This window comes from Silene latifolia, chromosome 7 (genome assembly GCF_048544455.1).
Source record: "Silene latifolia isolate original U9 population chromosome 7, ASM4854445v1, whole genome shotgun sequence".
Classification (NCBI taxonomy): domain Eukaryota; kingdom Viridiplantae; phylum Streptophyta; class Magnoliopsida; order Caryophyllales; family Caryophyllaceae; genus Silene; species Silene latifolia.
Window position 1 is genome coordinate 19,984,045 of NC_133532.1, and position 72,089 is coordinate 20,056,133.

A 72,089-nucleotide genomic window follows, 5' to 3' on the forward strand; every position below is an offset into this window, starting at 1 on the left:
TTTCAATGTTTCCTGCTACCAGGATGTAACTATCAAATTTCCCTCTTTAGGGAGTACTAGTCAATCAAAAATCTACTTCCTACCAAGTTGCCTTCTTATTGCTTGTTGTTTCTTTCTTGTGAATGATTCTTTCCTTCACTTCACTAACAAGAATGTGAGTATCGATTGAGACTAGGATTCCGACACCCACAACCCGAGACCGATTACGAATGCACTAGTGCTTAACAAACACTAGTGTTTGGCGCTCTCGCTTGCATTCTTGTCGAGTGTTTAGACAAGGGTGCGCGTCACGCCCCGACTCAAAGTTTCGGACCGTGACACAATGGCACCACAACTCAGAAAACGGGTCTCGGACGAGGCCATCAGGGCTAAATTGGCACACACTATGACAGGGGCACTAAAGGTCACTCTCTGCGATCGGGTGGGGTTAAGGTACGCCATCAACAACATAAACTCGTGCGATTTTAGCTTACTCACATCCTTCCTCTCATAGAGCAAACATGTCAAGGCACAGAGGAAAATCCTCAAAGTGACATGTTGAACATCGTTAATCAACATGTTACTCGAAGTAGGAGATGGTTTACCGGTAAGACAGGGCATGAGGCTACTAACCCCACACTCAGACGGAATGTCCCTGAGAGCTCCCTTGGCGGGTTTAGCCAAGCCGAGGTGTGTTGCAAACATATCCATTGTCAACAGAAAACTTGTGTTCATAAGGCGGAACTCCACGATTTGTTCCACCGCATCCTATTTAACGAACTCATGAATTCAAGGGTCAAGAAGGCATAAGGATGTTTCCGGAGACGGTATAACCCATTCATCCCCAGAGTCTCAAAGATATGCCTAACATCGGTCTCAATCCCCAAGTCGGTCAAAAGAGTCGTGTCTATACAACGGGTAGGTCTCATCTTCCGTTTCTGTAATGCAACAAAATTACCTCTTTGTGTGAAGTCCACAAAGACTACGGACGGGTACTCGGGTACTACTGGGATCGTAGGTCCACTCCCCTCTCCTACCTCAGGCTCGTAAGCCCTCCCCCTTTTGCTCTGACGGGTTCCCACACAAGGTCTCAGCATCTGTTTTCAACACATAACTTAAATATACAAACTACGTATACTTGAAAACATGTAAAGCATTCATGTATAAACATAGAAAAGAGTTACAAAGTACACACTTTCACCAATAATCCAAAATTTATAAGCATAAACCCTTAAATGTATCTTCAGACGGTCTCACAGCTGTAAAAATTTTGACAAGTACTGCATCAACTAACATCACTACTACCTCTTTTGGAAATTATACCTTCAAAACAACTTCATATATAACCGAATTTCGCAATAATAAGACGAATTTCAAGTTGGGGCACTTTTAAGACGGAGTTTTAAGGCAAATTTTTGAGTGAAAATCATCAAAACCAACTCTAAACATGATATGTATAACATATATTACCCTATTTTCTCCTTTTTACATACAAAAGACAACCAAATTCAATTCAAAATCTCAAACCCTAGAAATTTTGAGTCACATAAACCCCTAATTTGATTCGATTTTTGCATAACTAACATCAATAATCCACAAATTGAAGCAATTAGATCATATTACAACAATTATAAACATGTTTTGGTCCATATAAATCGACTTTTCAGCGATTACTAACATCCTACATGCTTCTAATTAATGAAAAACATCAAAATAGGATAAACATTCATACCTTAATTAATTGGCAAGCAAGAAGAACGAATTAAGCAAATGAAACACCAAGATTCAAGCACAAAAATCAAAAAAGTTTTGAGAGCACAAGAGAGATATAGGATGTTAGGGTTTTGATTGAATGAGGAATAAGAAAGAAAGAATTAGGGAAAGAGGGTATAAAATCTCGTGTTTCAACGGTACTGTAGCTTACTCGATCGAGTAAGCAGGTTACTCGATCGAGTGGCCTCTACTCGATCGAGTTGCAGCTACTCGGTCGAGTTTTCCGCTGGCAGATCCAACGTTTCGACGTTATAACTCCTAAACTAGATCGAATGAGGTCTACTCGGTCTAGTAGGCACTCGTACTCAGTCAAGTAAAGCTAGGTACATGATCGGAAATCATGAGCTTAATTAAAGACTCCTGCAAAACAGCAACGCGTGTCGATTCCAAAATAAATTCAGAAATCGTCACAGATTATTATACTTATTCACAACGCATTACTACTACACAAGTACAACGTATCAATTCCAACAAACATATTACTCCATTCAACTCTTTTATTTCGTCCTATAACAACCATTACGCAACCAAATGACTAAACTTTTAGCTTTCTCATGCATACTTTCAACACATTTCTTTTACTTCTAATCATACATTTGGGACTACAACAAAATAACTTCTAATCATGCACTTGTAACTTCGACGATACAACTACTAATCATATCACTCTAAGCATTCATTTAACATTTAAACCTTCTTTATCATCCAAACTTACTAATAATTCAACCATGTCACAACAATTATCAACTAGCTTACTCAACTTAATTATGTTATATCACGGAAGCATTCAACCATTCATCTATCAGATTTACCAAATTCTATTTCCATAACCATTACAACAAAATCAAAACTTGCTAATTATCAATATTACCACATACAAGGCTCACAAGTTCTTTATATCAACCACTAACACCAACTATTCGGAACAAACATTACCGTCACCACATCATATACACTGTCACGTACCATAAAGGTTTCACCACTTCCACTACTTTCATACACATTTCTATTCGACCACGTACTTTCACATTCTCTCATCACAACCACATATACTAGCATCAACAGAGACTTCATCACAAATATTTCTAACATAACCATTATACACTATATACACATAGTTGCCGACTCAACATTCCCATACCCGGTGACTAGCTTAAGCATAATGGGGCCATGACTTTGAAATAAGGGCGTCTACTCACCCAAAATCTAGCATCAGCTGGGACTCCCAATACACATACACCAGGTTCATTTTATTATACTCTTTACGCTCATTAGGCACATTTGTTACAGGTTCCAAAATCATCGCTCTGATACCACTTTGTGACACCCCCATATACCAAGGAGCCTTAACAAGACATTCCCTAGCATATAATGGCGTCACCATCTCGGTTACTCGAGGATAACAATAATCAAATGTTGATAAAAGAACAATTAAGTTATTTTACAAATGTTCAACAAAACTAAGATATACAAAGGATGTAACTCAAAGGCACCATCTATTATGTGAACTACTTCAGTCGTGACTCATGGAAGACTCATCCCGCCAAACACTCAGCTATCATCCAAATCATAACCCTCTAGGACTGACTACTCACCATAAGGGATCACAGCAGACACAACAGAAACAAACAACAAGACAAACCACACAAGGTCAGTAACTGAGGAAACAGACATACCACCATAGACACAACGCAAACACAATAACACACACATAAATCCTCCAACCAATCTCCGTCACCGACTGTCCACTGGACCAACCCTACCAGTGGGGGACCGCAGCTGTACCCACCAAATCCCCGCTCATCATACCGAGCGATAAACCCATGTCCCTTAACGTGCACATCCCTTCCCGTGGCGGGTTCCACAGAGGGCGAAATACGGGCGTAAAGCTGTAGATACCTCATTTCTGCACCTCCCGCAAACCACCCGGTGATGATTGGGCCGCATGTTTGGTACACGGAACGATATGTGACAGTTCGTAAGTTTATCGTCAAGTGATCGCTCAAACACTTGTGTCTACCTCATAGTCGTCGTCTACGCGCCGATACGATCATTTTGACAGTAATTAGAGTACATTTGGAGACCGGGTCAAAAACCGTCTTCATTTTCTAATAACCGTTTTAAAATGCCGAGTCAGAATGTTCCGGATATTTCTATTCCATATTTTCCAATCTTTTAATCTTTGGTAAAATATATCAAGAAATTATCATATAAAATATTAAGGAAAATAAGATTAATCCGCTATTCCATAATAGAAACACGGAAATCTTTCTTCTGCAGGAGGAAACCACTGAGGAAAAGACGCAATAGGTGTTGCGCCTCTTCCAAGAGACACAGTGCTTGCTGCGCCTCTTCCTCAGTCCTTTTCTGCGTATTTTTCGTATCTTTTCGAGATTCACTTCCAAAGTTTCTCCGAAAACCTAATTTCCGTCGTGTGATTAGTATAAATAGAGAACTTCGGTCTCACATATTTCTCACGCGAGTGTCCGCCATTCTTCTCTCCCTTTGCAGTCTAAGACCACGTTCTTACTTTTTGGCGTCTACGTGCTTGAACTTTCGACCACGTAAGCTCGGATCTTTCTGATTACCAGCCTCGTTTTGCATGACCGACCAATTTGACCAACTCCACAATCAATCAACTTAATCAATCTATTTAATTCCTCTAAGAGGGCACTTTCATCGTACATTCGAGTCGAGCATCACTAAACGTTAACTTAGTTCATCTCGTTTCATCAAACATGTAAGTCTGAGGGTGTAAATCCTTCTCTTTTAATTATTGTTCTTTATTTTTGTAATCATTATTGTAAGATTTATGTCGAAAATACGCTTAAAACCGATTTATAAAACCTTGTTTCAAACCCTTTTTACGGATTAACAGGAGACAAACGTCAAGAAAGGACGCAGCACCTGCTGCGCCTCTTTGAAGGGACGCAGCACCTGCTGCGCCTCTTCGAAGGGACGCAGCACCTGCTTCGCCTCTTTCTGAGGCTGCCGCAGTTCCTGCTTCCTTTCTTCTTCCTTCGTCTTTTGTTCGTCTGTTTGTTTTATTTTGCTTTCAGTTGTTCATGTTTCTTTCAACACAATAATTCTAATATGATAATTTTAACCTGTAATTCATTAATAACTTATCATCATTAACATCCCGACTTAAATCCCTTATAATCCATATTTGCGGATTTTCGTCATTTAAATCAATTCGGATTTTTAGAGGTTCGATTCATCCATGTTGAGTCTCTGGAATTCATCTTTGATATATTTTCATCTGTTATTCATCGTCACCATCATTAATTCGTCTTTAACCTAATTAATTTGTTTAATTTATTTAGTTTGTTTAATTTGTATTTGTAATTAACCTTATTAATCTTGAAAATAATTCGTTCTAATTAGTTTTTATCCATGTTTTATCGTTTTTATGACCTCAATCACATGTAAATAATCTGTTAAACCACTTCTATCCGAGTCAAATAATATAATCAAGCATTAAAATCACCAATGAATATTAACGATTTGCAATTCGGACTGAGCCGGAGGCGAGCTCGAAGCAGACGCGGCGTCTGCTGCGCCTCTTCCAAAGGACGCGGCTCACTGCGCTTTGTTCTGGTTGAGTTCGTCTACGAACTCCGTTTCGCCTTGACCTAGTTTATTAATTTACCTATTTAATTTACTATTAATCGTATTATCACCTAATTTCTGTTTGTTTATTTATTTATTCTTTCTTTTCTAAAATTATCCGTTTTAAATGCAATCGTATTATCACCTAATTTCGACATAAATCAATTAATCCTGATGTAATTATTGTAATTTTCTTTAGTATATTTATTATTGTATTTCTTTTATCGTATTGTTTGTATGCTCTCACATGTAATCAACATTAAATTTCTACTTCGACTCAATTGCATGTTAAATTACGTGATAACCGACTTAGTATTAATTCTCACATGTTAGGATTAATCTGATGAATGTTGCATTGCATGCATATAAACCGACAACATATCGAGTATAGACAATTTCCCCAACCATTAGTAGAGGCCGCTATCGAGGCGGGCGGGATTAGGTGTTCAATCAAAAGAGCTTCCTAATACGTACCCTCACCCCTTACTCCAGATCTCTGTGAACATTCGTGTTCATTGGCATCCACGAGAGTCATTCTAGACCTATAATGCTAAGGGTAACGCGTTCTTGGTGTTCATATCACTACTTTGTGTCTTGACATGGCATGAGGTATTCGAACGGTTTCCAATTTTCCACAATAAATTGGTGGCGACTCCACAAATGCACAATAAAAGCTTGCTCGCTTTTCGCCCCCGTGGGCCCGCGTCCACAGAAGCCACTCCCGCAAGTGACTCCTACTCAGCCGAGGACACACCTCGAAAACCAAAGACAACCAAACACAGTCAGCTGCATCACAACAACGATAAACGAAACAACACAACACCAACCAAATTACCACAATCAATCAACCATACCGACACTACAACCAAACCACATCAAAGACACTCTAGACAATCAACAGTAATGTGTAGGGGAACCTACCTTTAGCCAACCGCATTGATTCTACGCCCGACCATGTGATATCAATCAACCAAGCAATATACCTATACAACCAGTACAATCATCTATTACTACTACCACAACCCTAACTGAAAACAGCAGCGACAACGATGATGACGATGACATACCTATGCTATCCGAGTCAAGCATCTCATCCCATGGTGTAGGCACCCTCAAGGATCTCAAGGCAAGGACTATGGTGAAGGAGAAGGAGAAGGAAGAGTGATGGCATCTAGGTTTAGAAAATGAAGTGCGGAAACGATTTGCAATCTCACAAAACACGATTTATAATTCCCCGTTGCAAACCCGTTACTCGATCGAGTGACCCCTACTCGATCAAGTTCCCAAGCTACTCGATCAAGTAGCCTCAGCTAGATCGAGTCTTACACAAACCCACGCTCATACCCTGACAAGGCATCGTTCATAAGGTATCCGAAGGTCAAGACATGCATCCAAGGTCGGTCAACGTCATTCAACGGGTCCCTAAAAGGACGGGTATTACAAAGGTTATATGATCGGTCGATTCAATATTCCTTTAGATCTAATTTAACACGCAATCGCTATCATTAAATTATCTCTATTCAGTTATCGTAGCCTATATTGATTCTAACCCAGTCGGTGAAAGTCTCAATTCGTTATACTAGTTAATTAATCCTGGCCAGTAATTAATCTACTAGATGAAGAACAATAACATGAACAACAACCAATAAGCAATTTTAACTATCAATTCATCAATATTAATCCCCTTTTAATAACCTAGATTCCCCTTCACCCTAGATGGTAAGTTTAGCTACTCATACTAGTAAACAATAACAATAATAACGATATAAGAAAGCATAATTAAGAACAAGATGAACAATAATAAAGATAAATAATGAATTAAAAAATAATTGAGGAAATATTAATAATAATACCGTAGTAATGAAGAACGAGCTTAGATCCGAACAATAATAATGAAACTAAACTAAACTAAAAGTAGTTGAGAGAGTTTTAGATTAACTATGCTAAACCTACGGAAATTTAGACGTAAAATAAACTAGGTTAAGGAAATTTGCGGAAATAATAGAAACACTTGGTTCCTCGATCGAGCCTTGGGCTACTCGATCGAGTCACCACTTCCTCGATCGAGCCCATGCTCAGTTGATCGAGGAATCACTTGTCTTCAGCTCTTTTCTTCGTATTTTCTTCTTTACTTCTCTTCCTTTATTCTTATGGATTCCCGTGCCATGTTTCGTGTATTCCTCCATGCCTACTCCGCGATGCCCATTTCATTCCTTTGCTCCTCAAATTTATCATTTTTGCATTAAACATCAAAAGGCAGAAGTATCAACGTTCTAACATAAAAGGCATGTATTTAATATAATTTAGCACGAAATCGTATCAAAAGCCATTAAGGGGAGGCATAAATATGTATATAATTATGACTCATCACCATTTCTTGATTCGTTCCTTGTAGATCCTAGAACTTTCATAAGCTTCCATCCTCAACTCTTCAAGCTCATTCATTTGGTGAAACCGTATCTCCCCGGCCGCATTGAAGTTAAAGTTCATTTCCTTCAAAGCCTACCATGCCTTATGTTCTAGCTCCACTGGCAAGTGGCAAGCTTTTCCATAGACAAGTTTGTAGGGTTTGGTGCCAAGAGGTGTCTTTAATGCCATTCTCAAGGCCCGTAATACGTCCGGTAACTTTTGAGACCAATCCTTGCGACTCTTATTGGTCACTTTCTCCAAAATAGCTTTGATTTGGCGGTTAGAAACCTCCACTTGCCCACTCGTTTGAGGGTGGTAGGCAAGGGCGGTTTTGTTCTGCACTCCATGTTCTTCTAGCAAAGCCTTGAATGTGCTCTTACGAAAATGAGACCCACCATCACTTATCACTACTCTTAGGATTCCAAACCTTATGAAAATTGTTCCTTTGAAGAGTTTCTTCACAACCTTGCTATCATTTGTCGGTGAAGCCACCGCCTCAATCCACTTGGACAAGTAGTCCACCGCCACTAGGATGTACTCATTTCTGCAAGAGTTTGGAAAAGGTCCCATAAAGTCTATACCCCAACAATCGAAAAGCTCGATCTCCAAGATGTTAGTTAGTGGCATCTCATTTCATTTCCCGATATTTTTGGTCCTTTGGCATGAATCACAAGACTTCACCACCATATGAATGTCTTTAAACATTGAAGGCCAATAAAACCTGCCTTGCAACACTTTGTCAATTGTTCTTGAAGTGTCCAAGTGTCCACCGTAGGCCGAGTTTTGTAGCCTATCAACAATCTCAAGTCCTTCTTCTTTTGGCACACATCTTCCGAACATATACCATCCCCACACTTCCGGAATAAGTGAGGATCTTCCCAAAAATATCTCTTTGCATCATGATTCAACTTCCTCCTTTCCCTAGCTTCCATTTCATCGGGAATAAAACCACTAACCACATATTTGCCAAATTCGCAAACCATTGCGCCTTGATACTCACTTCCATCAATGAATCTTCTCTTAACCATTTATCTATTGGTCCACTCTTATTAATTATTCCATGGTCTTCCACCATAAGCCTTGACAAATGATCGGCCACCACATTTTCGGCCCCGGCTTTATCTCTTATCTCTAGATCGAATTCTTGAAGAAATAGAACCCATCACAAGAGCCTTGGCTTAGCATCCTTCTTCACCATTAGTTGCCTCAAGGCGGTGTGGTCGGTGTAAACCACCACCTTGGATCCCACAAGGTATTGCCTAAACTTCTCGATTGTATGGACAATTGTAAGCATCTCTTTTTCCGTAGTTGAGTAGTTGCATTGAGCTTGGTCTAAAGTCTTGCTTTAATATTAGATGACATGGTGTTTCTTGTCAACCACTTGTCCGAGAACCGCTCCCACGGCAAAATCCGAAGCATCACACATAACTTCAAAGGGAAGGCTCCAATCCGGAGCCCAGATGATTGGAGCCGTGGTGAGAGCAAGCTTTAACCTACCAAAAGACTCAAGGCAAACATCATCAAATACAAAGGGGGCGTCTTTGAGAAGGATTAAGGTCAATGGTTTTGCTATCTTTGAAAAATACTTTATGATTCGCCTATAAAAGCCGGCATGTCCTAGAAAACTCCTCACCCCTTTCACATTCCTGGGAGATGACAAGTTTTCTATGACCGAAATTTTAGCACCATCAACCTGAATCCCTCTCTTGGAGAAAATTTGGCAAAGCACAGCTCCCTCTTCCACCATAAAGTAGCATTTTTCCCAATTGAGGACTAAGTTGTGCTCCTCAAACCGTCTCAAGACATTAAAGAGGTTAATCAATTCATGATCAAATGAGTCTTCGTGGACACTAAAGTCATCCATGAAGACTTCTATGCATTTTTCAAGAAAATTCGTAAAGATAGCCATCATGCACCTTTGAAAGGTGCCGGGTGCATTAGACAACCCGAAAGGCATCCTACAGTAAGCATAAACACCATTGGGACACGTGAAAGTTGTTTTTTATTGGTTTTTCGGGTGTATTGGAACTTGAAAGAACCCGGAATATCCATCCAAAAAACAATAATACGCGTGCCCCGACAACCTTTCAAACATTTGATCGATAAAAGGGATGGGGAAATGTTCTTTAAGGGTCGCGGAGTTCAATTTTCGGTAATCTATACACATACGCTGCCCGGTAACCGCTCGTGTAGGCACACAAGTTCCGTCCAATTTCTCCACCATAGTCACTCCACCCTTTTTGGGAACCACATGGACGAGGCTCACCCACTTACTATCGGTGATTTCATAGATGATCCCCGCCTCAAGTAGTTTCAAGACTTAATTCTTGACTACCTCGGCCATTTTGGGGTTCAACCTCCGTTGACCCTCAACCGATGGCCGGCTCCCTTCTTCAAGGTTTATGTGATGCATACACAAATTTGGACTCAATCCTTTGATGTCATCAATGCTATATCCTAAAGTGGCCTTGTGAGGTTTGAGAACCTTTAGGAGTTTTTGTTCTTGGTCCTTACTAAGATTAGCATTAATAATCACCAGATAAGTCTCTCCCTCACCTAAAAAAGCATAGTTAAGTGAGGGAGGAAGGGTTTTGAGTTGTACCTTTGGAGGGAGAAATCCCTCAACTTTCTTCAAGAGCTCCTCATCAACCTCATGTTCTTCCTCCATTACTTCATCATGAAGGGAGATTTGGAAGGTTTCTTCCATCTCCGACTCTTCCCAAGCCACCTCTTCAATTACTTCATCAATTACTTCAATTGTACACGCTTGGTCAACTTTGGTCCTTTCACAAGATTTGGAAGATTAAATTCAACTTTGTCTCCCTCCATCCGGAAGGTTAGCCGCCCATCTCTCACATTGATTAGCACTCCTCCGATAGCCAAGAATGGTCTACCTAGGATGATGGGGGTATCGATATCCTCCGGGATGTCAAGGACTACAAAGTCAGCCGGGATTAAATACTTTCCAACTTTAACGGGTATGTCCTCAAGTACCCTCAAAGGGCGCTTGATGAACCTATCCGCCAATTGGAGAGTCATAGTAATGGGGTCAAGATTTCGAATGCCAATTTTCCTTGCAACCTTTAGAGGAAGAACACTCACATTTGCTCCCAAATCACATAGAGCCCTTGATATTGGGACACCACCAACCACACAAGGAATTGAAAAGCTCCCCGGGTCACCAAGTTTATGTGGCATCTTGTTGAGAAGAAGAGCACTACACTCTTCTTCCATTGCCACAATTTGTTGGTCCCACCAATGATCCACTAGTAGTAATAGTATTCGAGGGTGAACCTAGCAACGATCAGGAGGTACAGCAGTGATCTCCAAATGACTAAGTACAAATGATACGAACGATGTATAAATTTCTAAGTGTGTTAATGATATTAATTGTTGCAGGTGGTGAATGATATTTCTTCGAGTGGAGTCAATGATGAATGCTCTTGAATCTGATGTTCGTTGCTCTTTTATATTCCTCCTTTGAATTGCCGCACATGCTCCCTACATATGCTCAACCATACGCTCCACTTCCTATGAAATAGGAAGTGGTTACTGACTTTGTCAAAGCTTTTGCTGATCACTGCAATGTTCCTGCTGACCACTTCAACGTTCCTGCTGGCTACTTGTTACTTAATTCAAACATGGCCTTTTTATCACTTGAATGTCTAGGTTCATCCCCTCTTGTTCTTCCTTACGTCTAGCAGCATGCTGCCTTGTTATTGATCCGTGTGCCTTTATTTTATCCAATTGGGAGTTGCCACGTCATGGTGAGAATGAGAGGGTATTTTTACCCATACAGTATCCACCTCTAAGTTGAGAAAACCCGGGTGGATTGATGTTGGGCAATTGTGGTTGGAGGTGTTGCGGGTTTTGAACATTAGTACTCTTGTAGCTAAAGTTTGGGTGATTCTTCAAACCCAGATGATAGAAATTGGAGTTTGGGCTGTTGTAGGGTGGTCGTGGTGGCCTCACATTGTTGTTGTAGCTTTAAAAAGCATTAACATCTTAAATATTGTCTTCATGCCCCCACATTATTGTTGTTGTTGGCACACACATCGAAAGTGTGACCATTTCTCCCACATAATTCACAAGAAGAATTTGGGATTACCTCCTCCATGGGTGGACCATGGGAGGCACTAGATTGATGCACTTGACTTCTTTGTATTTGCTCAAGCTTCTTGGTGAGGAGGTCAAGTTTGGCATTGGTCTCGGCATATGAACTAGAAGAGTTCTCTTTAGGATAGTGGTTATTTCTTCTCAACGCGTTACCACTCGAACCATAGTTAGCTTCTGAATCGACCATATTTTTTATAAGGGTCGACCCTTCCATCCCCTAAATGGTCGAATCCTCCCCCCGTGGAGGCATTCACCATTTCCTTAGTTCGCGGTAACAAGGTTTGAAAGAAAGTTTGGGTTATGTACCACGCCGGGATCCCATGGCGAGGACAACTCGCGATTAAGTCTTGATACCTATCTCATGCCTCCCCAAAGGACTCTCCATCCTCTTGTTGGAAGGTGTGAATTTCGTTTTGGAGCATGGCGGTTTTAGATGATGGGTAATACTTGGCTAGGAAAGCCTTGGCTAAGGCATCCCATGTAGTAAATGTGTTCGGAGCATACACATTCAACTAACGATCCGCTTTATCTCGGAGGGAAAAGGGAAACAACATCAATCGCAATGTGTCCTCAGACACCCCGTTCCGTTTCATCATAACAACCTTGTTTTTGAACTTCCTTAGATGGGCATGAGCATCTTCATCGATATGCCCACCGAAACTATCCTTTTCAATGAAGCCAACTTAAGCCGGATGCATTTCGAAGTTGTTTGGGGCCAAGGTGCCAAAGTTAAATCGGATTACAAGCATCATTATGGTTTGGGTGGTTGTTGTCGTGTAAAGCCGCCATTTGTGGTTGTGGAATTGGTATGTATGGAGGTGGTGTTTGAGGTGGTGTATTTGGGATTTGGAGATTGTAAAATGGGTTTTCTAGTGGAGAATCAATGATGTTGTTTGGTTGTTGTAGTGGTGTGTCTTCAATGAGAGGTTGGATGGGTGAATTTGCTTGGTTCAAAGTAGCTTGAGAAGAGGTTCTAACCCTTACAATTGTCCTATTTCTTAAGGCTCTAAAAAACCTTTCGAGGTCGGAGTCAAAGAGCAAAGCTTGATGATTCCTCCTAGGCATGCAACTTGACAAACCGTAAGACTCCTAGTGCTTTTGCACAATAGGGTAAGATAAAAATCACACACTCTACAAGAAGCACACAACTACTTAAACAAACAAACAAATAAACTAAGACTAAAGTTAAGACCTTTTACAAACTAGGTATAATCTAACTCCATCCTCGGCAAGGGTGCCATTTTGATAAGCAGAATTGTCGTCGTTTCCGGATTAAAAACTAGCCCAATTAAGTAGTATAAAAGGGGTCGAAATCCACGAGGATGGTGTGGGCTTACACAAGGTACGTTCGAGTCTAAGTTTGGTCTAATAAAAAGAGGGAGACGAAATCGATTGAGCTAAAACTAAGCAGTTAAAACAAGCAAGGTAAGATGATAAGATGTAAACTATTGATTAAAAATTAGGGTTGTCGGGTTCCCCTAAGCAAGCTAAGGTAAGAATCGGTATTGAAGGGTAATGAGTATTATTGGTCAAGAAAGTTAATTTCTTACACTTTTCTAAACATGGATACAAAGCTCTCACAAAGCATCCAAATTTGATGTAAACACGTTATCAAGCATTTATGTAAACTTTCGTTCTACAAGACACTAAGCATAAAATGGAGAAAAACATGAACTTTCATTCACACATTCCTACAAACACCTTCTATGCATGTTAACAAAAACCAAATAATTTACCCAATTACCAACATTAACACACCATATTCATCCCTTAATCCTTACTTAGGTTCCCCCCTAAACCCTAGGGGTCACTACTCACACATACTCGAAGAGCAAATGTAAACAATTGAAAGGAAGCAAATAAACATGATGGTAAACATGATAATAGTTGAAACAACAATAAAGATCGATGTAATTAGAAATGTAAATAATTGATAAATAAACTTAACAAGAGAAGTAATTATACCAACAATGAAGAAAGGTTGAGTCTTGTATTAATAACGGAAGAAATCTTTTAATCTTCTTCAATTACAACCCAAATACTCAAGAGTAAACTAATGAGACTAAGTAGATCTATGCTAATTAAGTAGATAATTAAGGTTTGATTAAGGAAATATTAAGACTTTGCTTAAGGAAGTTGCATAAATTTAGAGAGAATTCTAGATCTAGGGTAATGTCTCGAATGAAATGAGGGAAGGGGTATTTATAGTTTACAATGGTTTAGGTCAAAAATTACAAGAAATTGGAAATGCGGAAAAAGGAGTCTGGGCCGGCTGACCGGCCGGCGGCCGCTGATCTTGGGCCGGCTGACCGGCCGCCGGCCCTGGACCGGCTGGGAAATCCCTGCATTTTCTCGTGATTTCTGGAATAGCAGCTATGCTGGGCCGGCTGACCGGCTGCCAGCCATAGACCGGCTCCTGGGGGGCTCTCAGCCGGTGGACCGGCCGGGAGTAGACCTGGCAAAATGGGTCAGACCCGAATGACTCGACACGAAAAGATTCACCCGAGATCCGAAAATGACCCGAAACCCGAATTGATCCGACCTGACCCAGACCCGACCCGAACATTATCTGACCCAATGTTGACCGACCCGAGGTGACCCAATTCGAAAAAACCCGACTCATAACTAACCTGATCCCAAATGACTTGAAGTGACCCGAAATGACCCGAAACGACTAGTACTAACTCTTATTAATACTATATATATCAAAATAAAGTTTCATTGGTTACAATAATCCCTAATAAATAGTTAAATTTTCAAAATAGTATTTCTTAATCAAAATAATATTAACTTGACTAAGACTCGTACCACCCGAGCCCGAGGAAGAGTCACTAGAACCTGAGCCCGAGGAAGAGTCACTAGAACCAGTACCAGTCAAAGCCTTTGGGGACGAAGGCGGAGTAGTCGAGGCTATTTATAGCTCGAAGAGGAAAGAGATGCGCCAGTGCTTGCAGACGTTGAAGGTGCCGCTTTTGATGCTTGCTGAGCCAGGTCATTATCTATCTTACTTTAATCTGACTCTGTCTGTCTGTCTAATGGGCAATCCCAGCAAATTTCTACTACATAAGCCAGCTACATTGATTGTCTTGGCGAATTCACCCCCTTCACGAATCCTGCTTAGCCATTAACTCAAAAGCAACCTGACCCAAAATGACCTATACCCGAAAATGACCCGACCCGAAATGACCCGACGACAGGTCACCTGAAATTGACCCGAAACCCGAAGTGACCCGACCCAACCCAACCCGACCCGAAATATATGACAGACCCGAAATGACCCGACCCAAACTGACCCGACCCGTACCCGACCCGAGTGACCCGTTTTGCCAGGTCTAGCCGGGAGTCCTTCTTTAATTTCCTTCAACCTTCTTCCCCATGCTCGCTTTGTGAGGTTCTTTGCTAGCTCCTTTAGTCCTCTCGGGCTCAAAACCTGCAAGGAGAGACATAAGACTCGTAGAACGGGACTAAGTGTATAACATGCAAGCTAAAGAGGTCAAAATCGTCTAGATTAGGGACAAAATGTATTGGGAAAAAGGGGAAAAACGGTACAAAATAAGCGCACATCAGATCACCACACACTACGGTGGAGGGTCTACTGGTGAATCTTGAGGTAGTTAGTTAGTGATGTCGAATGTTACTTCTAGACATCCAGGCGATAGTGGGTGAGAGTGCAAAATGAGAGAGAATAATGTAGAGAAATGAAAGGAGAACAAACAAGGGGGTAATATGATTAAAAAAAACGTACAACAATGAGAAAAATTAAATGTATATTGCGTAAATAAATAGTTTAAAAATCTACAATAATTTTACATTCACTTTTCATATATCACCTCTTATAAGTTACAAAAACCGGAAAAAAAAAAAGCAAAGTAATTCAAACAAAATTAAGCAACATAAACTTATCAAAACTGTATAATTAAAGTAGGCAAAGTAAATTTTTCTAAAATTTAGTTATTTACTAAATAAAAAAATACATATTTTTTTTTACTTTTAATAATATTTCGGTTACTATCCGTGCATTGCACGGGTTCAAAAACTAGTTATGCTTCATTCACATTGTTTATGTAAGGAAAAATGTAAGTATTAAAGAAAAGTGAGATAATTACACCCTCAAACTTACATGTTTGATGCTAATGAGAAATCGACAAAGAGTGTTCTTGCAAGTCGGAAAAACTCGATTTTAAAAATCAAACTTTCGTAAGAAAAAGAGTGGTTTTAGATTGAGGGTGAAGTGTAGTTGATCAAGTCGGTCGGACAAGTTGTTTAATGCAGGTCGACGGTACTAAACAATGTGTAAGGCTCGAGTTTTGGATCCGTAGGTCCAAACACGTGTCAGTTTTTTATTTAAGAGTATAGAAGTTTAAGGGAGAAAAGAGGGGACAAACTCTCATGTGCCCTAAAATGGAGCACAAGTTTGGGTATTTGTAGAGAAGTGCTTGGGTGTAGGTCGGTTCTTTTTGTGTTTTTTTAGTAGGGGGCTGATTGAGGCGCGAGGGTCGCAGCGAGGTGTAATTGCGGCGCGAGTGTGTTCGCGAAGTATCTGGGGTTGTTTTTGGTAGTTGAAAATGCTCGGAGGTTAAGGATAAGGGCCTATTGAGGCGTGAGTGCTGCTATGCAAGATCAGTGTCCTGTCCTTTTTACTTAGGATTTTTCTTCACGTTTTTTTTCCAATCTTTTGTTTTCATTTGTTTTGTCTTTGTTTTTTGTGATTTGTCTTTCGACATTTCGTGTTGGGTGTTTGATGTTGACGTTTTTGGGCGGGTGTTTTGAATTTTCGACTTGGGTTTCGAATTTTGAGTCGGTTTTGGGTCCGTAGTCGGTTTTGACTCTAATTAATGTTATTTCGACACTTCCGACGTGCAGAAGACATTCCAGGTATTTTGAAAATGTTTTGAGAATATTTTATTTTAAAATCAATTTTTGAGTTTTGCGAAGACACGTTTCACTAATTATCGATTAGACGCTGCGATTTTACCATCTACATCAGCCGTGATTAGTTTAAGCACATGCTTACCAAAAGAAGATTGAGGGGCCTCTTGATCCATCTGCGACTTCCCCTTCCGGGAACCTCATGCCAAACCTCCCTCAATGATCTCTTCATCGTCCTCCTCTAAGATATCATTTAATTCATCCAACTTAAGTGGTGATAGCGAGAAATCTACACCACTATTAGTATCAAGTAAACCAAACTTATTCATGGAAGAAGAATCAATTTTTTTAGAATTTTTTGTGGAATTAATCTATTTTTTTATTATGCCATGGCTTGGAACAAAGGCGTTGTTTGGTGAATAGCATATTGACCAATTTTTAGCATATTTAAGGGTTTTAGCATGTTTGATCAATCAATATATTAATTTTAGTGTTTGGTAAACAGCATATTAAAACAACATATTTGGGGTCAATATGTTGTTTTTACAATATGTTGTTTACCCCAACATAGAGTATTGGTTAGCATATTGTAAAATAGGAAATTTTTCTCCATTTTACAAGAAAAGTAACAATCTACTAATCGTAATCTGTCAATTATCAAACACTCAAATTAATTCTGCTAATTATAATATGCTATTCAAACTTTCTGATAAAATTGTTATTTATAATCTGCTATTTATAATCTGCTTTTACTGAAATTAATCCGTTGTTTACCAAATAGGGCCAAAAGCTACAATATTTTTTTTTTCTTTCCTTTTCTTTTCTTCTCTCGACATTCTCTTCATTAGCTTAATTTATTTCGTTATGAATTAGATTTTTTGAGCAATTAGATTTATTTGTTTTTTGGAAAAAAAAAAAATAGAGGCGAGGGTTAATTTGAGTATGTTTGTGATTGAAGGGGAGGGCATTAGATGAAAAGGTAATGACAAGATGTACGTGAAACAGTAAAATCGTACGTGAAACAGTAAAATCCCAAAATTTATTGACAAGTTTAAAATTCGGAGAAGTCATTTTTACCCTTCATTCCCAGCCTTCGTTTTTCTTCCTCTTTGACGTAACACACAAAATCACACAAAACTACTCATGGTTTGAAATTCGTGACATCTCCGAAGCATTCATCAATGGCGGACAGAAACTCCATTTTCTCTCTCTTATTCATATACTTCCTTCTCTTCTTCTTGTTCTTCATCTTTCCCGCCATATTATCCGCTAACAACGAACAACAACAACATCAGCAGAGAGAAGAGTTCAACGAAGAACTGCTATTAAAACCCTTACCAGATCGAAAAGTATTAGCGCATTTCAACTTCGAATCAACTGTCAATATTTCTTCTTCCTTTAATGGCGGTTCTCATCTCCATCTCTTTCCTAAGTCTATCTTCCAGCTTGTAAGTTACACTATTCTTCGCCCTATTCGATTTATGTTATGTAATTGTATTATTGATTCGTTGTTTTGTCCAATTTTTTGGTAATTGATCGATTCAAGTGTAGATTGAGCTCAATTGCTAAGCTATTTTGTGTTAATTAGTGTTGATCAATTGTGATTTTGGCTGAATCGCTGGACCGTATCGAAATGATTTTTTTTTTTTCGCGGAGTAGGCAATTCAGTAATTTGTGGACCTTTAGCTTAATTGTTCAATCAATAAACTGTACCTATGTGGCTATTTTTGAATTTGTGTGAGCGTTTTAGTTGTAGCAATAATATTCCGCGCAATATTATTGATTGTAATGAAGCGGTTGTTTTTTAGTTTGTTTGAACATTTTAGTAGTAGTTATGCACTTGCTGATTGTGTGGAGTGGAGCTATTGTTTTCGAGGATCGATCAATAGTAGTTCCAGTTCATTTGTCTAATTGTAGTTAAGTGGTTTCGTATAAATTTGAATGAGCATTTTAGTGCTAGCAATGAAGTTACTAAATACTCCCTCCTTCCCGGTCAATTGTTGTCCTTTGGTTTTGGCACAAAGACCAAGGAAAGAGGAAGGGGCCAATTACTAAATGACAATTGGAACAAATTGAGTGTGAATGATCAAATTGTTCATCAAGTTCATTCTTAAAATAGAAGGACAACAACTCACTGAGACACCCCAATATGGAAAAGGACAACAAATGACCGGAACGGAGGGAGTAACTTGCTTTTTTCGGGGATGTTTATGTTAATCAAATGGCAAAATATCAGGATTAAGAAGGTCATTGTCCAGCCTATTTGTGTCAAATTTCCGTTTTAGGATAGGCTAAGTTCTATTTCTTTGAATGTGTAAGAATAGGCTGGAAATCCTAAAGAGATAGTTTCATTGGTTGTTCACTGTAGTCTGTGTATCTACTAAAATTGTCGATTATACTACCATCCGTAAAACCTTGGTTTCATCACTATTAAGGTTAGTTGTTAGTTAATAGGGAAGAGTTACTAAGTGCTCCGGATGTGTGGCATGCTTTGAATACCTATTAAATATCATGAATTTCTGTGTTTGATTCTTCTTGGAACTTCCTGATCCATTGAAGTATTACAATGAGTGGCCGGTTGGTGCCTTAGCGGTGCAAGTAAATGACTCTAATGATGTGTAAATGATTAATTTCCTAACCTTATTAAAATATTTATTCAGCTGGGATTTGGGGAACGATGAGTATGTTAGAGGGCGCCCTTTTAATTAAGTTGAAGTAGAAATTTAGAATAGTTGAGTGCCATAAGGTGTTCTAGTGTCCCAAAATTGTTAAAATTCGGCTTTGCGTGTTTCATTTCCATATGATGTTATATTCTCGTTTGGCGTTGTGATGATACTCATGCCCTTGATATCATATTCTCGTTTGGCGTTGTGATGATACTCATGCCCTTGATATGCTACTCTCAAGACATATGCTCAATATGATACATGTTGTAGTACCATAAAAGTACACTCCTTACATTTCGCAATAAACTCTGTGATTCTCGGTCAGATTTTCTTTGAGTAAAGTTTATAGTAAACTAATATACCTCTTTAGTCTGGAAATACAATGCGTGATGATTAATTTTAAACGCTGCTCAACTTCAGGCTTTTAAATTTTAATCACAAGAGCTGTAAAGGTGCAAGAGATTACTTCACCCTTCCTTTGGCTGATCTCATAGATTTTTGAAGTTGTATAAGGTGTAACTTTCTTTGCTTCTTGTTATGTTCTTTTGTTTAAAATTCTATGTTAGTAAAAAAGTCTGAGGCCTAGCTTGTATTTCTGACTGGCGGTGATTGTATTTTATCTTCGGAGTAATGTAAGTGTGGTGCTCAACTAGGTCCACAAATTTCGTATCAAGGAATTGGAGCTGTCTTTCACTCAAGGTAGATGGAACTATGAACGCTGGGGTGGATTTGATCCCATTTCGAGTAAGAATGCAAAGCCTCCTGGGGTTGAATTGTGGGCCATTTTTGATGCTTCACCATCTCAGGTTGATGTTCTGTGGAAAAATTTGACTCACACTCTTTCTGGTCTATTTTGTGCTTCTATTAACTTCCTAGAGTCTTCAACTTCTTATTCTGCTCCTGAATGGGGTTTTCGGGCATCTTCGGGCTACTTAAGATATGGTACATTGCCCCGTGAAGCTGTTTGCACAGAGAACCTGACCCCATGGCTAAAGTTACTGCCGTGCCGTGATAAAGCTGGTCTTTCTGAACTGATGGATAGGCCGTCTATTTATCGTGGATTTTATCATTCTCAGAGATTGCACTTGGTATCAAGTGGTTTCAGTTCAGATGATTTTAGTTCCGAAATTCAACTTGATCAAACCCTCACTGTCGTTCTCAAACCCCAAAGTCAAGGGGTCAAGAGTTCTGCTAAACAACCAGATTGGTCCTTTAGCTCTATATTCGGGAGGACGGTCAATAAAAGATGCGTACTTGCTAAATCCAGCAATATGTACCTGCAACTTGACAGAGATCTAGTCTACGTACTGAAAGATAAGGGCATACATCGTGATGATGCTGGATCTGCAAGTATTGTTACAAATGCTGTGTTTGAGTTGTCTTCTTCCCCTGATAAGATAATTACAGAAGTCGGCAACTTACCAACAGAGGAGCCATCTATTTTATATCTATTCTTCATTGAAAATCATGTTGATGATAAGCCATTTGACTTTGCTCTAACTTGGAAGCTTCCTGTGGTTTGGTCGTGTTCTCAAGCACCATTACTTGCTAATAGATTCTTGATGGGAAGTGGGAATGAAAGAGGTGCAATTGTCATCACTCTAAAGTCAGTTGGTAACATCCAAAGTGCGCAGGGTACTGATATGTCAGAAGATAATTGTATCTTGCGTGTCAACGTCTTCCAAGTAGTTCCTTGGTATGTTAAGGTTTACTATCATACATTACGGGTGTTTGTTGACGGAGAAATCCAACCTGCTGCTATTATCATTGAGAAGTTGCGGGTTTCGCCTTCAGAAGACAAGGTTTCCCCTGGGTCACTGGAGTTGGCATTGAAATTCTCGTGCCAGATGAAGTCAGCTACACTTTCTTTGGATTTTGATAAGGTATGCCTCAAATTTCCTTCTATATTATGTTAACTTGGATGGTGAAATAAAACTTGCATAATTTCCCATCAATGGCTTTAAAGAAGCTAAAGCGAACATCAAAGTCAACGTGGACCAAGTTCCTGGCACATAATTCTGTAAGGTGTCATCAGCTTTTCCCCGCACCTCTCTTCTAATTTCTAACCTTGAGATATGAGTTAATACTGATAATAAAACAAGTTTAGGGAGAGGAACTGCTATTAACTTATTTGTCTTGTAATGGGATCGTCAAATCGTATAGCTTTGGCAAGTTTTCTTAGAGATAAATAGGTAATTGTTGCCAATCATTCTCACATTTACTGTGATTTGGAGTGTCAGATACTACTGTTTGAGAAAATATTCATGTTTTGGGTCTAAGATAAAATGTCGAAGCATCATATTGTGTCGGAACTCGGAACTCCGAAGTAGTGTCTTGACAGTAGGCCATGCATCCAATGTTAAATGTCAAATTAATAGCTTTTACTGATTACTTTTAGCAGGTCATATGCCTTATTTACTTCATGTTTCTCTTGTGTCACATGGAGTGCTAAGCTACAACCACTTGTCAATTTCCTCATTGCAAGATTGCAGTTTAAGAAACTGTTTATGTTGTCGAGAAATGGGGTTTGTTTTAAAGGGCCCCTAGTCTTGATCTTGAGCAAGTAAGGAACATAGACATTTTTTTCAAGTAACATTGTGCTAGAGTTCTGCTTTCCGTGCAAAGAGTTTTCTTTTCTGGCGGATGAAAAACAATATATTTTCATATGAGCAAAGGTTGCTTTTAGACAAAGGTCGGTGACTTCTCACTTTTCAGAAAAGAATCTGAGTGATCCAAAAAAAATATGGAGTAATAAGATCTTGAACATTTTGTGTTGTGTGCTTTGCTCGATAGAGGAGCTACAGCCTTTGAACTTTAAAGCACGTAACTATCCTAATATGTTTATGATTGGAAATATCTGGAATATATGCTGGCTTCGTCTAATTGGTTAGGAAAAGTACGGCAAGATATTTATAGGTGATATTTGTTCTTCTTCCCCCCATTCATCTCAGATTCAAAGGTGCTCTGTTTTTCTAAGAAGTCTTTTCAAAAGATGATAGCACTTACAAAACAATGCCTGCCTTAGTGGAGAACTTGTTGAGGGCACAAGTTCCACTCCTTTAGGAAAGTGTTTTCATCTCTCCTTCCTCTCTCCTAGTGACCTTGTCTGCATATGTTGGCCTGAAATCAGTCAGATCTATGTATAGCCCATTCATATGAACTGCATAATTATCTCTATAAATTTTGGAAAGTTCTAGTTTTTTTTCCTTGTTTGAAAGGTACTTCAACCACTATAGTTTTTTTGTGTCTGGACATTGCTTCATAGTGAACATATGACATACCTTTCAAATACATACTTTTGTCGTCCTCGGCTATCAAGCCGTTGGATAACCTTACACTAATCTTACTAAGGGACAGGAAAATTTTCAGTCACAGAAACTGTGATCTCTGTTTTTTGATATCAAGCAATTTTAGATTTTCTATAAGGAGTTCAGTGAGCCAGAAGCTAAAGTACTGAATAGCATGTCAGCAACTGTCGTTTGTCTGTCAGCCCTAGATGTAGCATGTTATCTAATCTTCTGATTTTATGCCGTGGAATTGATTTCCGATTATTCAAAATGTTATTATTTGATTTCAGGGATTTCTTCACATAGATGAATATCCACCAGATGCTAATCAAGGATTCGACATTCCTTCAGCTGTAATCAGCTTTCCTAATTTCCATTCAAGTTTAAGTGTTGCTGCTGATTCGGAGTTGCCTCCTTTATTGTCAAAAATGCGGGTTAGTCATTTTGCTACCATCGTCTTTCTTTTCCAACTCTTCTTTCACTTCACATTTTCATTTAATGAAATATAGGAGTATCTTTTTCCATTATTTAATGGTTTCGTTTGATTTCAGACATTAATTCCAGCAGTTGCTTATACGGAAGTACTGCTCGTGCCATTAACTACCCCTGATTTCAGCATGCCCTACAATGTCTTAACAATAACATGTACAGTATTTGCTCTATATTTTGGATCAGTGCTGAATGTACTGAGACATCGTGCTAATGAGGAAGAAAGATTGTTGAAACAAAAAGGTAATATACTGCCTGTTAGGCATTTCTTGTTTTCGAGTCCTGGAAGATTTGGAATAACATTTTACTTACTAGGTGTTAGGTTTTCCTTGGTCCTTTCAGTTTGGGCCAAACGTTTTTGGCCGTCATAGAGGTACTAGAGTGAATGGTATGCCAAAAAATAATGTTAGTGCATATCCTTTAATAATACACAACTAATGGACTTTGATGCAAGTGACGCCAATTTGTCAGTGGGCATTCTTTTTTAGCTTGTAGGGCACAGTAACTATGCAGTGTCGAAGTCCAATTTTATCTAGCAAGCTGACAGATAATTTACGACATACATTTACATTTTATGTTGCTCATAAAATGATACGGAGTATTACATTAGATACCAAGGGAACTATGAAAAGGGAACTTAAAAAATCTTCGTTTGAATCTACAATGTTGAACATTTTACGTGTGATTCTTCTGATGATTTGATAGGGAGTGGTAGGATTGACTTTATTTTGTGAAGGATTAACTTTCTGTGAATTCTTTGTGCTTTTTGCCCATCAAAATTCCATGTCACTTTAGTAACTCCCTAGGTAGCTACTAGCCTATGACCATGATATCAAGTCTCGGTTCAGATTTTTTCTTTGATTTGGTTGTCGCGACTTGATCTCGGCCCTTCCTGACTTTTATGAGGGCAGTACAGTCCCAAAATGCGACCTTGGTAAATTTTGAAACCTTTATAACTCAGTCACAATATGATCTCGCAAGCCAAATTTGATACCATGGCTGTCATTGAGTTGTAGTAAAGTATAAACTCAGCCCCATACGATGCCATTATACAAGTTGGAACATGAAGTAGATTGCGTTTTTTTGCATGCACAATTTCTCCGGGTGACATTCATTGAGATTTTTCTGTCGATGATTCATGTTCTCAATGTTTTACTCCACTTGCTTTACTTGTAGAAGTTGTACTACTACTAACAATCTCCGTTGTTTTTACTGATTGTGATTGCAGCCAAATTGAAGGGGGGTAGGATTCATCTGCTTTTGCGAAAGTTGCTTTCGAGATTACGCGGAAATCCAGTGGAGGAGGATGAAAACCCCTCGACCTCTTCATCATCAAGCAGGGCTAAGCTAATTTTCAAGGTTTCAGTTATTGCTTTATCGGCTATAGTTTATCAGTATTACTTTACATAGCTAGGGTTCACCCATGGTTACTAGTTAGTTAACCACTTCCTTTATCTTTGCTCTTTTGTTTAACACTTTTCTTTGCCTTTTTGGAAGAAAGGTTTATTTTTTTTTATTTTTTATTTTTTTTTTGCTGTAATTTTTTGTGCTTTCTTAGTAGATAAAATAGAATAGGGAAGGTTTTCAATTTAAATCGCTTTTGGCTAACCCTCACTTTGAATGGACGTGTTGTATCTTCTCATCTTGTGCTCTGTCGCCTTTTCAAGCGGTAGCTGTAAAGTACAACTGAAACAGTGGAGTGTAATAGTTTGTACTGCATCATGCCATCATCATTATATTGGCCCTCATTTGCCACTCGTTAAGGCCTATGAACTTGGGTGCAAGAATGGTTGATGTAATTATGCTAGCCATTACTTGGTCGGAGCTCAATGTCCTTTGGATTAATCAGAAGACATAATTTTGCTCTTACACGGCTATATGTCAGGAAGATGATCCATTTGCCCCTTACTCTTTTGCTGTTTGTTTCGAGCATCTCGGCCATTTATTCTGAGCGGCTGTTGCAATGGAGGCACATTGTGCTTGAAACTAGATAATGTTGAACAAGAAGTTTCACATTGTGCTTTGTGCTTGCAACTAGAGCTCTCATCCATGATCCTGGATGGAGGGTGGTGAATTATTCATTTTTTTGGGGAGTCACAACTATATTATAATTAAAATTTCTGTAATTTATAACCCATCATGCAAACCGATTACTCCATATTTTGTAGAGCAATATTAATGCAAGTTTCAAGATCTGACTTTTGCTCAAAAAATTTGGTAGGACTTATAAATTTGGTATAAGGAAGGGGTGGATTGGGCTAGGTTCTCTTATGCCTAAATTTGGCAAAATTGACCCGACCCGAATGACCTGACTCGAAGAACCTAATCCGAACCCAACACTTGTATTTAAGACCCGCATTTGACCCAACCCGACCCAAATTTTTATTGTTGCAAAATGATTATTATCCACAAATAACTTGATAATAGTAGACCCGAAAATGACCAGAATCCGAAATAGCCCGGCTCGAAATGAACCGGCCTGATTGGCCTGCTTGCCAGGTCCACTTATGCTCGGGCCGTGACCAAAGCTAGATGATTCTTTTTCTGCTTTTTTAATGGGCTCGAGCTAAAGGTGAGTTGTTCCGAGCTAGCGCGCGGGCTACTCGGACTGGCGAAAATTGGTGTGACAGTCAAGCCGAGCTCACCCGCCACGGTGAGCAGGTCTACTTTTGCCTAGAAGGTAAGACATGACAAAATTTTACTCAACTAATACCAACACAAAACTCATGAGTTCTTAATTTACGGGTCTGCTTTTAGAATTATTGTGTTCAGTAGTATGATCAATACATACAATAAAATTAGTATATATTTAATTACCTATAATATCATTTTAAAATATGTAAAATAGTCGTACAATAAAAATTTTGTATTACAGAATGTTAGAAGACTCGGTTAATAAAAATATAAACAAAATGTTGGGTAAAAAACTTAAATTTGATTATATTTACTAAAAATGTTCATATAGGATAAAATAATTATTGCGTGCGACAGTTTGACATTGAGACAATCCATTTTTTTTAAACGACCGCCCATCTACTACATTATACAATAGTTTTTTTAACAAAATGAATCGCTTTACTGTATAAAACCGGGTCCAATTACAAAGCCGCACCTATTTATCATTCGAACTTATCGCTACTACATTACCTCAAGCGACTAATTGAGACCCCAAAAAGCTCACCTAATTCCATCTCATTCTATCTCCTCAATCATCTCAACCGATATAGATCAGCAATTAGAAAAAAAAAAAAAAATCATCTCAATCCATCATCTTCTACCTCCATCATCATCATCATCATCATCATCCTCCTTGCCAATCGTATGGCGACGGAAGTGCAGTTAAGGGCCATAGCGAAATTGTTAAAAAAATTCTCGGTTGTTGAAAATTATGAACAATGGAGATGGTTGAAAATGTCTGTGGTTGAATGCGAATTTTATAACGTAGGGTTGACTGATTAGCTATATTTTAGGGAGGATATCGCACATGTTATTTTAGAGTTTAGTAAATTATAGTGATATGTATATTTAGAAAGATATGTAAAATTGTATAATGTATAATAATTATAGTGATATGTATATGTATATTTAGAGAGATATGTATAATTGTATAATGTATAATTGTATAATGTATAATAATGGAATAAATAATCGTTTAAGATAATAATAATTTGTCAAAGCAAATGAGAAAGGATAATAAATGGTTTCATTCCTTATTTTACTCCACGTACTAAATTAGCAATTAGTTAGTAACCTTTATTTCCTTTATTTCTTATTTTTTATGCTGTTAGAGTTATCCTTTATACGTAATTGCTAAATCCCGCACATTTTACTCTATCATTCCGGTCCTACCCTCATCCAAAAAAAAAATTAAAAAAATTTCCCCTTTCTCTCCTCTCAAACCCTAACCAATTCTTCAATAATTCTACGACTATGGATCTTAATTCGCACATATGGCGGGTAATTATACCGTTTTTTCAACAATTTTATTACTAATCTTTCAATCGATTACGTGAATTGTTTTTTTTACGGGAATTTTTAGACTTAGGGTTTTGTTTTTTTGGTTGTTGAAATAGTGGTTGGTGGTGGTGGTCGTCGAATTGGTAGTGGCAGGGTAGTCGTCGGCGACTCGGCGTTATGACGAGGGTGCAGTGAGCAGGCTTTTCGGGCGTTTGCGGTGGTTGTTTTAGAGGGATATACGGTGGCTGTTTGGGGGCAATACCAGCAGCGGTTGCGAACGGTCTATACAAGTCCCGCCGGCTTAGGTGGTGGTCGGCGTTTGGAGTTGTTAGGGTATGTCGGTGCCGGGAGGGGGTGGGGGAGGTGCTGGTGGGCGGCTGGTGAAAAGATTTGAGTTCTTTTTTTGGGGAATTCTATAACATCCTCTCTATTTTTTGTTTTTTGTGTGAAAAGTGAGAGGGGTAAAATCGGAGTAAAGTGAAAATATGTGTTGGATTAAGCAAAATTGTGTACGGGATTTAGCATGTAATTGTTTTTTTTTTATTGTTTTTTGTTATTTTCACATGTGATTGTTTAGGTAAGTGTGAATTCCTGTGTAATTAACTTCCCACATTCCAACCAAACAAAATTCTTCCATTTCATGTGATTTACAAAATCATGTGAACTCTTATTTCCTTGGAACTTCAATTCCCTTAACGAAGCAAACGACCTCTTGTTTGGTTGGATGTGGGAACTTAAATTCATGTGAGAACTCTCTCTTACTTGGGTGACAAGATAAATGATTCCCTATATGTATTAGAGTTACATAAAAAGTTCTACTAATCATCCATCCCCAGTTAAATCGTCTTTGGAAGAAATAACTACGCTTCTCAGTTCGCATTTGTTTAAATCCCTCTTTTGTCCCTCCCTCCTTTCTTTTCTCCACTACGTACTAAATCAAAGTTTTCCCCAAAATCTAGGGTTAGGGTTTCTGTAAACCTCTCTCAAACACCAATCGAACTCTTCTACCTTCAATTATTCGTCATAAAGATGTACGCTGATCGGATTGAAGGCGATTCCAAATCGACAATTAGAGATAGACTTAATGGCAACTCTTCTAGCAATTCTCTCACCCGTCGTAGCGTTACTGGCAAAAGGTTTTGCTACTTTCAATTCATTTTTCTTTTTCTTTTTGTTTATTTAGGTCGAAGGATTGATTTTAAGCTTGCATTTTTAGTTAATTTTCTCTTTTCGCGGTGAGATTTGCTACAGGTTGTTATGTTGGATTATAATTTGTTATTTTATATTGATTGATTGATTGATTTGCACAATGTTTTGAAATTGCTAGTTGTAGAGAATGTATTGTGTATTTATTTTTATAGTGTTTGGTCAAATGTGTGATACTAGTGCTAAGAGATACACTAACTAGTTTACGGACACGAAGATGCGGTTTAAGTACCTTGGTGCGTCAGAGTTCGCTGTACGCTTTGTGCATTTTCTGCGAGTGTGAATAATAGAGGTTGAGATTTGGGATGGATTGGGGCAGTTGGTTGTGGAACACCAACATAGTAATTGATGTTTTATCTGACAACAGAGAAATGAGCTAAGGCTTCATGTTTACACGATTAGGTGATACAGCGTTTGTTTGGTTGCTTACTAGGAGAAGATGCAATCATGTGTACCTGTCATGGTAAAGGCATTTTACGTGCATCTCGGTAAATCTATCTTGTTTTGGGGATTTACAATAGTGCATTGTTTGGAATTTGGATACAAAAGTTGGAGGGAAGGAGAGGGGACATGAAGGGGAATTGATCGTACTTGTGTTTCTCTAAAAATATTTCCTCGCAGTGTTAAGAGAGAAATTAATTTGAGTTGTAGGAGGGAAAATAGATTCCTCTGTTTATTACTCCCTCTGATTCTCAAGAAATGACCCATATTCCCGTTTTTGGTCTATTGCCCCATTTCCATTTTGATTATATTTTGTTAGTAAAATCACCCTACTTTATTGGTGAGACCCAACACTTGGTTTTAAAGGATTAAGACTTGTTGGCCCAACACTTAGTTTTAAAAGGCATTGGGCACATCAAGGCGACGGTGGATAGTGGCAATGAGGGCAAGGTGTTACTGTGTTAGGCAAAGGTGTGTGCCTCATGTGCATGAGGCGCACTGATTTTAAAAAAAAATATATATGTTCAAAATAAAGTTATATGCAGTAGTACCTCTTTTATGGCCTTGAAAGGGCTAGCATGTCAAGAGTAGAATGTTGGTCTTAGGAAAGTAGAAGCGATAAATATGAATATTGCATAGAAGCCTGACTTGCTAGTTTTTCCATGTACGAAACTACGAAAGGCACACCGAAGGTACTGTGGTTTGTTTTGACTAGTGATCATTTGAGCAGTCATGTTTTTTAAACAAAGGTTCAATATTGTGATAACAGATCCGGTTATTTGATGCGTAGAGAGGATGGTAAGTTGTCTTTTAGACTTAGGAAGAAAAAGCAGACCTAAGTTGATTAGCTTGTAATTTTTCGGGTTTCTTGCCAGGCTGATATATTCAAAACAGGTTGCTCATCTATCAATCTATCTTGCTGCCCATGGAATTAATTGATGTTGACATTAGGGTTTTATTGTTTTTTATGCCTCATAGGAATATTTAGTTGGTTCTCCTTGTTACAGCATTACAAACCTTCACCTTCTTTGGGGCAAGGATTTTGAAACCCCCTTGTAAGCAGTAACTGCTTTTGTAGAGATGCTATGCAAATGACAGATAAAGACCCCGAGTTTACTGTAATACTGTAATGGAAGTATTACACAAATCAAACGCACATAAATCCGCAAAAAGTCACAAAACAGCGCATCTCCGTAGCACTCTCCATATTTATTTGTCCTCTAAATTTGGTCTTGATGAAGTCCATCCAAAATTTATGATACATCCCTTAGATCCCATGTTTGTTGGTTGGAACTTAGAACAAGGTGAGATGAGATATTTCATAACCATATCAAGAGCTCTTTGCCAAAGACTCATTACTCTTTGGTTATGGATTATAATGGAATAAATCAAAATGGCTCACTAAAGTGGATGCGCTTCTTTCTTTTGTGAAGTAGCGGTCCTTTGATGCAGTTCTCGACGCAATTTCCATCTTGGGTCATTCGGAAACAGCCTCTTTGTGTTGCTAACACAAGGGTAAGGCTGCGTACATCCGACCCCCCCTACCCCGCAATTTGCGGGAGCCATTGAAGCACTGGGGTAATGTTGTTGTAATGTTGTTGTATCAAGAGCTCTTTGCCAGTAGTCTTAGTGTTCAAAACTTCTTATATTTTCTTTGGCTACCTTTCACCATATTTATAGTATTTCCAAGCATTGAGAAGTCGGTGAGGCAGTTGGGATTGTAGGATATTGCCCATTTAATTATGTTGAGGCGTGTGTAGTGATGGGTAGATGAGGATGTTATAGCTACAAGGAGGCTGATGATCAGATGATACTTGCTTATCTGAATTGGGCATAATGAAATGATTTGCAATAAGACTTCTTAAATGGTTGATGTGCTTTCTTTATGGCTTGTTATTTTTTGTGTATCAGACTCCTGTTTGAACCATGCCTTCTAGTTTTGTATATGTATTATGCTTGCACCTATTTGATTATTGCTTTATTTTACATGGTAGATGTCTGAATGAGGTTATTTTCTTGATGTGTTCCTTGGTAATATTGTTTTTACCCCTCTGACATGGGATGTATGCATGCAGGCAGAGACAAGATGACAAATGGGAGCATGATCTCTTTGATGACAATCGACCACACATACGTATGGATCAGCTGACATTTACATATTCTAAGTTTTCTGCTTTCTTTGTTTTATAGACAACATTGGGTTTGACACTGTCGATTGCCCTTGAAGAGCGCAAGCTCGGTGGAGGAGATCTTCGGTTGAAGCTTCAAAGGAAGAACAATCAGCAAGATACTCGAGGTGGAGGTGTGCGGGATCTGCGTGATTTGTTGTCTGGCTCAATGCACTTGCAGCAAGTTAAGAAGGATGTACCAAAGCCTAAACCTACACTTGACGCTCCGAAACCTACCAGAAGAAATGTCGTTGCTGAATCCCCTGTTGCAGAGGTGAAGAAGGTTTCCAGCGCTCCTGTAAATAAGAAGCCTCTGCAAAAGGTAGACATGTGATTTTATGACCTTCATTTTGTTCATGAATTACAACAATTTGTGAATGTGTTTCATCAGTTTTAAGTTTTAGTTGTATGCAAGTTGCTTAGAGAAATAGTTGCAACAGCATTTCAATTTAGTTCTAGTATTTTTGAGGTAATAATCATGAGGTTTCAAAAGTTGTTGCTACTTGAGACGGCATAGATATGTGTTGCTCTGGTGTTGCTGCTTTTCAGTTCATTCTTGTATTTAAATTATTTACTTTTCGCGGTTACTGTAGGCTGATGCTTCAGTTGATGGATTTCTTCAGTCCTTGGGACTTGAAAAGTATCAAATAACATTTCAGGCGGAGGAGGTAAATATCCTACATGTGACTAGTAGAACCCGTGTTTTTGATTTTGGAAGCTTCTATTTAATAGGGGTATGTTTCTCCAGGTTGATATGACAGCACTCGAACACATGACTGATGAGGACCTTAAAGCAATGGGAATCCCAATGGTATGGTGTTTAACATCTTTTATTTAGCTGTAGTGGGCCAGTTGCTGGACTTTGCTATCTAATCTAGTTGCTTTCAACCTATTACAGTGCGAATAGCGTTTCTAGTGCCCAGGTCAATGAAAAATTGATCTCGTATATGAAACTATGTCCTTCCACTAGAATTGTTTAGTGCATTTTACTTGAGGGCACCAGGATTGTTTGTGTTACATATTCAATCAGTTTCGTAACTTCAAAACTCTTTCTTTGTCTTCAATTTGCGTGGCTTGTTTTTCAGATGAAGTTTACCTTTTTAGAAATTCTCTGTCCTGTATGCTGTTAGTAACATAAATAAGTGTATTTGCATACCCAGAAATTTGGAGAAATTTGGATAAATTACAGGCTTTTTTTACCTTCGTTTCACCACTCAAAATTTAGATTCTAAGAAAGATTTCCTTGCTGAGGCTTCCTAGAGCAATGTTTCTAATAATGCATATTTTGTATTACTTATATTGTGACTTGTGAGACTGTGTAGGGAATTCATCTTCTGTGACGTTTAATAGAGCATTAGGATAGGAAGAAGGATTTTTACATGGTTTTGATTGACTTGGAGAATGTGTGTGATGAGATACCAGAGAAGTACTGTGGTTGCCATAGAAGGGAATGTTTCAATACTAATTCAAGCAGAAAACTAATTCATGCACTGGGTAGGAGGGTTAGGACTTAGGACTTCTTTGGACTTGGGAGGCTGGAAGGAGGGATAATAGAGATTGTGAGACGTAGAGGTGGGACTAAAGATTATTTGGATAGTGGCATGAGGTTATTTGAAATTGAGCAGTTGGCTTTGTGAGAGTTGAGTGGAGGTAAGGATAGAATTTAAGAGCTTGTGTTATTATAGTTTTTTTTGGGAAAATCTTACATGGTATCCCTGTGGTTTCACGTTTCTAAGTTATACCTCTCTTTTTGAACAAATAATTTGATTGGTTATATCTCTTTGCTACGAGTTTTTTTCAAACCGAAGCTCATAAAGACGATCGAGTTGGGAAAAAATCGTCACTTACTGAACTTTGCAGCCAACAGATATGGTCAGTGAACGTTATTTGGTTACAAAAGTTTGACTTACCATAACACTTACCAGTTACCACGAGTTTAGAAAGTGAAAAATATTATTTTGTTTTATTTTTTTGAAATTGAAGATCTCGTAAAGACGATCAATTTGAAAAAAAAAAAAATCGTTGCTTTCAGAGCACGTGACAAAGAGTTAGACTTATAACCACTCAAAAACTATTTTTTTTTTTCAAAAGGAGGGGCACAACTTATAAACTCTAAAAACATAGAGGTTCCATGTAAAATTTCCGTTCCATGTAAAATTTCCTTAATTTTATTTTCTGAGGCTTTCACACTTCCACTCTATATCTTTTTTCCTCTTTTTGATCTTTGTTTACCATAGTGATTTTTCTTACCTACTTAAAATGGCTTTTTGCTTTGTTCACGGCTTTGTATCTCCTTGCTCCTTTTACTAATTTACCCATTAATTGTTTTCCGCACTTGTAAGTCCTAATTAATTTTTTACTTTTTCAGGGTCCAAGGAAGAAGATAATACTAGCATTGAATTCAAGGGGATGACCGGTTGCGATAGGGATTTTCAATATTTGTTGAAAAAGAGGTGCAGAAAGCTAGGTTTTGATTGATCTTAAAGGTTGTCTTATGTTAAAACTTGATGGATTTATGACACTGTAATCACTTCCAATCCTTCTTTTTGTTTTGAGTCAAATTTCGAGCGTCTTCTTCTGCAAGCCCTCATGTGATAGATATTTTGACCAACATGTTGGTTTTGTTTTTGTACAGCTCCAAATTATATATTTATAGTATAATTTTTGAATTGTAAGGTTGTTTTTGTGAAGGACCAATTTTTGTGGTTGAACATTGCGTCCTTTGTGATCAGGTGAAAACGGTTTTAATTACAGGCAATAAAGAACATATGAAATCTGAAGTTCTCAAGATTAAGGTCCATGCCCTCTGAAAGATGAAGGTTGGTAAGATTGTATTTAGGATGAAACCATTGAGATTGGGTGCAATGGCCGATTTGATGATCATGATTTGAACAATATGAAGTTCTGGATTTCTATAATTTTATTCTTCCAAATGTATAACATTGTTAAAGTTAAATTAGTTATGTATAACAGTGATGATTGAGGCGGTGTTAAAATCCTAATATGGTAAAGCTACGAAAGCTTTTTATGTAGTTATACAAAATTTCGCAGTACTATTCATGGGTGGCTAACTATTTTGAGAACGCATCAATTTCAGCAGCTTTTAAATCGCGACGCACTGACTTGTTCAGGCCTGACTCCTGAGTCCTGATTTTAGCAGTAATCATCCAATACAATTGGAGAAGTTTGTTTCGACTCCGAGTTCATGCAACATTGCAACCATATGTGAGCAATCAAGGTGAAAAATAAGTTGTTACGAAACACATAAATGCTTTAATTTTACCATACCAATATTCAACTTGCGTCTCTTGCTTAGTTTCATTTCCGTTTGACGTGTAGAAAATTTAAAACGAGAGTTTAATAATTGCTAATATACGGACCCGTGGAGTGGCTTCCTGATCATTGAGTATTCGAGTTTTGCAGCATCATGTAGTTTTACTCATTATTGTTGATGTCTTCTTTCCCTCGAGAACTGTATGTTGAACTTCTGCTACTATTATTTATACTACTATAAATAACGTATGAGAGAAATAAAGAACAGTAGCCGTCTTAGCTCAGCTGGTAGAGCGCGTGGCTTTTAACCACGTGGTCGTGGGTTCGATTCCCACAGATGGCGTTTTGCATTTTAATTTTTTCGCTAAAGCGTATTTTGTCAACTAGACCTGAATTTGACCCTACAAATGGTTTCATTTTAATAGTACTACCGTTAGGTGCAGTGCAGTACGGATCCTGAAGCAAAATATAAAACGGATCGACCTTAAACTCTGAACATTATCATTAGCAAAGAGGATATCAAATGTCACTTTGAAGAGACGTGGGACAAAGGGCCAAGTGGGGAGGGGTTGTGACTTGTGAGAGGTCTATTTGAAGAGACCGTCACAAGCAAGACTTTTTGATCCGAGAAAACCGTGACTCGGCTAAGGGAATATCAAAATCAACCGTCCGTTTTTCTTAAGACCATTGCTTTTAGTTTGAATTAAGACGTGTAACATGTCATCATTTTACAATAAAATGTTATTTTTTGATAACATGTTACCATTATTGTTCACATCATTTTTAGGGTAAAAAATGACACCTCTAGGCTCTAGTCATAACATTTTGTGAATTAATTGGTTACATTTTCTTAAAAAATGGCAACATTTTATCCGTCTGACAAATAAGACCAAAAGTGTTGGTCTGAAACAAGAATTTGTGCAAAATCAAATGATAAATGTTGGAAAAGAAGCGCTGTAAGACAGACACAAGAAAGAGTCATAGTCAAAGCAAGAACAAGAGAAGAGTGTAACTGAATTCCATGGAAAGAGAAAATGTTAGAGAAGAATTGTCAAATGTGTACAACAACACAACTTGGCTAATTGTAAACTAAGTCAATGCTTTGCATAGTATAGTAGCTAATAATTTTTATTATTTTATTTTAAATTTCTCATTTTATATATCAACTTAACACCCCATTTGCAACCCCCCCTTCTTCTTTGTCCCTATACATGTTACTTAATAATCTTGGCTCTTTTTCTTCTTCTTCTTCTTCTTAAACCCCATATGCTTAGTTTTCTCTAATTTCATTATTAATAAGTTTTCTTTCCTCCATTTTTCGGGTTTTTCGAAAATACAACTTGCTCTTCAATTCTTATGGCTGTAAGTTTCTCAAAAAGTTTTCCATTTTTTTTGTATGTGTTTTTTGGTGGGTTTTTTGTGCATCATTTATGAAAATCATTAGAGTTGCTTTTTTGTTGATAATAAAGGATTAAGAGTTTTTTTTCATTATTTTTGGATATTTCTATGTTGATTGTTTATGATATGTTGTTAAGCAAGTCAACTATCAGAATTATTGATCATTTACATTACATCATGGTTGAACATTATGATTGTTAATCTTCATGGTTCCTTGACCCATCATCACACTTTAATCAATTAGTTTGTGATCATGTCATTATGTCATGCCCTCAATTTGTAAAATAAGGTTTAAAATCATTGATCAGGATTTAACCGTCTACTTCAACTTTTGGTTGAGATGATTCCGCACGTCTTGTTGAAAAGTTTAAGATGATGGTTGAAGCTCAGTTCGCTCAATGATTTTATATTTTAAGATAGTTCTTATTAGTTAGTAGTGAATTATAATCCATTTGAGAATTTCATAAGATTGCTCCCTAAATTATCTATGCCCTTTATAGTTTATACTCCCTTCGTCCCAATCATTTGTTTGTCTTTGATTAAAATACTCCTCACAAAAGAATATAAAAGGCAACCAAATGATTGAGACAAAGGGAGTAGTAATCGACTAATGCAGTTTTGAGATGGATCATTTAAAATCGGTTTCTTTGCATTTTGAGGGTCATGTGAACATTTGATCCTTTGATTAAAATACTCCTCACCTTTTGGGATGTCTTGTCGCCTTGTCGGTGGCTTGTTATCTATCATCCTTTTTAAGCTGATGGTCTGTTAAATAATGGTCATTGCGTTACTGGTTCGTATGACCTGCAATTATGCTGTAATTCAATTATTGATGATAATTTTGGGTTTGTAATGCCTGCAGTCCAAAGTCCCTAAGTTTGGTGCATGGGAAGGAGGAAATGAAAACTTCACAGTTTACTTCGACACTGCACGTAAAACGAAGCACAATGGGATGAAAATAAATCCAAATGACCCCGAAGAAAACCCTGATTTGTTTGGAGGCTCGGCCCAGGCTCAGGCTCAGGCTCAGGCTCAAGATGGTCCATCTCAAACCAGAGCTGATGAACAGAGGAAAACTAAGCATGCTGGGTCCTCAGTGGCTGAGAACATCCCGGCTCAGGCTCAGAATGGTCCATCTCAAACCCGAGCTGATGGACAAAGGAGAACTAATCAAGGTGGGCCCTCAGTGGCCGAGAACAAGCCTCAGGCTCAGGCTCGTCCAGGTCCCAAACCTCAGGTGGGTCGGGCTAAGGTGCCTCAGTTTGGCGCTTGGAATGGGGGAGAAGGCGCACAGTACACCGCTTACTTTGATACTGCCCGTAAAACTAAAAACGATGGTGGTGTTGAACCTGTGATAAACCGCGACGTGAGTGACAAAGGTCGAGAACGGGACCCACCTGCAACAAAAACGAGGGTCGAGCCTAAGGAAGATGTTTCAAGAAATTCTGGCCGGGGATCGACATCTTCTGAAAGTCTTGGAAAACAAAATTCTGGGCCTAAAACACCAGTCCATCCTAAAGTGACTCCACAGACTCGAACTAGTGGTGGTCGAGGAAGTCAAGGCGTAAGTAGTTTTTTTTCCTAAGTGAAACCAACTTTGGCAAATGAATAAATGATCCAACCACACAACATTTCAGTCTTGGAGCAAGGGGAGCTAGCATTGACTACCGCCCACAGCTCCAAACCGATGAAAATTTTGAACTTAAAAACTTGATTTATTTGATGTTATCCTATTAAATTGATAGTTCCTCAGAATTTGAATCTACGTTTTCGCCCCCTGAAACTTAGAAATCTTGGCTCTGCCACAGCCAACATTAATGGCACTGTAATTAACTGCACGATCAAATTCAAAACCAATATTCGCAGTTATGGTAATTGTAGCTTATCGTAACAACTCCATTAATAGTTGTGCATTTATACTAAGGAGACAATAAGGCCGGAAAATTTCTAAGTTTTTATGTTGATCTTTTTTTTTCAGGCAAGCATTCCACAGTATGGTGCTTGGAATACTGATCCTTCACAAGCTGAAGGCTACACTGTTGCATTTGCTAGGGCTAAAGAAGAGAGGAAAACACCCCTCCACCAAAATGTTCCTCCATCCTACCAACAGCAACCTCAGTACAATAACCCGAAACAAGCGGTATGTGTTGTATTTGTATGCTATTCTATGCTAGGCAGTGACACCCAATCACAGCCGAGTTATCGTGATACTGAATGAACTTTTTTGTTTTATTGTTTGCCTAATGTTTCGATTAGTAATTGTGTTTATCTATGTTTGTTTTGTTTGTTTTTCAGAGTTGCTGCTCCATATTATGAAAGCCAGCATACGGATTGTTGTGTGATTTATGACCTACAAAAGAATTATATGTGCATTCAAGAGCAGGAAACCAGATGTTAAACCAGAATGTTTATCTTTTCTCTACTTTCCGACCACTCGGGTCATATGTACTCTGTGAAAATGATTGTAATTTTGTTTTATTTTCAGTTTATTCTTTGGCATTCACACATTATTGTTTGCTTGAAAAACCACACGACTCGTATTATTAAAGGTTGATGCAATATATGTAGCTATTTTTATCGAGAAACCTCAGAGTAGATGATTCACCTACATGCAACAGAAATTTACAAAGCTCACCCTAAGAATGTAAACGGTATTGAATCGGTGAATGTAAGAAGAGTATCAACTAACAAGGTAACTTTACCCCTAAAATTGACTTTAAAAGGTAATGGCAATATCAAAGAATTGACCTAAAAATGAAATTGCAAAATGTCTATGAATCACAGAAAATTGATTATATCTGTTTTGCTGTACTGGCACTGGCAGGAAGATGAATGAAACCTGCATTCATTTAACATGTTTTTCTTTCATGCCGTCTTAATTCATCCACAGTTGTCAAACCAGACTATCAATGCCAGACTGCCAGTACATGGCTACATGTAACAAAAATTTGGTACCAAGCACAACAACATTTGATCTCAAGTACTGACATTCGACGATGTTTAACAACAATGTGGCGTACTACACTACTACCATAGAATTGAAAACAAAAAACAGTAAATAGTGAGGTTTGCTGAACACACAATTGACAAACAGTGAAGCTTACACTTTGTTGCACAATAAAATGCTAAGAATATTAAACACTAAATAATAATCATGCATAATAAATTAAGCAAGTACACCCTGAGCCACTTTACAGAGTACACAGTTACAGAATTTAAACTAACAGGTTTTGGCAGATAAAAAGATGTGTTGACTTGAGTTTATGAGAAATCCGAGTGAATTTTCACTGCAGCTCTAGAATACATTTGGTAATCGAAGTACAGTAAATCAGATAGTAGACCTCACAGAGGAGTCATTCGATTAAAGCTGTGGTCGTGTCCTACAGGTTCTCGTCAAATTCAAGTTCAGATCAGTTTTGATCCGTTCTTTTCTGGTTTGTGTTGGGTGAGTTTTGTGAGGTCAAGTCCAAGACTTGGAAGCTAATAGCCTTTCTGTTAACCTCACCATGAAAGAATTGACAGCACCTTTATCCAAGATTATCCATGAAGATTCAAAGAGTTCGTGAAAGAACTCGGCCTGAATTTCTTGAGCAGCATTCTTAAAAGCCATCCCAAATGCATTTCCTTTTTCTGCCCCAAGTCTCGGCTTCGCTGTCACACCAACAATCAACACTTTATCCTGCTCTTGTGCTAAACAAGCACACAACAGCGGCTTCATTTGAGCTCCTTTCTCTCTAAGCGCATCCATCACGAAGAAGCAGAACTTAGTCAATGCTTGTGGGTATCCTAGTAGCTTAGTGTCTGCTGAATCTTCTAATTTAACCCACCTGAACTTCCTACCACTTCTAATTGAGCCCCTTTTGGTTATAGCTGTGCTTCCTTGTCTTAGAATTGCACGTTGCACCTTTATTGCATTTTGCATCCCGGTCCTTAGTTGATCCAAGTTGTTTAAGGACAATGCATCATAAGCTACCCCGAATTGCTTTGAAGCACCAGGACCATCAAATTTAACAAATGATTCCAGAAGAGCTGTGACCCCAAAAACCACATCAGCAGCAGAAACTTTCGAGCTATACCCATGAAGCCGTACAAAACTTCTGTAATAGAAATCGCTTAGCCCATATTCCGGCAAAAACCTATCAAATTCATCCTTCATTTTCCTCTTAACTTCAATACTCATGTACTGAAACTTCTGTTGACAGTCAATAAGTGCAAACCCCATCCGAGCCAAGAGAAGCTTAAGCTTCTTCATCCCATTATCACTCCAAGTCTTCAACTTAGTGGCGATATAAGAAGAACACAACATAGAATCGAATAAATTCCACTCCCTTAGCAACATTAACCTAGGCTCATCCTCATACACAATCCTAGAAGAATCGGGAGCCCTAATCTTTGTCCCATCCTTAAGAGTCACTGAGGTAACAGCCTCCAAATTTCCAAGACTATTAATATGTTGCTCAAGCTCCATAACCCCAGCTTGGTAGCGCTCAATACTCAACCTCTCATGAACAAATTGGTCAGTCAACGACACACAAGCCAACCATAATTGTTCATTCGAGTTCTTCCTCAACGAATGTGACAAATCATACATCAAAACACCCGATGGCTTACCATGGAAAGTACCCATTTGGTAATATTTCCTTTTCAACTTCCTAAAAAGCTTAACCGGGTCACCCTCACCACCCTCATCCGAAACCCTCCGTTTCTTCCTATTCAACCCACCATTACCACCATCCTCATCATCCTCACTCTCGCTCTCATTCTCGCTTTCCTCATCACTATCCTCACCCTCCACCTCCTCCTCCTCATCATCACTATTCAAATCACTCACATTCGCCAACTGCCCAACATCGAAATCAAAATCATAAGTCAAATCAGCCTGTTCCTCATCATCCTTAGTATAAAGCACAACCACCTCCTCATTCTCCTGACTCAAATTATGCAAATGTATCGGTCTATGACTATCAACGACGAAAACCCTAATCGAAGGCGATAAATCCAACAACCTCCTCAAATCCCTATGACACCCCCAATTAATCAACAACATAGTTAAAGGGGTATCAACGGAAATACTCAAACTATCTTCCATATACTTATGTATCTCATTAAACGACGATACGGGATAACACGCATATTGTATCGAATCCGACTCGAGTACATGAAATATAATCTTAAGAGCACATAATGAATCCACATCTGAAGTGGAAGGAAAAATTAACAAAGGGGATGGAGCTATGGAGGTATCATCAGTTACCCGTAACGCCGAATCGCGTAATTTCGAGTAAAATGTCTCTACCCTTTGCTCTCTAACCATGATTTAATTCAACAAAAATTGAAAAGACACAAAATTTGGGGAAAATAGAAGATGGGTAATTAGAAAGTAATTAGAGCTAAGTACCTGGAAATTGTGGGATTGGATTAAAATTAGGAGAGGTGAAAATCCATGAGCTTGAATTTTGCTGAAGATTTGTGAGAGAGAATTAGATGAAGATTGAAAAATGAGGTGAAAAGAGGGGTGATTTTGAGTTAGAAATTGTCTGAAATATTTTGAAAGTTGAAAATTAAGGAGGGAAACCTGAAAATTTTGGAGAAAGCGCGGAAATTTTTGAGTTTGGCGGTCGACTCACATTTGCATAATTGGCGACTCTATTTGACTAAAATCAACGACTTTCAAATCATTTCAAAAGACTACCCTATTTTGTTAAAACCAACTTTCAAATCATCTAAATTCTAAAGTCATAAAGTTAGTGACTTTGTTTGCCTCACGGTCTTACGGAAGTAATGTTGAATTATCACTTACTCAAATGAATAAAACTCTAATTTCATATCCTTGATAATGCTTAAAATTTCTCGCTGAATTTGCAAGTACTACGAATTGAGTTGATAACACAAAAATTAGCACCTTTCAATTATCAACTAGTTTAATTTCCCGTGAAAATCACGACACTTCTCTAGCTTTTCATTAATACTAGGTTTGGTGCCCGGCTACGCCCGTGCTACCTTTATTTACTGTTTAAATTTTATTTTTTATGAAATATGTTTCGCTAAATTTGGTTAACACATACATTTACAATTTATATCTTGAAATTATGATGAAATGTAAAATTAATCAACAAATTATGTGAAACGTTCACCACTCCCGCTGTTAATATTATTACTTTTACTACATCCCATGTTAATACTATTATGTTCACTACTTCTTCGGTTACTGTTGTTTGTTTAACTACCCCTGTTATTTTTACGGTTAACCAGATAATTTTGTCAAACTTATATATTTAAATAAATTAATATTTTCTTAAAATCGAATTGTTAGTTAATTTTTCATACTTTTACCGTTGTTCGTACTGTTACTTTCATTACATGTTTTGTGACTACTATAGTACTATTACTTACATGTCTCCCGCCGTCATAATTTTTTCTTTCACTACTCCCGCATTTATTATTGTTAATTTCACTACTCCCATTACTGCTAGTACGACTTTCACTACTCCGGTTGCTATTATTGTTGCTTCTACTACTCACATGGTGGTTACTATCATATCATAGTAGTTGATTATCTAATTGTATTAGAGTTATATATTTAGATAAATCTGAAATATTAGATTAGAATATTATTTAAGAGCAATCATTATTATTTACTAATTAAATTACAAATCTGATGATTATGGAATTATATATTTTTTTGGAAATCTAGATTAATTTATTTCCCTTTAATAGTTTCCAAAATATATATATATTAATATTATATTTGTGTATGTTAAATAATTAACATCTTTATACTAATTAATACCATAAGGGCATGTTATTTTAAGAAAAATCACCATATTATAATGTTCTCTAAATTTATACTTCAACCAAAACTATATACTCGTAATATTTACATTGAAGTTCCTTGTTCGGGTCCATCACACAGTGCTATGATTAAAAACTATATAGTAAAATTAATTTGTATAGATTTATTTAATTACATTGAAATCCATTGGTTTCTGGATTTAATATATAGTATTGATAACAATTAGTCTCACTATAGAGGAATATATTCATCTAAAGTAAAAGACGGGACAAATATGCTTAAAGTAGTGACATTTTTGGGCCTCTTTTCTTAGCATCATAGTTCAACACCTTTTTAGGGACACTTGAAAGATCTAAGGGCATAAGAGGATTGACCCCATAAACCATTCAAATGGACTGTGACCATTTGTAGATGATGAAGCTCCGTTGAATCCAAATTCAGTTTGAGGCAGCTTTAAATCCCAATCTTTTAAGGACTTGTTGACTATGCACCTTAGTATCTACATCAGGAGCCGATCACCAGGGTGCCACTGATCCTGAACCTGATTGAGGTCCAAGCCAACCTCAACTTGAATCAGGTCAAGCACAGGTCCCTAGGACGTTCACAAGGTTAAGTTATCAGCTTGCCAGGTGCCCAACCTGGCAAGCTGATAGAGTCCTCAATTAAGCAGCAAGTCCTTAAAATCCAGGGTTAAAACAAGCCAAGTTAAGTTCATATTAGCAGCAAGATAATAAAACAAAGAGTAGGAGAAATGTCACTATTAGGAAAAGCAGATTTCCTTATTTGATCAAGCAATGTCCTAGTTGAGAGCTCGAGGCAGTTGGAACATTTACAAGGATCACGTGTCATTTTTTTCTAGACAACAATAGCAATTAGGAGCCTTGAAACCTCTGAGAACAACAAGCCAAAAGGCCTGCACTAGAACAAGCCAAGGAGACTATCACCTGCCGCGTTATCTCTATTGTTTTACCTCTTACTTTTTGCTTTTACCTTAGTTGGCCTCATTGTAAAATATTATCTTATATTGTGTGTTTCCTAGATGGACTTGTAGCCCTTGGATCAAATTGTACTAAACTGTAATCAAGGCTGTCCTATATAAGGACCATTGCCTTCGTCTGTAAAAGACAATTTTTTTTTTATTAATGAAAACCTGAGTTTACTCTCATTCCCAAACCTCTTCAACTTGTCCTTAGTCTGTAGTTGAGAGTCAGGCCTGATAACATCCCGTGTCTAACTGTGGATGTTTATCAAAGTGTGTGGCATAACTTGAGTTAATTATGTGCTTGAGCTGTGAATTAGTTCATTTGTGTGTGTTGAATTTCAGCTAGGAATTTCTGTGATATTCTGTGGGATTTCTTGTTTAAATTTATCCAAAGTATTTTCTTAATTTCTTGTGTCTTATGTCGAAATTTAGGTTGTAATTATTGTAATACCACAATTTTTCTGATCTTAGTCTACTCGGCTGAATAGCGGGAACTCGGCCGAGTAGGTTGTTGTTTGGGTCAAAATTTACATAAATGACCTAATGGGGTGAGCCCACTTGATAGTCAATTAACGAAATGGGCCATGAAGGAGGGAACAATAGAAGGGGAGTCTATAGGTGAAGGAAGGTCAGATGGGCCAGGAAGCGTGCAAGGGAAGGTAAGGCCCATCGTGAGGAAGCATCCGTGCTCGAGGGGAAACTAGGGAGAAGTAAGGGAGACCATGGAGAATGGAGGGAGACAGCGTGATTAAGGAAAGAGTTATTATAGAAGTTATATTCCTTTCCATAAACATGGTAGGATACACCTAGGGTTCTTACCCTATAAATAGTCAAGGAAGCCATCAAAGAAGGACATTCAAGATCTCACATACAACACATTGTGCTAGCTAGATTTACATTCCGTCTCAATTGTATTTGTCTTCTCATTCAAGGCTAGTGCAATATTTGGCAGGGTACCGTCCCTCCCGCGGTTGTTCCCACATTGGGTTTTCCGCGTCACCAAATCTTACGTGTCAATTTCTATTTCGTACTTTATTTCTTTATTTAAATATCAAATACAAGCGATCAATCAAGCAACCAACCAGTAAGACCACATTGACCTAAAACAACTAACTTGGTAAAAATCACCTAAACAGTTGTCGTGTGTCTTACGGTCGGTTCTTGTCTGGAGCACTCGGACCGGCTAGTGAGATACTCGAAGTACCGGTCGGACGGAATTAATTTTCGCGGTTTGATTAAGGTGATTAGAGGTTATAAATATTTCGTTTAACAGTTACTAATAATTTTTATCAAAACCTAAACTACGTATACCATCTCTCTAATCACTCTAATCATTCCTAAGCCGAGTGCGATCGATCGTGAGTCTAGCTTCCGTCTTTTTGTCCCGATTTTGTTGGTAAGTTTCTAGTGTCTTGTTGATTATTAGTATGTTGTCTTTTAGGATTTTGCCCTAATTTTTAATTTGGGGGAAAAAGGGGTTATTTGGTATGATTGTGAAATAGGCATGGTTGTGATTATTGCTAGGTGAAGGATTCGTAGAGGAACAGTTCTAGCTTCCGCCGATTGCTTGTGATTTCGGATTTGTAATAAAGTAGGGTTTCCCTGCTCAGTTGACTGTTTAATTAAGTATAAGATAGTGATTGTTTTACTGGCATGATTGCTATTATTGTTGAGATTGTTACCTTGGATTTGGCATGTTTATATTGGTATTGTGAGTTTGGTTGTTTGATTGTCCGTGGTTCTCGAGGTGCGCCCTCAGCTGAGTGAAGTCATCATCGGGAATGGCTTCACACCCTTGATTCGCCCCTTGTGGTTCCCATCATAAGGGGAATGTGCACATTAATGGATATGGGTTATTCGCTCGTTGCGATATGAGCGAGGCTTAGGTGGGAAAGGCTGCGGTCCCCCACTGGCGGTGTGGGTCTCTTGTTGCGTGGCAGGGCAACACACTTTGGTGTGTAGTCGGTTACTGATTAATGATTGAGTTTGGAGGAATGTGTGTTGAGTGGCTTGGATGTTGTTTTGTTATCTTGATTATCTTGATTATGCAGTGAACTGACCCCGTTTATGTTTTATAAAAATGTGGTTATCCATTCGGGGATGTAGAGCGAGATATTGACGGTGATGATTTCATGATAGGTTTGTGGGATCGAGGAAGGAGTGTCATCACCTAGAGTCTTAGCTTCCATTGTCCTGAGTCTTTTGATACTTTTTGAGCTGTAGTCGGATTATATTTCTTTACACTTTGGTTTTTGGTTTGAGACATGTAATAAGATTAACTTTATAATTTATTAATTGTTCTTTGATGGTCCCTATTGATATACTTACCTCGGACAACCGAGATGATAGCATCCCCATATGCTAGGGTGGTCTTGGTAAGGCACCTTGGTGTGTGGGGGTATTACAAAGTGGTATCAGAGCGACGATGTTGGAACCTAAAACAAATGAACCAAGTGAATATAGGGTGTCTAAATAAAATGAACCCGGGTAGGAATTGTTTGGAGTTACCGCAAAGGTTTGGGAGACGTCCTAAAACCGCAAATGGCCCTAACAATTTCGAGCCGGTCATTACGGGGATGTATTGGGATTCGTTATGTGTAATGCATTGTTGTTGTGTGATAGAGTGGATGTGATTGTTGGCTTGAAAAGTTTATATGATATGGAAAGGATGAAGGATATGATGTGATATGGCATAAAGGTGAACATGACTTATATCATTCATGTATATTGTATGTTGTGTTTGATTTACATGTTGGTATGATAAGAGCTCATCTAGTATACTGGCTTTAGAGGTATTGCGTTGTTATTGTCTGCATTGTTGTTATTGTTTAAGTTGTTTGTGTACGAAAAATTGATTTATAAGAAGTCTGATTTTGGGAAGGCTGTCTTTATATGGTCGTAAGTTGAGTTCTAGGAATGATATTGATGTGATTCCAACTGGAGGTGATAGTGTGTCCTCTTAAAGTTCTAACGATAGGTGACACGCCTAAAATAACCAAGAAACGAGTGAGATACGACTGTTTTACGAAAATTGGACGTTGCTGAGAACTGTGTAGGAACTCGGCCGAGTAGCTTGCAAATTCGGCCGAGTAACCCGTATTCGACCGAGTAAACTTTCTGTGATAATTTGGGCCAGCTTCTGGAGTTGAGGAACTCGGCCGAGTTATATAGTTACTCGACCGTGTATGTCATGTTCTCAACCGAGTACCTCTTTGGGCGGTCGTTTTGAGTCGGCGACTATGTTCTTGAATTTGTTTCGAGTCGCAGGTTAAGTGCACACGTGTGTCTTGGGTTTTAACGCATTCTTTTACATATGTGACGGTCCTGATACATAAGTTACTAGATAATATGATGTGGAGAATACCAGCTTATGAAGGATGTGTGTTTGGTAAGGAGGACATGGGTACACGTGGATTATGATGGATAGTGGAAAGAATAAACAAAGTTGACGAGTTATTGAGATAAGGATCACATTCTGTGAGCTATGGTGAGTGAATTAGTCGTTGGCTTAAGTGGTGTAGTGATGACCGTATATGGTCGAGTGATGATGAGAGTGGTAATGTAAATTCGAGGAATGTGAGAAAGAAAAGTTTGAAATGAGGGATGTGAAAATTATGCTAATTTGGGATATATAGTGATTTCTGGAGAGAGATAATTATGACGTGTTGAGTGAGGAGATGTGTAATGGAAGATCGTGATAAAAAAAATGGAAAAGATTGGTGTCTAGTGAGCTTAGATCGAGGGATACCACAATGAGGATTTGTATGTAGTAGTCGCTATGAAGATTTGTATTACTAGAAGGTGAGCCTAGTGTATAATCATTTAGGAGGTCACGGGATGAAGTGAATCTTGGTTTTCTAGAATTATTAAAAGAAGATGTAATCAATTAAGAAGAAATCATTGATTGAGTAGATCTATCGGTGGGGAGTATGAGTGAGAAGCATGATGAGAAGGATTGTTGATAATAAACGAATGAAAGATAATGATATAGGCTAATGAAATTTGATTTTTGGAAGTGATGGGAAGAGAAGGATGATGGTAAATAGTTGAGTGAATGTTGACAAGAATTAGGGGACACGAAAGTAAGGAATCATGGAGTTGTGTGATACTATCATGAGGGTGTGAGTTAAGGGATATATATAAATTGCAGGACGACTTGTTAGTCATGAGTTTTTAGGAATTAAAGAATTAAGAAGTTGGTAGAGTATTTGCATGGTATGAGACTATGGTGGTGAGCTAGGTGACGATATAATCAAGGATAAAATTTGAATAGTTGTTGAGGTAATTTTTGTTGATGGATTTGATGTTCGTTATTTGAGATGATAACCAAAGAGAGGAAATGAATTGTTATATTTAAAGGTGATTGTAAAAGAATAGTGATACGAAAGAAGGTGGTGTCATGGTGTTGTCACTAGTGGTTACGGGTGATGTTAAATAAGGAAGCGAGCCATTCGAAAGAGATTGATTTTTTTTGTGGGGGACTGGATTAGTATGTTAGGGTGCGAGGGAGTATAAGATGTGAATATAGGAGGTATTTGTTAGTAATTGAGCATTAATATTATGGTTACTTTGGTCGGGTGGTGGTAGCTATGCGGATTGGAAGAATGTGTTATGAAGGTGCATATGAGTTTAACCTCGTGTGAAAGATGTATTTAATCAAGTGGTAACTTACATGATCAGGATTGGCTAGTTAGATTTGATTATGGGTCTATGATGTGTGTAAGTAATTGTGTGAGGTTCTGACCTCATGAGTAGTGGTATGGTAAGATATTCATAAAGTTGTTATCTGGTTATTCCATGTAACATGTTGCATAATTGAATGAGTCGTTAGATGATCGTTCTGTCGGGACACTGTTTATTACTAATGTGGTTGTTGTGTTCCGGGTTGCGATTCGGGCACGACACCCCGTGTTGCGATGCAGAAAATTTTGCGTTGCGGTGCGGCTGTTGGTGGCGGTGTTGTGATGCCGTCATCGGTTGTGGTGGAGCAGGCAGGATACTTGTGAGACGAACTTCTGAAAGTATATGTCAGCCTAGTATGAGCATATAGATTGTTATTCTGTTTAATGCTGTTTCCTGTTATTTCGGCTTGTGGGTGAGAGTAGAGTATTATAACAACCCGACCCGCCACCGTCGTAACACAACCCTAGTAAGATGGGATGTGTACCTTTGGGCCCATAATTTGTCCTCACTTAAGCCCAAAATCACAAGGCCTTGTTACTAAGTGGTGGGTGGAATCCCTTTATAAACATATCACAAGCTCCATATTTTCCCGATGTGGGACAACTTCCCTCTCATACTCTTGGGGTGGGTGTTACAAACTCCCCCACTTAAAGAACACAATGTCCACGTTGTGCCTCGGTCGACCGCCGACCAAGCCGAATCCTCCCCTGCTAGGTGGGTGACCTGAGTACTTCTGATCACAGGCACACCGCACGGTCGCATGGTTGCTCTGATACCATTTATAACAACCCGACTCACCACCGTCGTAACACAACCCTAATATGATAGGATGCTCCATCTGGGCCTATTATTTGTCCTGACTTAAGCCCAAAAGGAGAAGGCCTTGTTACTAAGTGGTGGGTGGAATCCTTTATAAATATATCAGAAGCTCCATATTTTCCGATGTGGGACAACTTGCCTCTCATACTCTTGGGGTGGGTGTTACAAGTCTAATATGAAAGAGAGTTGCGCATGTGGTTGTTGTTGTCATAGAACAGTGATACTTTGTTAATGGGACATAGTTGTGGGATGTTGTGGGAATACTTTCGATCTTGTTTTAGATGAGGCATTGTTGATATTATTGAGGCAAGTAATTTGGGAAGCATGTGTATACTGAGCTGGAGGCTGTAGATACCCAGTATTTGTCAAGTCTCCAACAAACACCCGATGATTATCGGACTACAATATGCTTAGGAATCGCAGCGTTTAATCGACAGTTTTGTACAACTATACGTCGGAAAACTTAAAACGATTTCGAAAATAAAACATTTCAAAGCTTTTCAAAAGTACCTGGAGTGTTTAATGCACGACGACGGGGTCACAATGACACTAACTAGAGTCAAAACCGACACCGAACCAAAAACCGACTCAAAAATTCAAATCTCGACTCCAACAACGAGTCAAACACAAAAAAAACAAAATTTTTCAAAATTTCCATGTTAAGTATTCCCGGAATGCTTCATGGTCAAGTAAAAATCATGTCATCCAAATTATAGGATAGAACAAATCATGATTTCAATTGCGTGATAGTGACAAGACAACTCGAAGACCCGCGCCTCTTCGAGTAGCCCATGCGGCCACGTCGCTCAAAACGCACACAACCACCCATTTCTCTATAAATACCCACCTTCACACACCATAATCTTCACGCGAGTGTCGCCCCCATTTCTCCCTTAAAATTCTAGACTCGACTTCTTAATTCACAAACCGACAGGTGTTTTCGACCTACCGATCGAAAATACAAGCCTTACACATTGTTTGGTACCGTCATCGTGTATTAAATCACTTGACCGACCATCTCGACCAACTACACCATCACTAAACTTAAAAAACTCTTTTACATTGCTAAAATGGTTTTCAAACCGAGTTTTCTGACCAAACAAGTTGATACACTTTCGTCGATTTCTCGTCTCAAGCCTAGCATGTAAGTATGAGGGTGTAAAAATCCTTTTCTATCATGTTTTTCATCTGTTTTATGACTATAACATGTTAAAATATGCATAACATGATTCAAACATAGGTTAGATGAGCCAAAACCGGATTTTGGCCAGAAACAGGGGTTGCTTGTATAGCAGGAGGGCTCGCGCCTAAACCCCCTCTCAGGCCTTAATCCAGCCGTGTTTGATCTCATCTTTCCTCTTTTATCTCATTTCTTATTTGTAATAGGTTTTTACCATTTCAAATATTTCAAATCATTTTTCATGACAAACTTTTAACCATAAAACATTTTCACCCTTGGTTCCTAATACCATGACGGTTTAATCCGTGTTTCGGTGATAATATTTGGTTAATTACATTTTAAAAGGTATTTTAAAACCTTTTATTTCATTTCTTTACATTTTCAAAAAAAACATATTAGTCATAAACACAAAGTCATCCTTGCTTCCAAATACCATGTCGGTTTTAAACTTGAGTACGATGATAAACATTGACTAATCACAAACAAATGAACTTAAAACAATTAGTTCATAATCATTTTCAAAACTATTCATGTCAAGCTTGCAAAATCGAACCCGACATTGAATATTGTCAATACAATGATGATTATTCAAGTCTCGTTCTTCACATCAACACAAAAGCGATCTAAACGACCTTTTCAAACCAAGACGGGTTCAAACACCCTCTTTTCAAACCATTTTACAAACATTTTAATAGTCAGAAGACGTCCCTTGAACAAAGTCTTGACTCGCGCCTAAAAACAGGCCAATCATTTTCCAATTTTCACACCAGGACAGGCCTGTTTGCATCGCCTGACAGCTCGCGCCTAAATAGGCTGCCTGATCCAGACCTTGTTTCCTTTCAGCACTTGTCTAGGACACAAAACCTCAAAGAATATACAAAATGGGAAACTAAAGATAAGAAATGACCCTAATATATGCTAGAAAGCATGGGAACGAGGCTAATTCGGGGACTAAATATGCTCAAATATGAGTCACATCACAAAGTTACACTTAATGGACCAAAGTTACACTCGTAAAGCATTAAATTTACACTCGTAAACCTTCAAACTTACACTCGTAGACCTTCAAATTTACACTTAAAAAACTACATTTACACTCGTAAAACATCAAATTTACACTCGTAATATATTAAGATTATATAAAATCAAAGTTACATTTACGCTCGTAAAACATCAAAGTTACACTCGTAAAATGTTAAAATTAAATAAATTCAAAATTTCCGTCACAAAAAATTAAATTTACACTCTTAAAATATTACATTTACACTCGTAAAACATCAAAATTACACTCGTAAAATGTTAAAATTATATAAATTCAAAATTTCGGTCACAAAAAATTTAAAATTACACTCTTAAAATATTACATTTACATTCGTAAAACATCAAAGTTACACTCGTAAAATGTTAAAATTATATAAATTCAAAATTTCCGTCACAAAAAAAAATCAAAATTATACTCTTAAAATATTACATTTACACTCGTAAAATGTTAAAATTGTATAAATTAAATTTTTTGCATACAAAACCGCCATAAAATTTGTCACAAAAAAATCAAAATTTCCGTTACAAAAAAAATCAAAGTTACACTCATAAAACTCAAATAACATTACATTTACACTCATAAAATTTTAAACTCAAAACTGATTAATTAGGGGCTAGAGAGAGCGAAAATTTAATTAGTGTATAGAAAATTGCTTGATTAGTGATAATTTTTTTTTTTCAATCTCAACCATCCATTTCAATCCAACCATCCACATTTTTTTCCTTTTCTTTTTGGTACTCTTTAATCAATTCCCTCTCCATCCATCTCAACCATCCATTTAGTCCATCCAATGACCCTTAGAGAGACTTAGGTCCTCAATGGAAGAGTTGGACTCATAAGAACTTCTCTCTCTTATATATATATATATATATATATATATATATATATATATATATATATAAATGAGATCTAATGAGTCCACCCATTTTTCTTGAGTCCTTAAGTCCTCTTTAGGACCCTTGAAAAGATAGGATGAAGGGCTGAGATTGAAGGGAGGAAAGAGAGGATTTTTGCTAAAATGAGAGATTAATGCTAATTTAAGACCCACTCTCTCTCTACCTCACTAATCCACCTAATTAAAAATTAATTCACTATATATCAATTATTTTCACATCCACTTCTCTCTCATCTCACAAATTTCATTACTCTCATCTCTCTAAAAACCCAAATAACTCAAAACCCAAAAAAATAAAAAATCAAACCCAAATAATTCAATTCACCCTCCCTCTCTTCAACCACCCGACCACCCTCAAATTCCCTGCCACCCGACCCGACCACCACCGACCACCCTCCTGTCTCTTACTCCACTATTGCGCCGCCACCTCCACCACCCACACCCACAAAACCCCTCTTCCTGCCGCCATCTCCACCACGCATCCCACCACCACCACTCACGCCCCCGACACACCACAACCTTCCTCCGACCACCTACAAGACATCCACCATTACCTCACGACCCCCCACGACAACCACCACTGCCTCTCTTTCTCCCTTTTTGTCCAAATCCGAGCCCCACACCTCCACCAGCCCAACCACCTCCCTTCCTTTCTCCCACCGCCAACCTCACGCACCAACATCAACATCCACGACCACAACATACCAAAAAACGAGATCTGAAAATAAACCAATTAAAAAAAACGAGATCTGAAAACAGAATATGATTTGTTGGTGGTTCAGATGTTTGAAAACAAACGAGATCTTTGGTGGTTTTGGCGCAATAGTTGATGATTTTGTTTATGGTTATTTTTTTTTTATGATTTCGTTTCTTTTTGTAATGATTACGGGTTTTGGTGGTTGAGCATCTTGTTAGTTGATGCTGTTCTTCTTCTCTTTTTGTGTTTATTAGATTACTTTGTTTTTTCCTTTCCTCTTATAATAGATCTAATGATCTTATAATCGTCTTGTTTTATATTTTTTTCAAATCTCGTTTTATAAAAAATCGTCTTGTTATATTTTTCAAATCTCATTTTATAAATTGTTCGTAGATTTTTTTGATTTACCAAATATGAAGTATATTATTTATTAGGTAAGTATATTTTGCAGATCTTATTCGTAGATCTAATAAATATATAGTAGATTTTTGAAAAAAAAAAATCGTATTATCATGGTTTTTTACATTTACACTTGTATTTCTTTACATTTACACTCATATTTCTTTACATTTACACGCATTTTTCAGATTTATACTCACAATTCTTTACATTTACACTTATATTTCTTTACATTTACACTCATATTTCTTTACATTTACATGCATTTTTCAGATTTACACTCGTATTTCTTTACATTTACACTCGTATTTCTTTACATTTACACTCATATGTTTCATTTACATTCATATTTCTTTACATTTACACTTGTATATCTGCACATTTACACTCGTTAAATTTATATATATTTGCACTCATATATTTTCGTGGATATGAGTTGGTGGTGGAGGACGGCGTTGGTGGTTTTTGTTGGTAGTCGGACTAAAGTTTACTCGTAAAAGGACCAAAGTTACACTTATAAAGGACCAAAGTTACACTCAAAGGACCAAATTTACACTCTAAAACCTTCAAATTTATACTTAAAATACTACATTTACACTCGTAAAACATCACATTTACACTCGTAAAATGTTAAAATTATATAAATTCAAAATTTTCGCCACAAAAAATCAAATTTACACTCTTAAAATATTACATTTACACTCGCAAAACATCAAATTTACACTTGTAAAATGTTAAAATTATATAAATTCAAAATTTTCGTCACAAAAAATCAAATTTACACTCTTAAAATATTACATTTACACTCGTAAAACATCAAATTTACACTCGATAAATGTTAAAATTATAAAATTTCAAAATTTCCGTCACAAAAAATCAAATTTACACTCTTAAAATATTACATTTACACTCGTAAAACATCAAATTTACACTCGTTAAATGTTAAAATTATATAAATTCAAAATTTTCGTCACAAAAAATCAAATTTACACTCTTAAAATGTTACATTTACACTCGTAAAACATCACATTTACACTTGTAAAATGTTAAAATTATATAAATTCAAAATTTCCGTCACAAAAAATCAAATTTACACTCTTAAAATGTTACATTTACACTCGTAAACATCACATTTACACTTGTAAAACTCATACAACATTACATTTACACTTCTGAAATCTGAAACTCAAAACTGATTAATTAGGAGCTAGAGAGAGAGAGAGAGAGAGAAATTAATTAGTGTATAGAAATTTGATTAGTGGTAATTTTTTTTGGTAATTTTCAATCTCAACCACCCATCTCAATCCAACCATCTACATTTTTTACCTTTTCTTTTTAATGGCCCCTAATCAAATTCATCTCAACCATACATTGAGTTCATCCAATGACCCTTAGAGGGACTTATGGACTCAATGACACATGTTGGACTCATTAGAACTCCTATATATATATATATATATATATATATATATATATATATATATATATATATATATATATATATATATATATATATATATATATATGAGAGAGAGAGGGAGAGAGAGAGAGAGAGAGAGAGAGAGAGAGAGAGAGAGAGAGAAAGAGAGAGAGAGAGAGAGAGTCAAGATCCGGTGAGAACGAACTAACAATCTAAACTAAATAAACAGCCCACGTTAAATGCCCAAAATCAAACTCCACGGCCCACCACCAAAAGCAGCGCTTCTTCGCCCCCATTTGAAGGCAGCTATGACGTCAATTACATTTCAGATCTACTTTTCTCCATGTCTAAGGTGAAGATCGCCACACACCATCGGTGAATAAATCGACGACGTTCACACGAGGGGTAGGCAATTCGTCGAAGACAACTAATCTACACTAATTTTTTATGTAACTACACTAATCTTTTATGTATCTAACCACTAATTTAATGTATCTAAACATAGATACACAAAAGTACTTACTCGGTATATTAAAATTATTTTGAGATACATCAATATAGAAACCAGATACATTGATTTCGTGTAGTGCAAATTGTGCAGCTGTTGTTGGTCGTACGCGAATTCAGGCGAGAGAAAGTGGGAGTCGAACAAAAATGGCGTCCTTTCGTTGTTGGAGGCGCAGTACTCACCGAGGAATACCACTGTGACAATCGAACAAAAATCGCCGGAATTTAACTCGTGAATTTCCGGTGAATCTGAGTGCGATGAATCGTCTTCGGAATTTGAATGGGCGTTCTCTAAAAGCACTATCGTTGTACCGACATTGGAGGTTATAATTTGAAGGAGGCTAGTAGAGAGAAAATAGTCTGAAGATGAGCGTCGTTGGTACAACGATCGTCATGGGTGAAAGGTATCGTCGATGTGCTGGTGATGTAGGAGTTCATCGGTTATGCAAGCTATATCACGGTGGTGGTACTGGCCGTCAGAGTGTTGGTTTTGAGGTTTGCAAGAGGATGGGTGGGAATATGTTTAATAGTGCAGTGTATTTTAATTTAATATAGACCGTGAGATTGATTTTAATCCTATGGTTGTAGGTTGTTCTCACCAAATACTCGTTCACACCAGATCCTAAATTTATTTATTTTATATATATATATATATATATATATATATATATATATATATATATATATATATATATATATATATATATATATATATATATATATATATATATATATAGGGCGGGTTCGGAGTCGAACTGCCTTAACGTACGAACCATACAAACTACTTTATACGCCGTCAGATTACTATTATGTTGTTCTTTAAATCCTAGCCACACAACCCATTATTACCCCACGCACTAAACTTTCAAATCTCTCCTTCTACACCAACCTCCGTACAACCACCACTACCACCGTTACCATCGGAGCACCGACATAGATCTCGTCGGCGTATCTCCGAGGCCATCATCGTCGACGCCGTTCTTATTCATCCCTCCTTTTTCCTTCCAGCATATTCCTCATCATCGCCCGTATCGAGATAGTCAAAGGTGAAGATGTTGGTGGTTTTGTTGAGGCGGTCCGATCAATTCAACGGTGGAAAGAGAAGGTGATTAAGGTTTCTGAAGGATGAAGCATCGGTTGACATCGTTCGATAAAGGTTTCTAAAGGATGAAATCGATTGATCGGCGCCGCTTACTAATTAGGATTTCTTATTTGAAGTTTTAAATGATTGTTAATTGAAAAACAGTAGTGATTGGTGACGGATGTATGTCGGTGCTGGTCGAAAAAGTGGCAAGAGGCGTAAACAACGTGAAAGTGACAAAAATGATTAACATTTCGTCTTTGGTCACCGGAGTATTTACCGGCGACAATGGCGTTAAAGTGGTGGTTATGAGGGTGATGATGGGTTGGGCAGTGGTAGTTATGGTTAGTTCGTAGTGGGTGGATACGTAAAATATTGTTTCAGATACACATATAATATCACTTAGATACACAAATCATTTAAGGATTAACAATTGAGTAATTGTTATGTACATATTAGCTGACTACCTATCAGGAGATATGAAGTTGGAAGTGTAGAGCCTTGTGAAGTGGAGGAGCTCATAGTTACCATGTTTGAAATTCGAGAATCACAGGTATCACCATTCATGTTGTATTGATTTTCATCTCTCGTATTCACCATCATTTGTTCTCTATTTATCATTTCATGTGTTAATTCAAATCTCTATTTCTCATTTCATGTTTTTTGACTCAATTGATGACATCTTACTGTATTTGAATTCGTTTCATTCTAGTAGTGAATGTGTGTATGGCAAGAATGATGAATCAATTAGATGGGTGAAGGATGTATTTCCTTGTGAACTCAAAAGCATTTGAGGCATTAATATTTTTCTGACTTGCCAACACTGTTTTTCTAAGGCTTTTTTTTCCACTGTTAATGTTCCAAAATTATTTGTGGCAATGCCATACTCATTACTCATTACTCATTACATGAATGATGGTGTAATTGAAGAGCTTTGTTGTTTAACTGAAGTTAAAAGGAAATGAGGTTTCTTATTAGCATATTTTCTGAACTCTTAAATCTTTACTACATTGTTGGAGTGATTTTGATTCGTTTTTAAGGAAAAAAAATAAATCCCACCAAACCAAATCCCTCGCCTTCCCTTTCCCTCCTATCCCATCAAAACAAGGCCTTCAAAGTTCAAAATCCCAAATGTTCCTCCATTAACAAAAAAATATCAGTTTACCCCCAACCGACAAACCACCATCCTAAACCCAGCCAATCACCACCCCCACTTCTTTTACTTCGTTGTTTTCTATTTGCCAACCATCATATTTGATGACCATCACCATAAAACGCCCTACACGCCACGCCCCATTTACTCTCTTCATCTGTTCGGGTTCTTATTTTTCAAAATTCTCGTCCATATATTGGGAAGTCCTATACTGCTTTTTGCATATACTCTGTATTTAGTAAAACCATTTATCTCTGAAGTTGAATGTTCAGCAATGCAAGCGAAAGGTTATCATGGATGATAAAAGTGTTTATAGTGAAAAATAATTCATCTGTATGACTAATGTAATTAGCTACTAGTCTCATCCCCCTCCATCTTCTTATGCCGTCATTTTAATCGTTTGTTAGTGTTTGGTAGCTTGTTATAACTATTTTCGCACTGCGTAAATACTTTTAACACACATTTAACCGAAGTTATAAGGAAATGAGCTTTCTTATTAGCATATTTTCTGAACTCTTAAATACGTATAAGTTGTATGAAGAGAAAATGAGGTTTAACCTGTGAACAATGGCCAACATACTCCTTACTCATTACTAGTCATGAGTATGTATCTAGCAACTTAAAGGAATGTATCTAGCAAGCTAGAGGTATGCATCTAAAAAACATTATATTGCTTATAACTAACTCCACCAATTCATAATGGTAAAGAAGATAGAGTGAACCCGTCTGAGGTGGGCGTTGATATTGTCGGTGGTTGTAAGGGAAGTTGCCTACCACTATGGTGGTGGGTTAGGTGGTGATGGGTGGATACACAAAATTATGCTCCAGGTACACATAATACTAATATAAGATACACAAATCGACAAGTGTTTCTGAATGTATAATATATGTATCTGGAGTAAGTAATATGTGTATCTAGGTAATAATAAAAAAGATTGCGTCTTTCTGTTAAAAAAAGGTCTGAAATTATCAGCATTAACTAATGCTATTGCTTTGAAGAGATTAATTCGGAAGGGAATTCCTCCTATTTTAAGGCCTAAGATTTGGTTTGAGTTGTCGGGTGCTGCAAAGAAAAAAAATCTACTGTGCCTAAGAGTTATTATGAGGATTTGATTTAAGGCTATCGAGGGTATGTCGTCGCCTGCGACTAAACAGATTGATCAAGTGGGTTTGCTTTTTTGTTTTCTTGTTTTGGCATATTTTGATGGTGCACCGGCTGGCACCGAGGGTAGTGGTGGGGTTGCCGTCAGAGAGAGAGAGTAGTGTTGAGGCGTCAGAGAGGATGGGTGGTTGGAGTGTGGTTACAAGTGTTGGATATTTTGATTTAATAAAGACTTTTTTTCAAAGTTGATAGAGCATTTTACCATTGACGATTCGTGCTAGCCAACCCTTAATTGCAGGAGTTATATCATTGACAATCTGGGTTCTCAAATGTTTGATATGTTAATTTTTATTGTTGCTCTTTGCAAAACATCATGAGCTGGGAAGTGAGCTTTCCGAAGGTTCTTAAGGTTTAATATATTTTCAGGTTCAAGGACAAGAGCTGGGCTTACAAACAGTTAGTTGGTTCTGGTGGTATGCCATCATCGATTCTCGCCCTTTATCACGGCTCTAGGCTGCTTGCAATTGGTTTCCAAGATGGTCCGGGAGGCTCTTGTGGTATATTTCCCGCTTCCCACGTTACAATGCTCGGCTCTTACGCTTGAAATGTGATATACCCCTACATTGAGTCCTGTGTGTGAACCCAAGTCGTTCTGTATTGGTCAATCGGTTGATCAAAATGTTAGTCAGTCTCATATGGGCCGTGATATACCCCTAAATTTTTGGTTGGATGATATTTTTAGTTAACACTTTTCTTCCTTTGTATAAGGAGCCAAATCATTAGGCCGTTTTGCGAATGAGCTGCACTGATGATTTGCTATCTAATTACTTTATGTTAATAATCTTCTGTTGTGCTATGCAGCTGGTTCTACGATGCGTCGAAATGGGCTTGCTGTCCTAGTACTAGTTGATTGTGGCATGGATTAACGCTGTAGTTCTTGTTGTTAGAAGGTTTTTGTGACAACCATCAAAATGAATCTTCGTAATAGATAGGTTACAAAACTAGCTAAAGGACTGCTTATCAAAAACCATCAAAATGAGTCAAAATTAATCTTTTGTTTAGTGCTTTAGGATGCTTCCCTTCTTCCTGCCTTACACAAATTGTTTGTAGCGAGACGTGGAACTATGCAACAAACTGCTTCCAGATGTGAAATTGTCTAGTTATTTCAAGTAGTGTGAAATTATTGGCCATTTGTCATGAATATTTTTGTATCGTTTTGTTAGCCTATTAACCCTATAATTAAGCAAGGATTACTAGATTAGATAAGTTTTCAAGTCACGCATGTGAGATCGTCTTATATAAGACTCATCCGTAGGAAATACGGATACATAAAGCCTTTTTTTATGAGATGACGGATGAAGTGTATCTAACAAGCTACGGGTATGTATCTTGTAAGGTAAAGTAGTGTATATAGCTATCTAAAGCTATGTCTCTAGTAACTTAAAGAAGTGTATCTAGCAAGCTAAAGGTATGTATCTAGTAATTTAAAGGAGTGTATCTATCCTAAAGTAAAGACATTTGGTTTTGGTTTGACATCTAAGTTTGCTTTGAGTTTATATGCTATGTAGTACTCCGTAGAACATTACTTGTACAATCACCAAAGTATGTGATACATGCATTTTATATAGTCCTTTTAGGCCTTTTTATGCACATATTTCTATGCTATTATCATAGTTTTATGCTACGAAATGCCCCGAATATGCTACTTTGGTTTGTTATGTCTTATTTGCAGGAATGGACCAGAAAGTAGTGAAATCAAGCCTTTTACCGTCCGTTTTGCAAGCATTTGGAGGAAGAGTGAATTTGGAGCGGAAATGTTGCTGTTACGGGATGCGTGAAGCCATTTCGGGAGCTAAATAATCAAGTCAAAGCTGAAACTAACGAGATTATGAGCTGCTGAAGTTAGATATCACTCGATCGAGTACTTTACTAGTCGATCGAGTGGTTTTGGATGGAATAATAGGTCGATCGAACACTTTCCTTGGTCGATCGAATAGCTGCTTATTAGGGTTTACTCGATCGAGTGACAGTTTTAGTCGATCGAGTAGTTTGAGCTTGAGTTTGCTCGATTGAGTTGTTTTAAACCACTCGATCGAGTGGAATCGCTTATGGGCTCGGGCTTTTTGCTTTATTTTGTAATTAGGTTAAATAAAAACTCGTCTCCTCTATAAATAGGACGACGACTAACACTAAAAACATACTGGAACACATCTGGGATGCCGTTCCCTGATACTTTTCTTTATTTTCTACTGTTGAATGCTTCTTCTCTTTTCCCGGATCTTGCTCTGTAATTCCTTCTTACTCTTTTCTATCATTTAATGTTTATTTTTATTCTATTCCTTGCTCTTGCTTTACTTTTATTTATGTCTAGCTAATTCTCTTTGCTAGGATTAGGGGATTCGATGAATGAATGTTATTTGCATATTAGTTTATAGATTTGTCGTGGTTGGTTATGTCTATGTTGTTAATCGCTACAATTAACTGTTTCTGTCTAATTGAGTCGACGCAATTAGTCATTTTATCGTAGTAAACCTTGACCTGGACCGGAAGGTTGGAAAGGGCGAGACTCGTAGCGAACATTAGGGCACCGTAGTGAGAGAGGAAGCTAAGCTATTTGTGCTTTAGGGTGAATTGAAACCGGAAGGAGATATTCACTGCCCCTTAGACCGACACATCGACTAATCTGTGACCTTAACTACGATTGACTGACGTTCATTGATGACCCGAAATCCTAGTTCCCTCTCTCTTTCTTGCTAATTCCTCTTACCCTTAATTCTCTTCCTTAATCTCATTTAGTTTAGTTCAAACAAATCAAAACCCCCAATTGTGACCGTAGACAGACCGAATAGACAAGTAGATAGTGACCGCCTCCCTGTGGAGATCGACCCTACTTAGCGCTGACTTCTGTTAGTTGTACTTAGGTATTTATTTTTGGTACTAAAACGACGGTATCAGTATGTTTACCTTATATGTTTATCATGTGTTTAATATATAGATTAAAATGTGATTTTTGCTTTATACGAAGTATCATGAAATGATGGTAACATAATTTTTTTTTATGGAGTTTTAAAGCTCACAATTATGTACGAGTGATAACAAATTATAATAGGTACAAGAATAATTGATAAAATAAGTGAAAAAAAGACTTGAAATTATAGTTTATTAATGTTTGTCGCGGTCATACATGAAGGAAACAATTGGAGTTTTAGTATTTTGGAGTACAGTAGTTCTTACGACTTATAAGGCTGGTGATTTACTTTCATTAACTACACAACATGAATTTCATGACACCGTTAGAGGGATTTGGGACGGGTTTTCATGCTTATATATCTAGCATGGTAAAGGATTACATTTAGCATGCCATAAATGTGTATCTAGTAAGGTAAAAGAGTATATCTAGCATACTAGAGATGTGTATCTAGAAATGAGTGTATCTAGCATGTCAGAAATGTGTATCTAGCTAGCTACATGTATGTATCTAGTAGCTTAAAAAAGTGTATTTAGCTAGTTAAAGGTATGTATCTAGTAACTTAAAAAAAAATGTATCTAGCTAACTAAATGTATATAAGTGTATCTAGCAAGTTACATGTATGTATCTAGTAACTTAAACGGGTATATCTAGAAACTTAATGGGATCAAACGAAGGGGGCGAGTATTCTAAAGTGGGACGGAAAAGGGTTTAGATTTTGTAACTTAAAATAAACAAGTGTTACGAAGCTAAACATGTTAGTTTATAAACTTCTTTTCATTAAATCGATCACGAAGCTAACATTGGCGCCTTAGGGGTGGAATGTATAGTTAAGGTGTCAAATAATTAGAGAAAAACAAGAGTTGGAAAGCATAAATAACGCATTGAAGCAACACGGGCTGTATGGGGTAGTGGCGGCTCTAGGAATTGAACAGAGGGGGTGCGGAAATTTTACAAAATTAAAAGACTTTTAGTACGTGGCGGTTAAATCAATATTAATATAGTAAAATTTCATACATTTCACATACGTCTTTCTTTAAGGATGTCTTTTTTTAAAGGATTTTTTTAATACGAGACTATCAAACTGACGCAAAATTAGAATACGGAAAAAACATTGATTATATACCAAACAAATTATTCTTTTTGGAATTTTTTTTAATAATGATGGACATATTTATCAAGAATTTTATAATTACAATACTAAAACAACTTGTTATATTAGGGAGAGAGTGTTTAATTATTAATTAGGCCTATTTTGTACAATGATAGGTGAAAAATAATTAAAAGAAAAAAAAAACAGAAATTGTTGGTTGTAGTAATTGAATCTATGACCTCTAGGTTAGAATAAATGCTTCTTACCACTGAATCAAACAAATAACATTAAAATATATTGCACGATAATTTATTTATTTCTGACTTTGAGGGGGTGCGGCTGCGCCCCTGCACCCCCTCAAGAACCGCCCCTGGTATGGGGCGCTATTTATCACGATGTAAAACGATAAAGACATTGGTTTCTTCATATAATCAATCGTATCTGCGCATGGGTGATATTGCATTTGTTGTAGCATTTTGGTTGCCTTGAACCCAATCTTGTTTTCTCTTCGTAAGAGTCCCTCTGCATATTTTATTTTATTTAGTGTTCATTTAGATTAATTATTATCCCAGATACACTTCAATAATACCTCAGATACACAAATTTATACCCCGATACATAAATCGATTTGTGTATCGGAAGATTAATGACGTGTGTATCTCGTATAATGATTCGTGTACCCGCCACCTAACCACACCTACTAATGCCAACCATGGCCCACCACCAACTAACACCACACCACCACCAACAATCACTGCCGACACCACATCACCACCACACCCAACCCCCGTCTATGGCCAGTCGTCACACACTACTACTATCTCCTTCGCTCGATTCATCGCACCACCGCAACTCCCCACCTGAGCTACCACCATCACTCACCCCACATAGCCACCAGAAAATACCACGTACCACCGTAGCTCGACCTCGCCAAACCCTCAATCGACCATCAGAACGGCCTTTCTTCGCCTTACCACCATAATTAGAACTACTTTTTTTTTTTAAAACTTCGAATTTAAATCATAGATCTAAGAAAAATGGAGGAGATTTTTGAACAACTAACCGAACTACTGACCATGTCAGCTAATTTAGAGTCAAGTATAGTTGATTACGGACGAAAACGACTCTATTTGTGGTGGTGTGCGTCTGTGCGACCATCAGGATGGCGACGAGGTAAAGCAAAGAGGAGAAAGAAAAGGAAGCAGAGGTGTGTTGCGAACCGCCGTCGACGAGATCGGCGATTAAAAAGTTCGGGTGGTGGCTCGCCGGAGAGGTTGTTCGGAGAACTCTGCTGGCGTCAACCTGGTGGTGGTGCATAAGGATGAGGAGGTAAGTGCGGTTTGGGTTTTGGACTTTGGAGGAGATAAGATATAGGAGTAATACGGGCTCTATTATGAGCTTTTGATCTTATTTCATCTAATAGACTAATAGTGAGGGGAGTTCGTACGGTTCGTACCGTAATTTAGTTCGTACGAGATCCTGATTCTAGAGGCGAGTTCAGGTACAAACTACAGTTCCGTACGAACTAATTTAGAAAATTATTTAACAACAAAACCAAACGCCGACTTCCCTCTCCCTTATCCTTTATGTTAATCCACACCCCCACCTAACTTCTATTTCCATCATCCACCACCACCATCAGTCGTAGCTAGTTTCCCGGACGACCGCAAGAGACATTGCTTTCCTTCACTGGCCATCAATCAACTTATGGATTTTCCAAAAACTTCCATGAATTGCAGTTTTCGGCTCTAAATTTTCCGATTCCTTCGACGGTGCAGTTAGTTTCTGAAATCTTACTCCGTTTATTATAGATCTCGTATTTCGATTGAATTTTGCAAAAAAAAAATAAAAAAAATCACTAGTTAATGAAAATAAAATAAAAATATAATTAGTCAATTATAGTGAAAGCAATTACTTCGAAATGGTGTGTGTTAGTTGAAGTGTAGATTGCAGAAGCATTTAAAATGCTTGAATAATGGCAGCCGTTAGATAATTTTGCTTGTCGTGAACTGGTTAATAATTGAAATTATGGAGGAAGTTGACTATTAAATTAACATTTGGCCATGGTTAATTGAAAATGGCGAAGGACTTAGGTAACAGGGGGTTAGGGTAAGTTTTGGGGTAAGGGTCTATGTCGTCTTTCATGGTTTATTTTCCAACTTGGCTATATGTCGACTCGTTTTTCATTCTTTGTGAATTCTAGATACATAAGATTTAGGATTTTGATTAATCGGTGCAAAGGTTAACTAATAATTTTGCAATTAGCATTCTAGATACTAAGTATATTAATATTAATCTGTACTCCCTCCGTCCTATTCTAGATACATAACTATATTACACAATGCATAATCAAGATATATAATTAAATCTCGTAGTCCGACAAGTTACTTGTCACATTCAAAAGATGAGTGTGGCGGAGATGCGCATGTTGAGGTGGATGTGCGGACATACAAGGAAAGATCGGTTAAGGAATAAGGTGATTAGGGAAAAGGTAAAAGTGGCGCCAATAGAGGACAAGATGATGGAAAACCGACTAAGATGGTTTGGCCATGTGAGACGGAGACCTATGGACGCACCAGTTAGGAGGCTGGAGACTTGGAGAACAGAAAAGGTCCCTAGAGGTAGAGGAAGACCGAGACAGACATGGTTGAGAGTGATAGAGCATGATATGAGAATTCTGGGGCTTGAGGAGAGTATGGTGACGGAGAGGGCACAATGGAGGGAAAGGATACATATGGATTTTTAGTATTTAGTGTTTTTGACATATTTAGTGTTTTTTATTTAATTTCAAGAAATTAAATTATTTATTCTTCTCTCCGTTATTGCACTTTTTAACAACCACTTTCTTATAGATTTTACTTGGTTCATTCCGGATCCTTAATTCTATTTCCGTTTTTAAAAATCGTTCTAATCTTTTCTCTCGATTTAATTTTTAAGTTTTTATAAAAGAAATCCGGAGTTCGATTTTAAAACCCCTAAGTTTACCTTGACTTTCCATTACATTTTCGTTCTTCCTTTAGTTTTTCATCTTCTCTTTTTTTATTCGCATTTTGAGGCGTGCGTTCACCCATGGACGGTTCGAAAGGATGATTCATGTCAACCGACAACAACAACATCAGAGCCTTAATCCCAAAATGATTTGGGGTCGGCTGACATGAATCATCCTTTCGAACCGTCCATGGGTGAACGCACGCCTCAAAATGCGAATAAAAAAAGAGAAGATGAAAAACTAAAGGAAGAACGAAAATGTAATGGAAAGTCAAGGTAAACTTAGGGGTTTTAAAATCGAATTCCGGATTTCTTTTATAAAAACTTAAAAATTAAATCGAGAGAAAAGATTAGAACGATTTTTAAAAACGGAAATAGAACTAAGGATCCGGAATGAACCAAGTAAAATCTATAAGAAAGTGGTTGTTAAAAAGTGCAATAATGGAGAGAAGAATAAATAATTTAATTTCTTGAAATTAAATAAAAAACACTAAATATGTCAAAAACACTAAATACTAAAAATCCATATGTATCCTTTCCCTCCATTGTGCCCTCTCCGTCACCATACTCTCCTCAAGCCCCAGAACTCTCATATCATGCTCTATCACTCTCAACCATGTCTGTCTCGGTCTTCCTCTACCTCTAGAGACCTTTTCTGTTCTCCAAGTCTCCAGCCTCCTAACTGGTGCGTCCATAGGTCTCCGTCTCACATGGCCAAACCATCTTAGTCGGTGTTCTATCATCTTGTCCTCTATTGGCGCCACTTTTACCTTTTCCCTAATCACCTCATTCCTTAACCGATCTTTCCTTGTATGTCCGCACATCCACCTCAACATGCGCATCTCCGCCACACTCATCTTTTGAATATGACAAGTAACTTGTCGGACTACGAGATTTAATTATATATCTTGATTATGCATTGTGTAATATAGTTATGTATCTAGAATAGGACGGAGGGAGTACAAATTAATATTAATATACTTAGTATCTAGAATGCTAATTGCAAAATTATTAGTTAACCTTTGCACCGATTAATCAAAATCCAAAATCTTATGTATCTAGAATTCACAAAGAATGATAAACGAGTCGACATATAGCCAAGTTGGAAAATAAACCATGAAAGACGACATAGACCCTTACCCCAAAACTTACCCTAACCCCCTGTTACCTAAGTCCTTCGCCATTTTCAAATAACCATGGCCAAATTTTAATTTAATAGTCAACTTCCTCCATAATTTCCATTATTAACCAGTTCACGACAAGCAAAATTAGCTAACGGCTGCCATTATTCAAGCATTTTAAATGCTTCTGCAATCTACACTTCAACTAACACACAACATTTCGAAGTAATTGCTTTCACTATAATTGACTAATTATATTTTTATTTTATTTTCATTAACTAGTGATTTTTTTTTTTTTTTTTGCAAAATTCAATCGAAATACGAGATCTATAATAAACGGAGTAAGATTTCAGAAAACTAACTGCACCGTCGAAGGAATCGGAAAATTTAGAGCCGAAAACTGCAATTCATGGAAGTTTTTGGAAAATCCATAAGTTGATTGATGGCCAGCGAAGGAAAGCAATGTCTCTGGTGGTCGTCCGGGAAACTAGCTACGACTGATGGTGGTGGTGGATGATGGAAATAGAAGTTAGGTGGGGGTGTGGATTAACATAAAGGATAAGGGAGAGGGAAGTCATCGTTTGGTTTTGTTGTTAAATAATTTTCTAAATTAGTTCGCACGGAATCGTAGTTCGACCGAACCCGCCCTAGAATCGTGGATCTCGCATTTAACTAAATTACGGTACGAACCGTACGAACTCCCCTCACTATTAGTCTATTAGATGAAATAAGATCAAAAGCTCATAATAGAGCCCGTATTACTCCTATATCTTATCTCCCTCCAAAGTCCAAAACCCAAACTGCACTTACCTCCCTCATCCTTATGCACCACCACCAGGTTGACGCCAGAGCTCCGACAACAACCTCTCCGGCGAGCCACCACCCGAACTTCTTAATCGTCGATCTCGTCGACGGCGGTTCGCAACACACCTCTGCTTCCTTTTATTTCTCCTCTTTGCTTTACCTCGTCGCCATCCTGATGGTCGCACAGACGCACACCACCACAAATGGAGTCGTTTTCGTCCGTAATCAACTATACTTGACTCTAAATTAGCTGACATGGTCAGTAGTTCGGTTAGTTGTTCAAAAATCTCCTCCATTTTTCTTAGATCTATGATTTAAATTAGAAGTTTAGAAAAAAAAGTAGTTCTAATTATGGTGGTAAGGCGAAGAAAGGCCGTTCTGATGGTCGATTGAGGGTTTGGCGAGGTGTTAGAAATCTAGATCTCTTTACTTAACATATTCATATTATGTAATGTTTTAATTTAGTCATAAAATTAAATGGTGATCTTATGCATACTAACAATAATTAATTAAAGAAGACATCTCCATCTTACATTGGTATTTTCGGATCTTAAGGGCACAAGAGAGTTCTCCTACTCTCTTGTTCTTGTGCTCTCCTTAATGGAAGAACTAGGATTCAAGTGTAGAATCCCTCCCAAAGTAAAATACCCAAGACAACAACTTAATAAAATTAATAATATTATTACTAGAACAATATTAATTTTGTATAAAAATTGACCCAAAAATTATTTGATTTTGGTCTCTTAAAACCGGTTAAGAGAGAAGGAAGAGGAAGGTTTTTATCTTTCTAAAACTTCTTATTTTTAGATGAATGAATGATAAATTTTTCACTAGTTAACATTATAGTGAATATTAGGTAAATAATAGAGCAAAACTCTTGGTTTTGCTCTATCAAAAACCGGGTAAAGGGGGGGCAAGAGAAGAGACCAATGCATGCACTAGTTGTTCTTCACAATGATCCCTAGGTTTGCATGCCTAGTATATTAGGGAAATCATTATGCTTACCACTCACACAATAAACATAATATTTCCTTAATCCTCCCATTATTTTCGGCTAACATGGATAAAATGGACTCCATTTTATTTTTGTCAAATTGTCAAATTGTCATATGTCACATGTCACATGTCACATGAAATTGTTATGTATTTTTTAACATATTAAAAATCAACGTATTAATAAAAATACGTCATATACAAAAATCAACTTAGCAATTCATAATTGCTTGTACCAAAATATTTTACCAATTTATAAATCACAATAACTTGTATTTATAATTATTCATTCAATTTCAATTGTTTCCTCAAACAATAATTTCATCTAAGTAATGAAACAATTCGATTACTTAGACCGTATCTTATCTAATCAAATTTCAATAAGACACGTAAATATTACTTCCAAAATCGTCCGTTAATTTTAAGTAATTTAATTGACCCGTATCGTCATACGATCAATTAAATGATCAATTAAGTGTGTTATCCTTTAGGTATGACCTAAGGGGATCAACTGGTCACCACCGTCTCACGACAGTAATGTCAAACTCTAGTCAGCCAATCATTACCGATATGTGTGGACCAGTTGACAGTAAAATAATACTTCCCAATTGTATTCTTTATAATGAGACTTAAACATGTGATCATCATGATCAACAGTTGTGATCGCATTATTGTCGGAGGACACATATTCCAACAATCTCCCACTTGTCCTCGACAAGTGTGCGTCACCAATTCTCTTGTCCTATTACTATCTCCCACTCAATGCAAGGTGTCTTTCAGGTCGTACTTGCAAGTGATCATATCGAGAGTGGTTTCCTCGATCTGGAGAATAACTGATTGACCGGATTTATCCACAATGGATTCATTCCGAGCGTGGCCACGCATTTCCAGTTCTTTACTCCTCGAGTGGCCCTGAGATATTGTTATAACCCTGACTAGGGGTGGACAATTCCTATCGCACTCATTCCCTTCGACTAGCCACAACCATCATAACCCAAAATATGCCCATTTGACCCCATTTACGAAGGTCGTAGTAACACAAATCAAAGTTAATCTGAAACTGTGCCATCTTAGGCAAATAGTCTTTAGTCAAAAGAATCGACTCATTTGAATACTATAGTAGCTCTCGCCACGACCAGGCTATATAAATTTGCCAGAACTCTATAAGCGGTCATTAGGCCCGACAAAATGTTCCTAACAGTATGCCTATGTGATCGACTAGTCATTCTCATATGACTCTATGGAACTTGAACTTGCCATCAATCGCATCACACTCTAGTCACTTCGAGACGTCACCTCATGTAAGTAACTATGGGCAAATACAATGCTAATCCGTGTTCACTTTAACGGGGTTCAATTGTCTCTACAACCCGTTGGATGTAACAAAGTATAAGGTGAGTTAATAATAACTCAAACGACAAATGTCGACATCACACTCGGGTGGTCAATACCATATTACAACCTTGTGATGCATATCGTAAGTGTGTAAACACTTGTTGATTGCAATAGAAGTTTAATATGCCATGTGTCCATGAGTTCAAACTTCTTATAATCGCATTTTCCTTTACGTTCATGTTATTTTCTCATAGTATGAACCTTACCAAGTACACATCCAGGTTCCCAACCTCGGTTTCAGTTCTTTATCTTGAAAGAACTTCTTTGTCGATTATCACATAACAAACGAATTTGTGGTGAGTGATATAACTTGTACTATTCAAGTACTTCACCCACACACAATGCACTAGGTATATGTTTTGTAGAGTCTTGCAATAATTTGTCAAGATGATTAGCCTAGCACTTCACACAAGTCCTAGCATTATTAGGGAATATTAGTTTTGAGCAACTTCTTACTTCAACTAAGTACTATTCCAAAATTTTATTTCTCCTTTTAGCTGAAAAGCTTAGGATTTTCATAAATCCTCACGTGTTGCTTGAATTTTAATGTGTGCAATCTCTTGACACATAATAGAGTATTCTGTCAAACACCGAAATCGCTCATCGGATTCTCCTCGAGAATTCATGACGTTTCTTCTATGGCTTACCAATGAATCATCATGCTCTTATGCATATGATTCATTATTGGACATGTGCATGATTATTCTAATGGCGGAAACATTAGTTACTAATAATCATGAGATCAACCATTCTTAGGTTCAATGAACGACCATGACTGCTAATGGCAATTCCATTTTCATTTACATGAATGACCTGCGTTTCTTGTTGATCCGATGTGTATATCTCAATACTTATCCAACATCTCTTGATGTAATTGGATTCATCATAGTCCATTTTCATCCAGAATTGAAAACTCAAATACTTCTTTGTGAAAGAATAGTATTAGCTCGTCATTCCCAATGAGTGATGAGTTATAAACTTTTATAAGATGATTACTCCCACTAAATTCCATGTCTTCACATGATAATTTCCAACTCCCACTTAATTCCACATGATTCGCAATTGACTACTCAATTGCGACAATTCAAGAATTGAAATATATATATATATTGCTTTGTATTAAGTTATAGAGATAAAACCATATATGTTCCCATCATATACTTTCAAAATACCTATTTTGAAGTGGTCTCATCTTAACCTTATGGAAAGAGATTATAATCTCTAACTCATTCATATCATAATGATGCGTAGCAATGTCATTATTTAAATATAAATAATATCTAATACACGTCCTTCAAAATACCCTTTTCGGAAGGAGGTTTAACCATTTCATTTCAATAATGAGGTTAAGTAATGATATTTGCTTGGTTAATACTTAACTTAGCTATTGAGGATATCGGTATATCAATCCTTGTAACCTCTAGTCATAAATCTCGTTTATTTTCTAGGATGTTACTTTGATTCATTTTAGGCTCTTAAGTAAATATCAAGGTTGAAACTATTGGTCAAAATTTATCATAAACTAGTCAAAACTCTTGTTAAGACTTTACATTAGTCATTTTTCTTCCAAAACTTTCTTTTGGTCTCCTCGTGTAGTAATCTTGAGAAAATATTCCTTTGATTACTTCACTTGGTCTCTTTTGTCATGTAGCTTTATTCGAGACCATAGATCTCATCTATTGGGTTTACTATATAAATAGATATACCTTTATTCAAATCATTCTTCCTTGCGTAGATCTCGTATACACAAGTACACATTCTTCCTTGGTGTTGTGTCCTTATTTTCTCCCACTCTATCTTTAGAATAAATACACTAGAGATTCAAAGATAGCTTATGGGACACAAATAATGATTTGAAGTATAAGGAGGACTATCTCATAGGTTTGACTAATAGTTTTAGATTTTGTAAGTGTACTTGGTTGATTGACATTCCTTTAACAGAGTTCTTAAACTCAATGACACTTTGTAAATGATCATACACAAGTTTTAAGCATGTGGACATATAATGAATCCCATCATTATAATTGTCTATTAGATCACTTTAAGTGAATAATCATATGTTTCTATGAGCAAACATGTAAAGACGAATTTTTAGAACAAGGATAAAATGATAAAACGGGTGACTTGGGTTGCAAACCAAGCCACCATTATCCAAAATACTTTTCCATGTCGAACACGGAAACTTAAAAGGTTCTAAAATCCGAAACATAATTAAAATAAGACAATAAAAAGCGAAGCTCCATGAAAGCTATTCCTAGCTTCTTGATGGTTTCTCAAGCTTGCTTTTCTTTTCCCTTGTCTTTGCTTGGTGGAGGCCCTGTTTACAATAAA

At 37.5% G+C, this 72,089-nt stretch overlaps 4 protein-coding genes and 3 non-coding genes across 8 annotated transcripts; 6 read left to right on the forward strand and 1 right to left on the reverse strand.

The window, feature by feature from the left end:
* The first annotated feature begins 12,204 nt into the window (after nucleotides 1–12,204).
* LOC141593343 (small nucleolar RNA R71) lies at nucleotides 12,205–12,311 on the forward strand. Its single transcript, XR_012521433.1, has one exon. It is a non-coding gene; the product is annotated as a small nucleolar RNA R71 (small nucleolar RNA).
* A 5,579-nt stretch (nucleotides 12,312–17,890) lies between these two features.
* LOC141591895 (uncharacterized) lies at nucleotides 17,891–24,651 on the forward strand. The gene is made up of 5 exons (XM_074412388.1): nucleotides 17,891–18,206; nucleotides 20,078–21,307; nucleotides 23,002–23,145; nucleotides 23,263–23,443; nucleotides 24,429–24,651. The coding sequence occupies exons 1-5, from the start codon at nucleotides 17,940–17,942 to the stop codon at nucleotides 24,608–24,610; spliced, it is 2,004 nt and encodes a 667-aa protein (XP_074268489.1). The 5' UTR covers nucleotides 17,891–17,939; the 3' UTR covers nucleotides 24,611–24,651.
* A 3,379-nt stretch (nucleotides 24,652–28,030) lies between these two features.
* Nucleotides 28,031–33,847, forward strand: LOC141591896 (uncharacterized). Of its 2 annotated transcripts, XR_012521001.1 has the most exons (7): nucleotides 28,031–28,293; nucleotides 30,880–30,938; nucleotides 31,032–31,294; nucleotides 31,566–31,640; nucleotides 31,721–31,783; nucleotides 33,341–33,458; nucleotides 33,705–33,847. XR_012521001.1 is itself a non-coding variant. In XM_074412389.1 (6 exons), exons 1-6 carry the CDS (start codon nucleotides 28,187–28,189, stop codon nucleotides 33,383–33,385), a joined length of 612 nt encoding a protein of 203 aa, XP_074268490.1. In that variant the 5' UTR covers nucleotides 28,031–28,186; the 3' UTR covers nucleotides 33,386–33,681. The 2 variants fall into 2 exon arrangements, 1 of the variants encoding a protein (XP_074268490.1); XM_074412389.1 differs by lacking the exon at nucleotides 33,705–33,847 and having other exon boundaries at nucleotides 33,341–33,681.
* A 668-nt stretch (nucleotides 33,848–34,515) lies between these two features.
* Nucleotides 34,516–34,588, forward strand: TRNAK-UUU (transfer RNA lysine (anticodon UUU)). Its single transcript has one exon. It is a non-coding gene; the product is annotated as a tRNA-Lys (tRNA).
* Nucleotides 34,589–35,285: 697 nt separating this feature from the next.
* On the forward strand, nucleotides 35,286–38,228 carry LOC141591897 (RPM1-interacting protein 4-like). Its single transcript, XM_074412390.1, has 4 exons — nucleotides 35,286–35,607; nucleotides 36,506–37,207; nucleotides 37,622–37,783; nucleotides 37,939–38,228. The coding sequence occupies exons 1-4, from the start codon at nucleotides 35,602–35,604 to the stop codon at nucleotides 37,957–37,959; spliced, it is 891 nt and encodes a 296-aa protein (XP_074268491.1). The 5' UTR covers nucleotides 35,286–35,601; the 3' UTR covers nucleotides 37,960–38,228.
* Nucleotides 38,229–38,612: 384 nt separating this feature from the next.
* On the reverse strand, nucleotides 38,613–41,179 carry LOC141591899 (cell division control protein 45 homolog). Its single transcript, XM_074412391.1, has one exon. The coding sequence runs from the start codon at nucleotides 40,955–40,957 to the stop codon at nucleotides 39,104–39,106; it is 1,854 nt and encodes a 617-aa protein (XP_074268492.1). The 5' UTR covers nucleotides 40,958–41,179; the 3' UTR covers nucleotides 38,613–39,103.
* A 15,685-nt stretch (nucleotides 41,180–56,864) lies between these two features.
* Nucleotides 56,865–56,964, forward strand: LOC141593410 (small nucleolar RNA Z266). Its single transcript, XR_012521494.1, has one exon. It is a non-coding gene; the product is annotated as a small nucleolar RNA Z266 (small nucleolar RNA).
* The last annotated feature ends 15,125 nt before the right edge of the window (nucleotides 56,965–72,089 follow it).

Coding starts and splice junctions, on each gene's coding strand:
- LOC141591896 (XM_074412389.1), top strand. CDS start 28,187: ATGTACGCTGATCGGATTGAAGGCGATTCCAAATCGACAATTAGAGAT. Junction 30,939..31,031: donor TGACAATCGACCACACATAC/GTATGGATCAGC, acceptor TTGCCCTTGAAG/AGCGCAAGCTCGGTGGAGGA. Junction 31,641..31,720: donor TAACATTTCAGGCGGAGGAG/GTAAATATCCTA, acceptor ATGTTTCTCCAG/GTTGATATGACAGCACTCGA.
- LOC141591899 (XM_074412391.1), bottom strand. CDS start 40,957: ATGGTTAGAGAGCAAAGGGTAGAGACATTTTACTCGAAATTACGCGAT.
- LOC141591897 (XM_074412390.1), top strand. Junction 37,208..37,621: donor GTGGTCGAGGAAGTCAAGGC/GTAAGTAGTTTT, acceptor TTTTTTTTTCAG/GCAAGCATTCCACAGTATGG. Junction 37,784..37,938: donor ACAATAACCCGAAACAAGCG/GTATGTGTTGTA, acceptor TTTGTTTTTCAG/AGTTGCTGCTCCATATTATG.
- LOC141591895 (XM_074412388.1), top strand. CDS start 17,940: ATGGCGGACAGAAACTCCATTTTCTCTCTCTTATTCATATACTTCCTT. Junction 21,308..23,001: donor TTTCTTTGGATTTTGATAAG/GTATGCCTCAAA, acceptor ATTTGATTTCAG/GGATTTCTTCACATAGATGA. Junction 23,146..23,262: donor CTTTATTGTCAAAAATGCGG/GTTAGTCATTTT, acceptor GTTTGATTTCAG/ACATTAATTCCAGCAGTTGC.